At 46.5% G+C, this 66,456-nt stretch overlaps 4 protein-coding genes across 6 annotated transcripts; 2 read left to right on the top strand and 2 right to left on the bottom strand.

Annotated features, from left to right (window-relative positions):
* Positions 1–13,449: 13,449 nt before the first annotated feature.
* Positions 13,450–13,737, top strand: LOC101610268 (late cornified envelope protein 3D-like). The gene has a single exon (XM_004667174.2). It carries the CDS (start codon positions 13,450–13,452, stop codon positions 13,735–13,737), a length of 288 nt encoding a protein of 95 aa, XP_004667231.2.
* A 5,121-nt stretch (positions 13,738–18,858) lies between these two features.
* Positions 18,859–26,077, bottom strand: LOC101609983 (late cornified envelope protein 3D-like). Of its 2 annotated transcripts, none has more exons than XM_004667173.2 (2): positions 26,004–26,077; positions 18,859–19,169 (listed from the first exon to the last, which is right to left on the bottom strand). In XM_004667173.2, the coding sequence occupies exon 2, from the start codon at positions 19,147–19,149 to the stop codon at positions 18,859–18,861; it is 291 nt and encodes a 96-aa protein (XP_004667230.2). In that variant the 5' UTR covers positions 19,150–19,169; positions 26,004–26,077. The 2 variants fall into 2 exon arrangements, with proteins under 2 accessions (XP_004667230.2, XP_044994761.1); XM_045138826.1 differs by lacking the exon at positions 26,004–26,077 and adding an exon at positions 19,677–19,765.
* Positions 25,019–25,539, bottom strand: LOC101609694 (late cornified envelope protein 3E-like). Its single transcript, XM_004667172.2, has one exon. It carries the CDS (start codon positions 25,537–25,539, stop codon positions 25,258–25,260), a length of 282 nt encoding a protein of 93 aa, XP_004667229.2. The 3' UTR covers positions 25,019–25,257.
* An 11,485-nt stretch (positions 26,078–37,562) lies between the features above and the next one.
* Positions 37,563–38,621, top strand: LOC123455951 (late cornified envelope protein 3D-like). Of its 2 annotated transcripts, none has more exons than XM_045137885.1 (2): positions 37,563–37,729; positions 38,094–38,621. In XM_045137885.1, the coding sequence occupies exon 2, from the start codon at positions 38,111–38,113 to the stop codon at positions 38,396–38,398; it is 288 nt and encodes a 95-aa protein (XP_044993820.1). In that variant the 5' UTR covers positions 37,563–37,729; positions 38,094–38,110; the 3' UTR covers positions 38,399–38,621. The 2 variants fall into 2 exon arrangements, with proteins under 2 accessions (XP_044993820.1, XP_044993821.1); XM_045137886.1 differs by having other exon boundaries at positions 37,563–37,760.
* The last annotated feature ends 27,835 nt before the right edge of the window (positions 38,622–66,456 follow it).

Genomic DNA, 66,456 nt, shown 5'->3' with positions numbered 1-66,456 from the left:
TATTAGTAACTTAATTGAAGTAAAAGAAGCTGTCTTTGCCTCGACTAGATATCAAGGGAAGCTGGGAGAGATTGGTAAAATTTTTGCCAACAAAACAGATGTAGCTGGTGAATTTACTGTTATTCAGTGAGTTCTGACATTGTGGGGAGACGCAGGCATGGCTGCTTCTGTGTTTCTGGCGCAGTGTGCTCATGGCAGCCTCCTGGGTGTCAGCAAATATCAGAAGACACTTTTATCTTCAACATGGAGGCATCTGAGTAGGAGCTAATTGTTCATTTATTCCTAGGAATGTGCCTTTGTGCTAGGTTAAGGAATGATGGTGGATTAGTTCTACCTCCTGGGTTGTTATGGCAACAGAAAATATTAGCCTTACAGCCAGGTGTGGTAGTGCACGCCTTTAATCCCAGCACTCAGGAGGCAGAAGTAGGTAGATCGTCATGAGTTCAAGGCCACCCTGAGACTACATAGTGAATTCCAGGTCAGCCTGGGCTAGAGTGAGACCCTACCTCAAGAAAATAAATAAATAAAACAAACAGAAAATATTAGCCTTGATGACTTTTTGAATTGTGGGCTTCGTCATCTTTCCTCACTTGCATGAGTGACTAGAGCAGGCAGTGTCCTATCTTTTGTGATGTCATGAACCATGAAGTCATTAGTATTCATGTCGCTCTGTTGAGAACAACAGACTTATTTTCCTCTTGAATCCACTAGCCATCCCTACTCAGTCTATCTCCTCAGCATGTAGCCCCTTTCTTCTATCTATTTCTCTATAAAATGAGATTATACTTAATTCTGGCAAGAGTCTTCAGTGTCATGGCATATGTTAAAAGCATTAATGCAAGTTGTAAGCATCCTACATATGTTTATGCTACAGAGTCTGGCTAACATTTTTAGGTATGGAATCTCAATATTATATACCTGCCCATTAGGCCATGCAAGACAGGGCTGACCGCATCATTCATTTGGCTTTGAGGTTTTCCCACTAACACTAATTAGTACACAAGCTTGTCTTGAAAATTATCTTGGATTATTGTCTAAGGCAGAGGAATAAAGTCTCCATAGCCAAAAAAAATTAACCTGGGATTCTTGACTGCCACACAAAATAATTTCTAGACAAGTTGGCATGAAGCCATGGAGTATAATAGGAGATATTAACCTATCTTTTTAGGCACAGAAGTTAATCAAAAGATAATGAAAAAGACACAGCCAAGACTGAGGATAAATTTTTTTAAAGCGCATCATCAAGAAAGCTCCGCAAAGTTTTCAGTTATAGTAGTTCAGGCCACATTGGGTCTATGAAGTTCTAGTATATATTATATGTGTTATACATATATTATTTAACAGAACATAACAACACATAAAACTATTGGATAGGATTCCCTAGAAGGAGACCTAAAATGAGAATTTCTGTGCAAGTCACTTTTTTAGGTGCGATTCCCAGAAGAAACTATTAGAGAAGTGGAGAAAACAAGGCACGAAAGAAGCCACACATTCCCCTTGACTTGCAGCTGCGACTTCAACCCAGGGTGGGCAGCAGGGAGCCTCTGGAGAGATATGATCCTCAGATTCTGTCCCAGCTGAGGACAGTGAGGTGGTCTTTCATAGCCTTATGCCAATCACTGTTACTAAAGCTCATTTTCCAGCCGGGTGTGATGTTGCATATCTCTAAAATCCCAGCACTTGAGAGGCAGAGGTAGGAGGATCGCTGTAAGTCTGAGGCCAACCTGAGACTACAGAGTGAGTCCCAGGTCATCCTGAGCTAGAGTGAGCCCCTGCTTTGAAAAAAAATTAAAAATTTAAATAAAAACATTTTAAAAAGATCGTCAGTGGGGAAGACACTTCTGGCTCTCCACCCCAAGTCAGAGTGCAGGACAAAGCAGCTGCTAGTAGCTGGAGAGCTTTCCTCCTGTGAGTCACGGATGCAGGTCACAACAAGAGAAACGACAGAATTGCAAGAGGCACCTGAGATGAACCAGGGAGAGCAAAAGTTATCTAGCATCTGGCATTAGTAAATGCCAGCGTTTAGGATAAATACACACGCTAAAGATTGTGACTGAAGACAAACTTTCTGTTAGTTTACTTTCTAGTAAGTTAGGGAAAGATAGTTATTAAAATTTTTTAAACATTTTTATTGTCAGCTTCCATAGTTACAGACAATAAACCATGATAATTCCCTCCCCACTCCCTCTTCCCCCTCAAAAATCTAATTATTTTATGATCCTCTTTTCCTCCTATTATGAAGATCTTGTTTGGGTACTACAACATCGTGCATATCGCAGCCATTTTGGTTAAATTCAGGAAAACATGATCTAAAAGAATGTATGTTGAGATCCATGGTTCCATTTTCTTTGCTAAAGTCTAATGGAGCATGCGGCCCTTCAGGCTTGCCTCACCATCAGCTCTGCAGCCTGTGAGAGCACACTACGTCCCCCTGCGAAAGACTAAGGGGAGCTGGTCAATCGCAGCACAACCAATGCTGAACACAAGTATGCTAATTTTCTCTTTCCCCAGACTGACCATAAAGGGTGAACTAGGCTGCCACTGGGGCAAACATTGAAAATGAGTCAACATGGATGATTTCAACAACTTCCAAGAATGGACAGCGACCATCATCATTCATTCACACATGGCTGGTAAGAGCATGGATTAGCAAAGACACTGGCAAGTGGCTTGGTAGTATCTGGTCAAGCCAAGTCTAAGCATAGCCTGTGACTTTTTCTAGACTAGACCCTGAAGAAATCCACACACAGATGCACAAAGGCATGTAGAATTGTTACCACATGAGTCTGGGGAGAGAGCTCAACTGGCAAAATGTGTGGCTTTGTAAGCAAGAGAACCTGAAGTCAGTTCCCAGAACCTATAGCAGGTGCCTATAGTCCCAGTACTGGGGAGGCAGAGACAGTGGATCCTTTGAGGGTCGAGACCAGGACCCACTGATTTTTTTTTTTTCTTGGCTGTCAGTTAAGATAGGGACTAAGTTTGGAAGAATTATGGATCTTGGAGACTCTGAGAAATGATACATGCACATTAGGTAGCATGTCTTTTGAGGCTGTGGTCCATAGGTATATGATTCTGACCTAGACACATATTTTGAAGTCAGTGTCACTGCCTGGTTATGGTATTATTGAATATTTCTATTCCAAACACCATATTGATATTCATTTTGCTGATGAGAAAACTGTGCTGCTGAGTTGTTTGATAATTCCATGTCTGTGTGCACATGTATACTATGAATGGTGTGGGGGGTGTGTGGAGTATGCACATGAGTGTGCAGACAGATGTGTATGACCCATGTTCAAGTGTGCCAAGGCCAGAGAAAAAGATCAGGTGTTCTCCTTCTATCACTCTTCTGTTTTTTTTTTTTTATTTGTTTGTTTGTTTGTTTCCTTGAGACTAAGTTGCTCACTGAATCCAGAGCTGCTGTTGTGATGTGTGTGTGTGTGTGTGTGTGTGTGTGTGTGTGTTATGTGTGTGTGTGTTTGTGTGTGTGTGTGTGTTTCTTTTGGTCAGGCTAGCTGACCAACATGCCCCAGTGATTCTCTTCTCTCTACTGCTCGCGAGACTGGGATGCAGGTGTGCATAACCACACCCGGCTGTTTATGGGGAAGCTGAGGAACTGAACTCAGGTGCTCTCAGGCCCCATAAGACCCTCACGTGCTTGCATGGAAGCACTTATACTCACTCTCTCCTACAAAGTACTGAATCATTTTTAACAATTTGTAGAAGCTAATAGACACACACACACACACACACACACACACACACACCCGTTTGCCCTCTATGTTGTCCTGCATGAACTTTATGTAGCTCCCCTCCCTTTTTTGACTTCTACCATTCTCTGCTATTGAAACCCCATGAATATCTCAATGAGAAGGCTCCTCAGCCCCCCCACAGACGCTGCCTTGTGGCTTCACTCCAGTCAGGACAGCACCAGCCTGGGCTGAAGCCTCCATGGCTTTGCCCAATCACAGGGCAAAGGAGCAACTCTTCGACAATATCAAGGGGATACATGTGTCCCTGAGACCAAGGTCTCTTGGAAAAGAATGGAGACACAATAGCCAGAAGCGGTTCCAACCAGAGAAAGCTTCTTAATAACCTGAAACACAGACATGGGACAAGCGGTGTGCAAATTACTGTCATTGGCCTACTCCCTTGGACTCTGCGGCTCTTTTCTTCCAGTTGTCAATTTCCCACTGATTTTCTTTTCCTGACATGGTCTAGGACTTCTTGGAGCTTTGATTTCCCTTCAGAAAACATCCAATATCTTCCATGAGGCCAAGTTTCAATCCATACCTGCATAGGCATGCAAAGATGATCACATGACACCTGGCCCCAAGTTGTTCATAGTTCTGTGTGCTTCATTTAAACCATTTCATATAATAAGGAGGAAAAGAGAGGTGTGAGAGAAAGAGACAATATGTGCAGAGATTTGAAAACTGAGTCACTGTTTGCCAGTTGGCTTGTTTGAACACACTAGGTCATCCATACCTGACCTTGATGATGTCAGCTGTGGTTGGGCAGAAGCAGTTATAAGGGAGAATCCAGGGATGGTGTATACATGTGCACATATGGAGACATGCTCTGAGCAGGAATCTAGAAAGCACTGCATATAGCCGCCTTCCCCATGACACCCAAGGTTAGTCATAGTTGTGTTGTGAGTCGAGACCCATGGGAATCGACTATGAATCAGGTGGCCACGGCCTCCCGGATCCTCACGTCAGTCACTGCGCGTCCTGCTTGTTCTTGTGCGCAGCTCTCACCTCCAGGCCATCAAAGCCCACGTGACAACAGGAACATCACCTGCCATCCATTGGTTTTTCTTGGTATTATAGACCAAACTGGTTCTTGGCAAGTGAGGAGAAGGAAGGAAGGGAGAGAAGGAGGGAAGGAAAATGAGAAAGGGAGGGAGAAAGAAAAGAAATAATCAGGACATTTCAGAAGTTCCCTCCAAGTCAGGATAGCCAAGTGTCTAAGGTGCTGAGTTCAGAAGAACCCCCCCCCCCCCGCCCACCCCATGTCTGTCTTGACTAGAAGGCCACCAAATTGTTGAAACATCCTAGCCATATCTCCCAGACAGTCCTTCTGTGAACTCTTGATTGTTATTCTCTAAAAAGACCTCTCCACCTGAGCTCCTTGTCATGATCATTCCCTCCCTGGACCCCAGGCTGGGTGGCCAGTGGTGTCATCTTGACAAATCCATAATCTGCAGCTCACATGGACAGTGAGTCACTGAGCTTGAATATACCTCCTGCAAACTATTCTTTTTTTTTTTTTATTTATTTGAGAGCGACAGACACACAGAGAGAAAGACAGATAGAGGGAGAGAGAGAGAATGGGCGCGCCAGGGCTTCCAGCCACTGTAAACGAACTCCAGACGCGTGCACCCCCTTGTGCATCTGGCTAACGTGGGACCTGGGGAACCGAGCCTCGAACCGGGGTCCTTAGGCTTCACAGGCAAGCGTTTAACCGCTAAGCCATCTCTCCAGCCCCTGCAAACTATTCTTAATGTGTTCTTTCAGCCCCACTATGAGCAACTGGCCTCCCCCCACCTCTTTTAAGCAAAGTCAAGGAGTGGGTATATCCAGATATTTCACAAGAAAGGACAGACACACTGAGCCCCGGAATTGCCAAACCTCTAATTATTATGACTTGGGAAATTCTGGGATTCTTAGTAGGGACAGCCTGAGAACAGGCTGTACCTTGATAAAGTTTCATCTTACCCATAGAAAACAAGCGGGCCCCAAGGCCGTGGGTTATTGTCACCCTGTTTAAAATAGACAGCAGAAAGGGGCCACCTCCACCCTGGGAGGAACAAAGATAGCATGCCAGGAGCAAACCCCACATGCCAGGCTGTGTAAGAGTCTCCACCTTCTCCTCAAGAGCCACAGCACACCTGAGATGCCAGTCCCTAGGTCCCCCCAGGAGAGACAGCCTCATCATAAGTCTCTACTTACATTTCCCACATAGGTCTTGTCTGAAACCATAAAAGTTTCTCTGTCTCAACGTTCACCAGCCTTATAAATAAAGGTGGGAAGTACAGGGAAAAGGGAAGAGGATGGAGGGTACAGGAAAGTCCGGAGAAGGAGTCAGCCCTGAAACCCCATAGCCTTAGAGCCTGAAGCATTGTGACTCTCAGTCTCTAGGGGCTGAGACTCTAAATGGAGCTGGGAGCCTGTCCCAGGCCACACACATGTACGACACCCGGATATACGGACCTGCTTGTCTGGAGAGAAAGTCTTTCTAAACCTCTTATTCTGGGTGCCAATTTTTCTTTCAAATACTTGCTTAACTTAACTGTATATTATCTGAATAGTGTAGTTGAATTTCAAAAGAAAAAGTGCTGTATGGGAGTAAATGCTGAATTGACTCTGTCCAGGTAGGCTGCTAATGGAGCCATCAAGTATTCCAGACACTTACCAAGAGCTCCAGCTCTACGCCATTCCCTAAATGCCTTTCAAAATGACCATCCTCATCCCGCTCTGAGTTCTCTTTCCGAATCATCTTGCCATGGCTCCCAGCTCTAAGCTGCCTGACTTGGGCTGGGTCCCAAAGATCTGACTACTGCCCTTAGCGACTAACTGTCCTACTGTCATTGTAAGGCAGTGGTCAGTGATGGGGCTCCCATTGCTGCCACTCATTCAGTGGCGGTGGGTGATCTGGGCTTCACGGGACTCACGGGAACAGCATTAGATGAACGGACAGTTCCAGAGGCAAGGACATTCTCTGGAGCTTCAGGCTCAAGCTTTGGGGGCTGAGGTGACAACAACAGACTTAGGAAAGGAATCTGATTCCCTCCCCACCGCCACCACCAGTGGGCTCACCTTCTGTGATCCTCCTAAATGTATCATTTTCTTCACACTTAAAAAGCTTCTAGAGCCCTGTTTCAGAGCCAGATTATAAGAATGTGAAAACACAAGAGTTCATTTTCTGAATTCCCCTTCTACACTTTGCATCCCTGCCTACCTCGCTCTGGGAATCCTTCCACACCTTAGGTCTTCCAAACGTATCACTAATTCAAGACCAGAATGTAAGGAAGCCCAGATCAAGACTAGCAAAAGTTCACTCATAAGTGGTCTACACGAATAGAGGTGATGGGGCAAGAAGTGTGCTGACGGTACAAACATTTCATGGGTGGAAGTGGACACAGCTCTGCTCAGTCTTGGGAACAAACATACACAGAACAGACACGCACCAAATTCGCAGAGTGAATTCCACTGATTACTGCTTGGAAAACGTCACCCTCACCAAGCAGTGTGGAACTCATCTTCTTTTAATATTTGATTTTTCTACTTATTTGTGAGAGAGAGAGAAAGAGATAAAGAGAATGGGGTATGCCACAGCCTCCAGCCACTGCAAACGAACTCCAGACACATGTGCCACCTTGTGAATCTGGCTTTACGTGTGTCCTGGGGAATGAAACCTGGGTTCTTTGGCTTTGCAGGCAAGCACCTTAACCACTAAGCCATCTCTCCAGCCTAATAACTCATCTTTTACTATGAATATGGAGGAAAACCCCAGGATGCACTTGGCATTAAGATGAACCATCTGGTCTCAGTGTGGCACAAACACCAAACACTATTCCTTTATCCTAAGTGGGGCCTTCTCCTATGCTAGAATGAACCGCTCATTTCAATGAGTGAAAGATATTTCACACACACACACACACACACACACACACACACACACACACACACTAATTTAACTCAATATAAGCTTTCACTCATAACTCTCCCCGCCCAGTGCTTCTCAGACGTAGCTGGAAGAGCTTCCTTCCCCTCCACCTCCTAGGTAAGGGAAAAGGGCAGGCAAAACACCCCCTGTTATTTGGTCTCGCTATCCAGCACCTTCCTCTTGTGGATATTTTCCTTGGCTCTCCTGAAGGACACATGTGACCTTCACGGATAACTTTGCTGTCTTGAATGGCCAACCTGGCCACTTGTTGCAGTGCCCTGTGCCCACAGACAATCCTCCTGAGCGCTGGCATGATGGATGCAGCTGAGCCACATTTCCCGTCACGTAGCAAGCATGTTGGCTGCTCTCATGATGCCTATTTTCCCTGACTTGCCCACTCTCCCCACAACCCATCTCATCAGGCATCTTCGCAGACTTAGAGAAGAGATGCAATGTCAAAGCCTAAACACTCACCTTTCTTTCTTGAGACTCCCCTAAACTTATGTAATTTTTATAAGTGGCCTTTAATTATTATTTATTTTCTTTTAGAGGGAGAGAGAGATCTATATATAGAGAGAATGGGCAAACCAGGACCTCTAGCTATTGAACTCCAGATGCACGCGCCAGCCACTTTGTGCATCTGGCATACATGAGTACCGGAGAATTGAACCTGGGTCCTTAGGCTTCACAGGCAAACTTTTCAACCAATGAGCCACCTCTCCAGCCCCTTGTGAGTGGCCTTTTGGAGCTCCTTAGAATGCTCATGTATGAAGGATGGGATTATGTCCTCTCCTCCATAAGAATAAGGAATGAGAAGACCACAGAGCTTTAATCCCAGGTGATGATTCACTGCTTAGCATTCTCCCCAAATGCTAGGCGCTGTTGCTATAGGCTGGGATGGTGGCAGGATAAGTCCACCATATAAGTCAGCAAAAGTCCACCAGTGCCCAGTGAGTCCCCCTTCCTCCCCAAGAGGTGTACTGTAGCTGCTACTGTCTTTAGACAGAAAGGCACTTTGGCTTCTATTGTTTTCCACTGTTTAGAACAGTATACATGCCTCCAAAATGTCAATCCATAAGATGTTTCAGAAGAAACAAACCAGTGTTTTACGTATATGCTAGAATAACAGGACCCAGAGAAGAACTCAGAGGAAAATACTCTTGAGTAAAAAACCAAGCCAGCATGTCCAGGTTCCTTATAGATGGATTTACTGAATTTCATTCCTACAAAGAAGGGGGCATGGATGGGGAGGACTTTAACTGGGAAGGGATGTGGCTCATCAGGTTTCACATGGGTTTGAGATGAAGTCCCTGGCAGAGTGATGATTTTTGTCACTGGTGATGTTGGCTGAAAGGCACTTCTGGATGTAAACCTGAATCGTGCATTCCTGTTAGATCCAGGTGGCATAATCAGGCAGTGAACTCTTCCAGAGGCTTAATCAACTCAATGGGGTTCGGTCTTTGCCATTTTTCTGCAGGATCATAGAGTGTTGGGACCACAAAGGGGGAATCCTCGTGTATTCTCCCTCTCAGACCGCCCACAAGCTCTAGGAAAAGGGACCAGCTGATGAGTCGGTCTTTTGTCACCATAGGATGTCTTCTCTTCCTATCAATTGTGCCTCTGATCATCAGCTTCAAGGTAGATATTGTGACTCACCTTCTCAGGATGCTAACAGAGGAAGCAACTGGCAAGACAACATCCACATGGGAAGTTAAGGATCAAGTTTGAGGAAGCCACTAAGAAATCCACTTGTGGGCTGGAGAAATGGCTAAGGGGTTAAGGAGATTGCCTGCAAAGCCAAAGGACCTCGGTTCGATTCCCCAGGACCCACGTAAGCCAGATGCACAAGGTGGCACATGAGTCTCAAGTTCATTTGCAGTGGCTGGAGGCCCTGGCACACCCATTCTCTCTCTCTCTTTCTCAAATAAATAAATAAGTAAATAAGGCTGTTTTTTTTTTTTTTTAATGAAATCCACTTGTATCTCATAACAACCCCACCAGTTATCTCCTGTCTAATCTGTGCCATGAGTGTAACTCTGATTCTTGCTTGGTAAAGATCCACATTGGGGCCGGTGATGTAGCTCACTCGGCAGCGTGGCCAAGGCTCTGCGCCCACACAAAACAGTGCGGTGGAGCACGCCTGTAATCCCAAGTCTTGAGAGGCGGAGGCGGGGGTGAGGGGGTCAGAAGCTGAAGGTCATCTCTGGCTACATGAGAAGTTTGAGGCCAGTTTGGGATATATAAGACTTTACCTCAAAAAGAAAACTTACAATATCACACCCACATTTAGACTTTTAAATGGCCTGTAAAATCCACAGATGATGGAAATGTGCAAGTGTTTACTCCTGCAGATCTGAGCTCCAGACAGACTATGGTCTTTGCAGACATGCTGCCTTTGCCCTTGGGGACATTCATTACTTCATCACTGCTGTGTGTGACACTGTCTCCCTAAGGAGGTTTGTTGTTGCTATTGTGGTATTTTATTGCTCTCTTTTCTCCTCGGAAATACCCCCTAGTCTTTATTTTTAATTTGTTTAGATACTTACACAATGTAATGGGAACCACCATGAGGCTCTCAGACACCTTTTGCTATTGATAGTCTTCCATGGCCTCCCCTCACCAAACCTCCTGCTCCCTTCTGCTGCCCCTGCAGAGCCTTCCTTCCTCTGCCCCGTCACATGTACTCTGTTACACTGTTTTCCCCTCCCCAACCTTCTCTTGAGACCTCTTTTTCCTCTCTTATCATCTCACTTAGTCTTGCATTTCACAAACGCTCACATTCTTCCTTTGCAATGACCTCTTTTCAATACAGCATCACCAAGGGAGGTTAGAGGAGATATGTTTTGGTAATATAAGGGCAGTTGTTACTTCTAGCCTAGCACTGTGGCTATCCCACGCCCCCCCCCCCCCACTCCTCAGGTCAAACTGTGTTCCAGAAACATGCGCACCTTTCTCAGCCTTTTACCAGTTCTGCATTTGGAACTCTACCTAATGCTGAAAGAACTCGTCGTGTCCTAGGTGTGCAAAGTGGCATGGCAGGCAGAGGGAAGCAAAGCAGCGAAAGGAGGAGCAATGTTTTGTGCAGAAAACAAGTCCCTGCTCCTATAGGCTTTCCTGTACTCTGTTCAAAATAATTATTGCTTAAAACTTCAATATATGCTGAATGTGATGGTTGCTGCCTGCAATCCCAGCACTCAAGAAGCTGAGGCAGAAGGAACATCTTGGGTTGGGGAGCAGCCTGGGCTACATAGTGAATTCCAGAAAACCTTGAGATAGGGTGAGACCTTGTCTCAAACTAAACAAACAAATAAATAGTAAATAATTACAACATAGTTAAAACTCATGATTACTATAAACTTAACAACATCTTCTTTATTGTTTTGCTTATTTTCCTTGGAAATGTAGTGTAACGAGTATCATTTTAAAATTTATGACTAATTTTTCTTTGGACTTTACAACATACTCTATTGTATGCATTCAATGATTGGTCACTGATATAATAACTAAAACTACACTAAAAGCTGGGCATGGTGGCACACGCCTTTAATCCCCAGACTCAGGAAGCAGAAGTAGGAGGATCATTGTGAGTTCAAGGCCACCCTGAGACTACATAGTGAATTCCAGGTCAGCCTGGGCTAGAGTTTGACCCTACCTTGAAAACCAAAACCAAAAAAAAAAAATCTAAACTAAAACCTGACATTCAGTTAACATGAATTTTCCATATGAGCATAGTTATTCGGTGAATGAAATGCATGTGACTCCAACAAACTCATAACTATTGTAAAATGTAACAAAATCTCCACTGTGAACATAATATGAAGAACTAGATTCTACTTCACAAACGCAACGGGTAGCTGCAGATAGACGTCTGTCACCCCCTTTATGTGATTTCTGTTGACCCCCTTAGATGCAGGTCACAGTTGGACATCATCTGTTTCTTCACCAAGCTCTCACTCAGCTTTCCTCCGCCGCCACCTGGCACCTCATGCCACATTCGAGATACAAGGAGCTCCTCTGAAGGACCATCCCTCTCAAACCATCACCCAGCTCCATGCTTCTACCCACCTCTTACCTAACCACATCTCATTCCACGGTCAGAAAGTTCAGATCAATCAGCACCCTTAAGGGAGGGGCTGATCACATCACCCCCTAGAATCTTCAAAAAAGTGAATGTGACGTTGACAAGCCCCAAATCCGCCCCCTTTGCACATATATGCACGATACCACTTAGCTCACAGTATCAGCCTTCATAGTTCAGTTCCTCATCAGCTCTTCTGAGCGGCTGTGAACTAACAGGGGGGCAGAAATATGTCCTATCTGTCTCTGTGCCCACCAAAGAAATATCTTTTTTTTAATTTTTTTTTATTCTTTTTTATTTATTTATTTGAGAGCGACAGACACAGAAAGACAGATAGAGGGAGAGAGAGAGAGAGAATGGGCGCGCCAGGGCTTCCAGCCTCTGCAAACGAACTCCAGACCCGTGCGCCCCCTTGTGCATCTGGCTAACGTGGGACCTGGGGAACCGAGCCTCGAACCAGGGTCCTTAGGCTTCACAGGCGAGTGCTTAACCACTCAGCCATCTCTCCAGCCCCAAAAGAAATATCTTGACCCAGGACACGTGTGCAGAATGAATAAATAAAATGGAATGGTCACCACAGGGGCTGAGCAGTAATGAATGGGACTGTCATCAAGGCTTCCTGCTTCCCTTTTGTCATTCCTCAAAATGCATGGAGGAAAATGCTGAAAACGTGTTCTGGAAGTGTGTGGTGAGGTCACCATCCCAGGGTGCATACCTGCACTGTGCGTCACGAAACCCAGCTCCGAATAAAAGGGCCGAAGTCCTGGGATCCTCAGTCCACGGTGACCGTATAACCAGCCATCCAGTGACGTCACGCGACCAGGTGAGGGCCCACCAGAGCTGGCAGGTGTGAGCATCCATGGCAGCGTGTCAGCAAGGAGAGGAAGACAGGATGGAGCTGGTGGTGGACAGACGGGGCCAGAGGGTGGAGGAAGCATGGATGAGGAATGGCGATGGGGGAAGCCAAGGATTGGGAAGAAGGACCCTGAGCCATGAAGGAATTCTGGGGCTTAGAGAGGCACTTGCTGCCTCCTCAGAGCTCCCCCGATTTTCACCTCCTCATACTCCCAACACAGACGTGGCGGTGCCATGGGGTGGGGCGCGTCCTGCGCGCTGAGGGCGCGGCTCACGCCGCATCTGTGCGCCAGCAGTGGGGACGGGCGCAGGAGGCCATGCGGAAGGATGGTCCTTGCCCTTCTGTCCCAAGTGGGAGGAGAAGCAAGGACAGGTCGTAGAGACAGCTTAATAGCAAAACCGTTTCCATCTCCCTTCTCCAGACGTTGGCTGAAGGACTGGCTCAGTTTCCGGGGGAAAGGATCTCCAAGGAAACCAAAGAACAGGAAAAAAATGCTGGCCTGAAACCCTGCACTATGCAAACTTCATTCTTTTTTTGGAATTTTGTTTATTTTTATTTATTTATTTGAAAGTGACAGAGAGAGAAAGATGCAGATAGAGAGAGACAGAAAGAGAGAATGGGCACTCCAGAGCTTCCAGACACTGGAAACGAACTCCAGACGAGTGTACCCTCTTGTGCATCTGGCTAACGTGGGTCCTGGGGAATCAAGCCTCGAACTGGGGTCCTTAGGCTTCACAGGCAAGCACTTAACCGCTAAGCCATCTCTCCAGCCCCATACTTCATTCTTTTATTTTTATGTTATTTTACTTTTCATTCTGCCCAGGCTCAGCCGACTCCCGCCGGGATGTCCTGCCAGCAGAACCAGAAGCAGTGCCAGCCCCCTCCCAAGTGCCCCTCCCCCAAGTGCCCTCCCAAGAGCCCAGCACAGTGTGTGCCCGCCGCCTCCTCCTGCTGCGCTCCCAGCTCCAGGGGCTGCGGCGGGCTCGGCTCCTCCCAGGGCGGCTGCTGCCTGAGGCCCCGCAGCCCCCGCAGGTCCCACAGATGCCACCGCCAGCGTTCCAGGTCCTGTGACCGCGGCAGTGGACAGCAGTCGGGGGGTCCTGGCTGTGGCCACAGCTGTGGGGGCTGCTGACCCGAATCCCCATGCTGAGGCCAGAGGTTGCAGAGGAGGCGCGAATCCCAGAGCCAAGGGAAAACCCGAGCTGCTGCCCCCTCTCTTGGACACGGGCACCTGTGCCTCTTGCAGCAGACGCAGTGCCCCTGTGGGATGGCTGTGCTCTCTGCCGAGGCTCCTGTGTAGTTCTCACGGGCCCAGAGCCTTCTCCTCCTCAGGAGTCTCTCGCCTGTGCCCCACCAATGTAGAAAAATAAAGCTTCGTCTCAGCAGCACCTGTTTCTTGCTTGTTCCCTGATTTTACTTCACCCACCCAGTGGGCCTCTCCTTCCTCAGCTGGTGAAGGTCGAGCGTGCCCAGCTCTCGGGGTGAAGAGTGAATGTCTCAGATGATTGTTCTGTCCACGGGGGCTCTGTGGGGACTTGGAGGATGGGAGAGGGGAAGGAAGAGGTGCTTGTTGAGAGGTTCCAAGAATACTCTTGGGAAAAGGGCTGACCTGTCATCGTGTCATATGAAGGCCGGGAGGGTGTAACGCTGAGATCACAAGTCTCTGTGGAGGGTGGCGGAAAGCATCAAGGATGTGGGAGGACTGAGACCAGAGAGGATGTGGAGAAATGCCTTCAGAAGAAATAGAAAGTCAAGCCGCAAATATTACAGTCTAGAGAATGAGGGAAGCTGGAAAGTTAGTGAATTCTGAAGAAACTGGAGTTGAAAATACTTCCTAAAAGGAAAATAGAGAGAGAGAGAGAGAGAGGCCATAGGTGTTGAGAAAACAGAAAAGAGAGGATGCGTGAAAACGTCACTCAGGGTCTACAGATTACAGACCTGTGTTTCTGTCAAGAAACTTAGATATAGTTTCACCAAGGAGGCCCATCCCCAGCTTTAGGATTAGGCAGTGTTTATCTCTGTTCCAGACCAAACTAGCCTTATCCTATGAACCCTGAATCTCTTTCACCTCAATAGTTCCAGTTCAAAATAATGTCACAGAGGAAGGAGTTGGCTACACCAAGGACACCTGGTTCTTGAAATAACTTCAGAAAGGTGGGAGAACTTTTGCTACAAAGTTGAAATTGTTGAGAGAAATTGGGGTTTCAAGAGATTCTAGACACAGAACTAGGAATGCATTTAGTTTTTTTATTTTTAAATATTTATTTATTTATTAGAGACACAGAGAGATAAAGAGTGAGTGAGAATGGGCGTGCCAGGGCCTGTAGCCATTGCAAATGAACTCCAGTCACATGCACTGCCGTGTGCATCTGGCTTACGTGGGATCTGGAGAATCGAACCTGGGTCTTGAGGATTTGCAGGCAAGCACCTTAACAGCTAAGCCATCTCTCCAGCCCAGGAATTAATTTTTATAATCATTAGCTCCACCAATGTTTGCTGAATTCTGGGCATCCTATGTGCCAGGGGCCATCGTAAGCTTCGGCAACAATATGGAAATAAAGTTTCTGCTTACTTGGCACAGACCATTCATGTGAGCGAGCACTTTGCAAGTCAGAACTTGTCTTTTCTTGCTCCGCACTCAGCTGGATTTGTACCCCTTCTGTGTTAGGCAGCAATGTTGGGGGACAAACCCAGCCCTGAGAAATACGGCAAGGCATGGAAATGTTTCCGTTTGTAAGAATCAGGAAGCCATGTAGAGACTGCTGGCCTCTCAGCTGAGCAAACAATTTTACATGTCACAAACAAGTTGCGAATGGGAGAAAATTAGTGAGTGCTCTGGCTAAAATCACCTCCAAAATTCATGGTGTGAAATGACAACCATTTAGTTTTATCACAGTTCTGTGCATCAGGAATAGCTGGAATGGGTAATTTTTATTGTATGCCCTTCTCGTCAGTCTGGGATTGTAGCCACCTGAAGGTGTGGCTGGGTTGGATGTTCCAGAAGGTTCACCAAGATTGTTGACAGTTGACGCTAAACGTCATCTGGGCTGCTGCAGTCAGGTTCACAGTGCTGCACAGAACACCCAACCAAGAGCAGCTTGTGGGGGGAAAAGGGTTAATTGTGGCTTGTAGACTCGAGGGGAAGCTCCACAATGACTGGGAAAACGATGGCATGAGCAGAGGGTGGACATCACCTCCTGGCCAATCTCAGGTGGACGATGGCAACAGAAGAGTGTGCCCAACACTGGAAAGAGGAAGCTGGTTTTAACACCCATAAGCCCTCCCCCAGCAAGACACTGCCTCCAAAAAGCTTTAATTTCCAAACTGCCATCAGCTAGGGACCTAGCATTCAGAACAGCCAAGTTTATGAGGGACGCCTGGATCAAAGCACCACATGAGGCATCAATGCAGAGGACCCCAGCCCTGGTCTCTGTGGTGTGGTGATACAGGATAGAGAGGCTCTTCCTACTTCTAGGTTCTCTCAGCAACAGCATCCAAGACCACGTGGTATCATCCTGAACCTTTGTGACCCAGCACTGAAGATCATAAATCATCACCTCTTCCAATCCTAATGGTCAAAGCAGTGGTAAGTCCAGAGTCAAGTGGAGAGGACATAGGCACGGCTGTCAATGAGAAGACTGTCACAAGGTTTTGACTGCATGTTTAAGACCATCAGAGTTGGGGTGCTCACCATCACGCCCATCCTCTTCTCAGTTTCTCTATCTACTGCCGAAGACTTCATGTCAACTCGGGTTCCCAAGATGCTTTTAAAGACTCACATTTTGCTCATGGTTGTAACATATTCAATATCTCTGAAGGGGTGGCTTCTCCTACAGCCTTGTAGCTAAATGTTCCAGAATTGTGACAGTAATGGCAATGGTTTATATATCCTAGAAATCCTGACGGAGTGGAACAACTACCACCATTAACAAACACATCACGATTACCCTCCTCACCTGCCATTCAAATCTTATTCCCCTTCCCCAAAATGCTCTTTCCAGTAAGTCATGAATACCCCTGTCTTAGTGCAGTTAATAAACGCTGAAGCTGTATTCTGTAAGTCTGGCATCAGGGGTAGATTCTACTCTCTAGCTGTGTTTAATTCTAACACTTCTGGCTTATTGATTCCTTATATTTTTGCTTTGGTCTTTTGTTTGGACACCTCTAGCATTACCTGAGTCCCCTGAATGAGGAGCGATGCGAGCCCAAGGCCCATGTTCCAAGCCAGCACACGGCCCCACTCCTCATTATTTTGCTTGCTTTCCCTTAGGTGGCACCCCTTTCCCTCTTTCTGGAGATCTATTTAAGGACACCTGGCTTTTGGTTGACCTGAGTTCCTCCTAATCACTTCACCTGGGCAACTAGAGGAGAAACCATGTGTGGTGGTTTGATTCAGGTGTCCCCCATCAACTTAGGTGTTCTGAATGCTAGCTCCCCAGCTGATGGAGATTTGGGAATTAATGCCTCCTGGAGGGAGTGTATTGTTGGGGGCGGGCTTATGGGCTTTATAGCCAGTTTCCCCATGCCAGTGTTTGGCACACCCTCCTGTTGCTGTGGTCCACCTTATGTTGGCCAGGGAGTGATGTCCACCCTCTGCTCATGCCATCGTTTTCCCCTGCCATCATGGAGCTTCCCCTCGAGCCTGTAAGCCAAAATAAATCTCTTTTTCCCAGAAGCTGCTCTTGGTTGGGTGATTTCTACCAGCAATGCAAACCAGACTGCAACTCCATGTCTCCTGCTCCATAAAGAGCCATTTTGTAGGTCAAAGGTCCCACCTGCCACACGGGATACCAGCGACAATGTATGGATACATCACTCCTGTCAGGGCAGAAAGGAATTCTTGCCCAAATGCTAAATCACCTGGACTTCACACACACACACACACACACACACACACACACACACACACACACACACTTATGTAACAGCAGCTGTCATTGCAGCTTATAATAAGTGGATCACCTGTCAGGCTTCCTGTTACACTATCAGCAACACAAAGATGGGAACCACAGCTTGTACATTTCTTCCTCTGTGTTGGCACATATTGTTTGAACAAAGGAAAGAAAGATAACAGGCAACTAGTCTTCAAGAGTCCTGACAATGCAGAGAAAATGCTTAAGTACATGGTAGCTTCCTGGATTCATTTTATCAGAAAAACATCTGCCTATGGAATGAAGGAACTCTGACCTCCCAATTGAGAGGCTGGAGAGCTTCCTCTTGCTTTGCAACCCATCTCCATTACTGCTCACATGTTCTGTCTCCTTTTCCCTGACCACAAATCAAAGTAGGAAAATTAAAAAAAAAGGGAGCTGATCAGCAATAATTTTGAACCAGTTCATCCCTGTCCAAGGCTTCTTTTTTTCTGTTTCTCTGATGCCTTTGAATTATCTAGACTGTGAGCTCTGTGTCATAGGGTTAATGTTTGTGAGAGAGTAAGGAGAAAGAAAATACACACGCACACACACACACACACACACACACACACACACACACACACACAGTTTGCTTTTTCATTTCCCTAGGGATCACTTACTGGCCATCCTCCAAGGAAAACTCACGGCCCTGTCTGTCATTCTCAGCAGCCCAGTCCCAAACATGCCTTGGGTCCTTTGCCTCCGGTCCCCTTTCTGCTGTGGTTCTAGCTTGGGGAAAAAAGTGTCTGCCTGAGCCACTGTGGCTCCATGGGTCTCACCTATATCACTGCCAGAACATTCTGTGTTAGTCTCAAGCTCTGGGGGTGGGGGATGGGTTGCTGTCATCCCCAGTGGTGAGGACCACAGCTTGTTAGGGTTAAAGGCGTCAGAGTGTGGACACTTGCCGAGTCTGAAGTCGCCCCCCAGCCCTTTCTTCTCTGCCACACCTAAGCTTGAAAGGCTCTCATCTGCCTCATGAAGCTCCATGTTTAATCCCAACCAGGGTCCTGCTTAGGGCAAGACTTCCTCTGTTCCATCCCTACGCACCACCCCTGCATTCAAGGTCTTGGGAGTGGACGAGGGGATTGTGAGTGGCTAGGGGTCTCCTGAGAAAGGTTTCAGCACTTGATGTTGGGCAGCGCGGAATGGGACAAGCAGATATCAAAGACACATGTTGCATCGAGGAATAACAATTTTATTTCCTTACAGGGACATAAAGAAGTGGGAGGGCCCTCAGTTGATCAGAGAGAGAGAGAGAGAGAGAGAGAGAGGAATGAGATAGTGCTGCTTCCAGGAATTATGCAGCTTTTCTTTCTTAACTTTTAATTCCATGGAACAGGTTAACAGCAGCCCCCAGAGCTGTGGCCACAGCCAGGACCCCCCGACTGCTGTCCACTGCCGCGGTCACAGGACCTGGAACGCTGGCGGTGGCATCTGTGGGACCTGCGGGGGCTGCGGGGCCTCAGGCAGCAGCCGCCCTGGGAGGAGCCGAGCCCGCCGCAGCCCCCGGAGCTGGGAGCGCAGCAGGAGGAGGCGGCGGGCACACACTGTGCTGGGCTCTTGGGAGGGCACTTGGGGGAGGGGCACTTGGGAGGGGGCTGGCACTGCTTCTGGTTCTGCTGGCAGGACATCTCGGCGGGAGTCGGCGATCCTGGACGACGAAAGACAAAGTTAGTTGCCAAAGCTTTGGGACGGTGTGTCCTGGGGCAGTGGTCTTCTCAAGCCCTTGCTCCCAGGACCAGCTGCCTTCTGAGCTGTGATCTACAAGAAGTAGAGTGGAAATTAATCCCTTGACCTTCAGTACATTTCCTTCCACCTTGCCCTGCTTCGAAAGAGGACATGGGTTCCTCCAGCTGCCCTCAAGTCCTGCCTTCACAAAGCACCGAAGCAAACACAGACGACTGGAGAATGATGCCTGGACAGTACTCGGGGACACCTAAGCGTCTGTCAGAGGAGAGGAGGGAATGCTGAGAGCCAGGGCTTCGGGGTGTCACACTGTCCCTGAAGCTTCCCACAGAGGGACCCTGTCACGGTCCCCCTGTCCTGCTCTCTGTCCCCTCACAGGTCCTTTTCCAGCTGCCTCCCTCTTTCCACTGAGCTTTGGCTTATCTTCCCCAGACATGCGCAGCTGAGGCTCTGGCCTGAGCTGGGTACTCACCGGATACAGGAGAGAGGCTGCTCTGAGCAGGCTGTGGATGGAGATCCCAGGGCGGGAGTCCTTTTATTGTGTGCAGGGCTGTGAAGCACGGCCCGGGCATGCGGCTGCTTTCACAACCCAGAGAGATGACAGGGCCCAACATCATCCTCAGCTTCCTCATGCTTTTCCAGACTCCTGGCAGGGGAATGCCCACAGTCTTCACCACTTCTCTCTTCGCGTGTTGGAGACCAGCTGCGTCTTCTCCTTTCACTCCTTCAGCTCGTACACTTTAGCCTGGCTCTCCTGGGAGTTGTGTTAGGCAGTGTGAATGTAGGTGCATAGTACACAGCTGCTGATCTTGGCCATTTCCAGTTGAACTTGACTGAAGTAAACCTAAGTAAACATATATATATATGTGTGTGTGTGTGTGTGTGTGTGTGTATATATATATATATATATATATATATATATATATATATATATGAACATGAGAGCCAGGCACTGTCTGACGTACTTGGAGAGTGAAAGGTAAGGTAGGATGTGTATAAGCGGACAAAGTTGTGAAGGACCTACAACAGTCAGCACCATAAGCCCCCAATGTAATGTGAAAGAAGCATTTGTCCAGAGAAATGTCTGATATTGATTATAAGAAAACAAAACGACCTTTGAGCAGGGAACACTGAAGATGATTGATAAGCAGGACACTCAATGTGCTGCTAATGATGAGGCTGGTGATGGTGGAGGTATCATGTGTGTCACAGTAAAACAAATCTGGTAGTCTAAGGTTTGTGTAGAGCGATGTTTCTTAAACAAAAAGACGAGCCTATTTAGTACACTGAGGGGGAAAAGGGCTGGAGAGTAATGACAGAACTTATGTGGGTGATTTTTATGAAATGCAAATCCTGTTTTCCTACTATATCTTATTCTAGTAGCAACACAGCAACCACTGTGTGCTTAATCATTATAATCAGTAGTAAAGATACAGTGCTTAAAACAGAGTCACGGTGTATATATTTATTGGTCTTACAGTCTAGCAGATTGAATGACTGAATAAAAATTAATTACACCAAGGATAATGACCTCTAAAAGAAATTCCAAGTGCTGCGGGACACATAAAAATAGCTGTTGACATCCATACTTTCACTACAAAAATGAGTTTTATTTCTTTATATGTTTTGGTTATTGGTCTTGTCTAACAAGAGCATTGAGTATGCAGCCATTTCCTCATCTCCACTACAAGTCATAGGTATGTGTGATAGACAGGAACTGATGAAAATAAAGGACAAATAATTGAACACAAATCAAAGGATCAAACCATCCTTGCCAGTGATTCTCAATGAAGAGGCTCACTCCTCTTTTATGTAATACAGGGGATATTTGAAAGGCTTTCCTCTGGCTCCATCCCTGACTGCCTGTCTGGAAGACTCCTTACAAGACCTGAAGATGGAGACCATTCATACTGCCTCCACTGTGATGAGTGGTTCCTGAAGCTCACCCTTCTTTTTCATCATGAGAGTACATGCTCTGCAGAGCATCCATCCTAAGATGATGGCCAGCCACTATGAAGCTCTGTCCTCTTCTCTCAGAACATAAGGGCCCAATTCCCAGAAGTCTCGTCCCAAGAAGCCTTAACTCTATGGTCTCAACACATTAAGCCACTACAGAGACTGGTCTGGCTAGATGAATCTTGGCAGAATATTGTGACTTAGTCATTCTAATCAGTATTGTAGGAACAGGCAATACAGGATCTCTGGTTGACTCCATTGGAGTATATCTGGACATTCCTCTCAGCAATCAAGAATGAATCAACAAACACAGAATTCATCTCTCTTTGCTTCCAGTTCAGTTCTGTCTTAGTTTGGTCCCTCCCACCCTCATAACAATTGCATTCCATGACAAGCAGCTATGACATTTGTAAGGAAAAAGAGACACATACCTTCAATGCCAATGGCCAGGCATATTCCCTAAGACTCTTATATAGATTCTAATTCTCTCCTGAGATTAAGTCATACTATTTTATGATATATACATACTTCCTAACTTCTCTGAGAAAGCTTCTGATGCATGCTGTCTGTGAGAGCAGCTTAGACTAGAATATTACTTTGGCATCATTGATATGTTGACTAAGTGCCCAAGCTGAAAATGATAGGTAACCTTTGTCTACTTGCTTTCGCATAAGCCTGAAAGAAGCCACTGGGCACCACCACAGGGGAGGCTATGCAAACACAGATTTCTGTTTCTTCAGCAACATATTTGGAATGCTGAATTCAATAAGAATTTTTAAATTTTTTTACTTATATTTATTTATTTAACACACAGAGAGAGATAAAGAGTAAGAATGGGTGTGCCTGGGCCTGTAGCCACTGCAAACAAACTGCAGACACATGCACTGCCATGTGCATCTGGCTTACGTGGGACTGGAGAATCAAACCTAGGTCCTGAGGCTTTGCAGGCAAACACCTTAACCGCTAAGCTATCTCTCCAGGCCATAAGAATTTTTTTTTTTTTGATAGGAGAGTCATTGTCCTCGTAAAGACTGCTGTGGTTCTACCCTTATCTTTTATATAAGAGATGTACTTGTGTCTCTTCTATGACAGAAGTCAATTAAAGGGGGATTTCATTATGACAGCTTGTAGATGCCAGTAATCCCTTCAGGGAGGCAAGTTAGGGCTTTTATTCCCAAGTTTAATGACTGCTGTGGTTTACTGACTTTCTGGTGTTCCCTCTGAGCTCATTGTTGAGTAAATACAGGGCTTGAAGAGCTAGGGCAGGGTTTAACTCAGGGTAGTAGAGGACACCTATGCTATGCTTGGCATGGCTGTCTCTTTGGTAGGGAGACTCCAGCATCAAGAGGCTGTGGCTTGTGTCAGTGAGGGCGGGGATTTAGGAAGTCTTTCTGAAGAGACCTCTTATAGATGTCCCAGAAGGAGTCACATGAGCTCTCAAGATGACAGTCTCCTTGTGAAACTCATCAACCCAGTGAGAGGAGGCAACCAACTAATGGTAGAGTCAAATGAAATATGTAATAATTTCCTGTTCTTGTTTCTGACCCCCAATGTAATGAGTGAGAGATAGAGGAGGTGGGAGAGGACAAACAGACAACCATGAGCAGGAAAGGGAGGATTTGAGTCTGAAGTTTTGTATCCAGCTAAATTTAGCTTAATGGAATTTAGTTATCCATGAAAGAAACTGAAGAAATGTAGATACCGGTGTTGCACAAAAGACAGTGGCTGGAAACAAAAGCCATCACTTCCCACTTTACCAGAGCAAATCCAGGTTCTAGGAAGATCTTGAGAACAGAAGTGCCATCTTTCAGATTTTCCTTTTTTTAATAGCTTATTTTTATTTATCTTGACAGAGGAGAGATAGAGAGAATGAACGGGCATGCCAGGGCCTCCAGCCACTGCACATGGACTTCAGACGCATGTGCCCCCTTGTGCATCTGGCTAACATGGATCCTGGTGAATCAAACCTGGTTCTTTGGCTTTGCAGGCAAATACCTTACCTGCTAAGCCATCCCTCCTGCCCCCAGATTCTCCCTTTTTAAGAATGTCAATCCAAATCAGTAAGTTCCATGATCATAGTTCACAAAGAACCAGCAAGAACCAGGTTCAGGAAAATGGACAGGAAGTTTCATAGTTGACCACATAAAGCTGCTGCACCAGGGAAGTTATTCAGGTGGGAGATGTGACGAATTTCTGGAGGTCAGAGAGGAAGGATTCTAAGCATGGGGGCATCCTGGGGGAATGACAGGGAGAGGGAAGGAAGCAGGGTGTGGAGGGGCCAAAGGTCTACGTGCTACTCACCTGCAGTGCACGGGGAAGAAGGAAAAAGAAATCCCCCTGGGAGTCAGAGGATTGGCCAAGTTCTTTGGCTTTAAGACCTGCCATATCCTCCTCCACTTCTTGGCCACAGTTTTTTTCTTGTACTCCCGTTTACTCAAAACTTGTTAGCTATCCTGGAGGTGAATTCAAGGAGCTGACACACTAGAAGCCCAGATCTCCTTATCCCAAACAGTGGTGTCACCGTGGTGAGGCACAGAGCTCCGGGGACACATCACGAAGAGTGATGTCACCGTGGTGAGACACAGTGCTCCAGGGACACGTCACAAAGAGCGGTGTCACCGTGGTGAGGCACAGAGCTCCAGGAGTACAGTTGGAGGAAAGACGTATCTGCAGGGTGTCTGGAATTAACACAGCCTCGTTCATGACATTCATACCCCAGCCTCTTCCCACTTCCAGAAGATGAGTGCCGAGAATCATGGTCTATTTTCCAGTCATGCTCAGGGTCGAGCAGGTGAATGGAAGTGGGGACGAGTAGCTTGGTTTTCACAGCAGACTTAAAGTGTCACCAAGCCCAGGCAACAACACTGGTGTCAAGGCAACCATTAGGGACATCCATGGCGACCTCTAGGGACACGTGAGCCATCCTGGAGATGGACTTGAGAGCTCAGACCATGGGCGGAAGACTGGGGGAGCTCTTCAGACTGAAACCTAGTCCTTATCCTTGGCACTTTGGGTTCCTGTTTCCTGTAAAATTATTCATCTCAACACCCGGGCTTTTCTTCTCAAGAGCAGTCTCCAGAACTGTGGCATAGCCAGAAGCCCCTATAGACCCCCACCCAATTGTACGTAAACGTTCGTCATTTTCTTTCTCCTAAACTCATCATTGTTCATGCTCCAGTCATCTCACTGGCTAGCACCAAACTCCCAGCATGTCACAGTCCATGAGGCCCAACTAAACAAGTTTTGACGTTTCCTTTCTCGTCTTCACATAGTGATTGTTCATCTTTCCCCTTCTTCTACCACATACCTTTGGTGCTTAATCAGGACTCAGGGTTTCACACATGCTAACGGGCTAGGCAAGTGCTGCACCACTGAGCTCCGAAATCTCCCTAAATCTTTTTGTTCTACGTCTCCTCCACCCAATTTCCATTCCTCTGCCTCCCGATTCCAAATCACTGTTTTATAACTATTACCTTACAAACAGCTTTTATTAAAATGAGTCCCATTCAATAGATTAGAAATTTACAGATTGTGTCAGAGTCCCGCTCTTGTTTCAGATATAAAGAATTCAACACGTTGAAGAAGGGTTTCAGCCCATCAAGGCAACAGCCCACGTCCTTCTTTCCCTCTCATTCCAGGACCTAATGCTCTTCAGCCTTTCCAGGAGTAGAAGGAGCAAGAGGAGCACAATGTTTTCCTGTACCTAGCTAAGGATCTGCCCCCAGAGCTTGGTTGTGCTGCCAAGGAGCTCAGGATACAGAAAACTGCCCACCCAGGAACCCTGATCCGAGATGCAGAGTGACATGACCAGATATCACAATAGTTACATCATAAGCTTTATTTTTTGACAGGGTCGGGCATAAGGACACATATGATCCTCAGATGGGGCAGGTGTGGTGGTCTGTGAGATCCTGGCATCAGGCTGGCAGAGAGGCTTCTGGGAGAGCCTGACACCCCAGACAGGAACTTTCCATCCCAGCCTGTGGGATCAATCACCTGCAGGGCCTCTGGAAAAGGATGCAGCAGCTCGGGGCTTTCCGTTGGCTCTGGGATTCGCGCCTCCTCTGCAACCTCTGGCCTCAGCATGGGGATTCGGGTCAGCAGCCCCCACAGCTGTAGCCAGGACCCCCCGACTGCTGTCCACTGCCGCGGTCACAGGACCTGGAACGCTGGCGGTGGCATCTGTGGGACCTGCGGGGGCTGCGGGGCCTCAGGCAGCAGCCGCCCTGGGAGGAGCCGAGCCCGCCGCAGCCCCTGGAGCTGGGAGCGCAGCAGGAGGAGGCGGCGGGCAGACACTGTGCTGGGCTCTTGGGAGGGCACTTGGGAGAGGGGCACTTGGGAGGGGGCTGGCACTGCTTCTGGTTCTGCTGGCAGGACATTTCTGGGGAAGTCGGTGAGCCTGGGCAAAAGAAAGCAAGTATCAGAAACCTACAGACCAATATCTCCTCCCCTCTGTGATTTTTTCTCTTTTTAGGCCAAGAACCGCAGGACGGTGGGTGAAGCTGATTCCGGTGGAATTGGCTGGATCAAGCCACATGCCTCTGGCATTGTTTTTCGCCCAGGACAGGTTGCTGTGGGTCTATGTGAGAATATAGCTTCTTAAATCTCTGAAAAATGCCCAGTGGATTCACCTATTTGAGGAAAGCCATCAGAATGTGCACTTGAATAGAAAGAGGATTGCGTGTGGGGAGGTGGGGGCTGTCTGAGATCCTGTGACCTTTGCAGGTCACAGAAGTCTTGTTATATCCCACAGGGGTTCCCTCCTGGTCTCACCATTTTCCTCCCCTCCCCTCTGATCCCTTCCAACATTTCACCCTGAGTCCCATCCCTGCAGGATACTCACTAGATGCAGAGGAAGCAGGACCACGCTGCGTCTGAGGATGCTATGGAATGAAGAGTCTGGGTACCAGCCCTTTTATCCTGTTCAGTCGCTGCTGTCACCTGAGGAGGCCTGTGCTTTCACAACAAGGGGAGGTGTCACCAGGCACATGCCCAGGATCAGGTTCCCAGCCCCTTCCTGGTACTTCCCCAGTGTCCAGTTAGTGATTGAACCAGAATGAAAGAAGATGCTGGAAGCCTATGACCCTCCATCCCACTCCTCTTCCTCCATCTTCCCCATCCCTCTCTTTTTTCCCCCTTGTTTTTTTTGGGGGGGGTTTCCATGCATTGGAATGCAGCATGTCTTATATAGTTTCTGGGGTATGATCACACATGAATTCTTTCTTTTGTTCATCGTGTAATAGCCTAGATACACAGACAAATAAATCTCAAAACAAATACCAAGTGGTAGCTGTTACCATGTGTAAAACGTCCCCAGTTAGGCCCTGTTAGATAAAAGCCCTTTTGATGACCTGTGACTTCTAAGAGATACCGTGGAGTTTCTAAGCATTAAGGGACAGAAGTACATTATCTTTTGCTACACAAATAAATGAGCTTTGCCCAGATGAAAATGGTTTCTGTTTGATTTTAGTAACTTCATATGAGCCAAGGTCTGCTAGCCTATTTCAGTTATTATAATATACAGAGTTCAAAGATAAAACATACTTAAGGCTGTAGTTAAACTTTAATAATTTATATATAATTTAAGTAGTCTTGCTAAATATATCAGAGAGTAATTGCTTAATATAGTCTAGATTATATTTTTATAGAGAAAAATAGTATAGCTTACCACTGGTTAAAAAAAAAAGCAGATACAGTTATATCAGTTATTTCTTATAATTAATGATATTGTGAATATAATCTTTCTGTAGCAAATATGTCCTATTCTTTACAGGCATTCAAACCTATACAAGAGTTTCTTGTATTTGCAGTTACATGTTCCTCACTTCATTTTTTTTTGGTTTTATTTATTTATTTATTTATTTATTTATTTATTTATTTATGTGAGAGCGACAGACAGAGAGAGAAAGAGGCAGATAGAGAGAGGGAGAAAGAATGGGCACACCAGGGCATCCAGCCACTGCAAACAAACTCCAGACGTGTGCACCCCCCTTGTGCATCTGGCCAACGTGGGTCCTGGGGAATTGAGCCTTGAACTGGGGTCGTTAGGCTTCACAGGCAAGCGCTTAACTGCTAAGCCATCTCCCCAGCCCCTCACTTCATTTTAAAACTCAGTCATGAGCGTATCCCACGAGTCCTTTCAGGTATCCTCGGGGAAGGGAATCATAGTGAACTTCAAGAGGGTAGCGAGGAGTGGGTGGTAGAGGAGGCAGCTGATGAAGGAATTTTCCAGCATTATCCTCCCTCTGGATGGAGTTTCTGGGGGCCATACTTTTAGTCTCAGCCCCCTTTGAGTTTTGTGAACCATTTCCCACCAATTACGGAGCGCCTGTAAGCAGGTGCGGGTTAGGAAATGGGGAACGTCAGAGTGATTGAAAAGAGACTGTTCCCTGCAGACTCGGTGTTGGGAATAGAAGTGGAGAACGTATTTTCGTTCTCATCGGCTGTGCCGGGCAAGGCAAGCACAGACAATGCCACACGAGGGTGTTGTCTCCCTCACAGTCTACTTGGGGCATTCTAGTTTACAAGTGGCATCCCCATGTGGTTCTTCAGCAGCGCCATGGGCATGTTAATCACAGCAGGAGATGATGTCAGCCTAACAGGGGTCACGCTAACAGCACACAAAGGTCCAGTCTGACCTCCAGTGTGACCTGGGTGGAAACATCAGCCACTTTATGTCCTCCCACAGCCTGAATCTCCCCTTCCTGATGTCTGTCGCCAGTCTCCTCTCTTGAATTTCTCCTCCTTAAGGCATTAACCCACAATTCCTCCTCCCTTCAACATCACTGAGAACCACTGTGTGCTCAACGCGTGGGACACGGCTATAAATAAGAGAGAGCCAGAGATAGAGAGAGCAGTAAAGTGGGGTGCTTTGCAATCCAGACAATAGAAACATAGAAATGAGGAATGCAGTGGTGGCAAGTGTAAAATAGAATGTGCAGGATCTGTGGGTTGTGTAAGAACGAGGCCCAACCTCTCTTGGCAGTTCAGAGCTTTATGCAGAATTGAATAGGATTGCATGGGAGCAAGGCTCCTTTTGGTTTAAACAGGCTTATTCTTGAGTCATTGGGTGACAAATGAAGAGCAGCATTGATCCCAGTGGCTGGGTAAGGCCCAGGTTTCTGGGTGACTCAGTGAGGAGAGGATGGGCCTGGCGGGGTGGGCATTGAAGCTGTGAGCTGGGGCAGGAGAGGCGGAGTCGGGTGGGTGTGCGTCATGGGAGCAGACTGACTGGCTTCTCTGACCATGTGACATGTGCCTTTTATAGACCCCAAGAAACCTTATGGGGATTATGGTTTGTGACTATTTGAATTGCGGAACATTTTCGGCCACTGTGATCTGGGCGAACACAGTTATTGTGCGCATTCCATGACAAAAGATACTGCAATTTCTAAAAGCGTGCTTTTTCCAGAAGGGTAGAACAGTTCAGGACGTGAGTTCCAAGGAGAGGTGTGGAGTTTCGGAGAGACGACTGCGCTCACATCTGACGAAGGGGCGGGTGAGCTGGCGGGATCATCTCAGGGGGAGCAGAGACGCTGCTCAGAAACCATGAACAGGCATCAGACAGGAGCTTCCTCACCGTTACCATGGGAATCCGCAGGAAGCTTCTTGCTCAACAGAGACAGGATGGCTGCCTCGCTCCTGAGATGCAGAGCGGAGCTGGGGCACATCTATGACATGTAGAGTCCAAAAATAGATCACAAAAACATTGTAAAGAAAGATACAAAAGGGCTGGAGAGGTGGCTTAGCGGTTAAGCACTTGCCTGTGAAATCTAAGGACCCTGCTTCGAGGCTCGATTCCCCAGGACTGACGTTAGCCAGACGCACAAGGGGACGCACGCATCTGGAATTCGTCTGCAGTGGCTGGAAGCCCTGGCGCGCCCATTCTCTCTCTCTCTCTGCCTGTCGCTCTCAAATAAATAAATAAAAATAAACCAAAAAAGTAAAGATACAAAGGCCACTGATTAGAAAGTATTTCCATTTCAACAAATGATGCTGAGATAATTAGACATTGTATGCTTAAAACATATTTAATAAATATAAAAATGCGATGTTGATAATAGACCAATGTGTACATAAAGCACAAAATTATAAACACCTAGAATAAAAACAATCCACACATTTGGTTATGTAATTTACTAAAACAGATTTTAAAATATTTTTATTTATCTGCAAGCAGAGAGAGCAAAACATGCATTTTGTAAAGGACTTCTGCTTATAATACTTAAAAATACATAAAAATCGACAGTAAGAAAACAGATAATTTGACCAAAGTGAGAAAATATTTGAAGAGACAAATATTCCAACAAAGAAGATTCAGGCATGACAAATTGGATGCTTAACATCACTAGTTACTAGGGAAATGCAAATTAAAGCAAGATAATATACTATACACATTGGAATGGCTAAAATCAACAAAAAAACTAAACTGGCAATATTTAATACCATCAAGGGTGTGGAATAGCTAGAACTCACTCATGTTGGGGAGAATGCAAAATCATGCGCCCATGTTGTCAGTGAGTGATGGGAAGAAGGGTACAGTGTGCCCAGGAGGATAATGTGGTGTGCTACAAGATGCAATCTGTATCTATTAAAGTGCCAACAAACAAATTACTTTAAAAGTTGTATTGATTTACTTACTTTTGTTTTTATTAAGGTAAGGTCTCACTCTCTAACCCAAGCTGGCCTGGAACTCATGGTGATCCTCCTCTCCCTGCTTCCTAAGTGTTGAGATTAAAGATGGGTGCCACCAGGCCCAGCTCAAAAGTTTCTTTTATTATTTTTGTATTTATTTTTCAATGCTTTTGTTTATTTATTTGCAAAGAGAGGGACGGATAAAGAAAGAGAGAGAGGTCACATGTCAGGGCCTCTTGTCCCTGCAAAGTGAATTTCAGATGCATGTGTCACTTTGTGGATCTGGGTTTTATGTGTGCATTGGGGAATTGAACCTGGGCCACCAGGCTTTGCAAGTTGCCACGAACTGCTGAGCCATCTCTACAGCCCCAATTTTTCTTTTATAATTAAAGATATATGGGCTGGAGAGATGGCTTAGCTGTTAAGACACTTGCCTGCAAAGCCAAAAGATCCAGGTTCAATTCCCCAGGACCCACATAAAGCTAGATGTACAGTGGTGCATGCATCTGGAGTTTGTTTACAGTGGCTGGAGACCCTGACATGCCCATTCTCGTTCTCTCTCTCTCCAGATAGATAGATAGATAGATAGATAGATAGATAGATAGTTAGAGATATATATCTGCCTCTCTCTCTCAAATAAATAGACAACTTAAAATTAAAGACATGTTTGAAATTTGCCTAAGAAATCCAATTCTTAAGTATTTATCCAAGGGAAATAAAATTTATAATCAGAGGAAAACACAGTTGATATGTACAATGCCTTTATTCATAACTGTTCCAAACTCAAAACCTCTCAAATGTCCTTCAACTGGTGAATGGACTAAGAAAAGCATGCTATATCTATGCAACAGAATGCTATTTAACAATAAAGAAGGAAAGAACTACCGATAAAGAAACACTGGGAACCAATCTCAAGTGTATTACTCTGTATGAAAGAAGCTGAATTTTAAGTGCTAAACAGTCTGAGATTTCAATAACCCGAGATTCTGGAAAGGTAAAATTGTAACAACTAGAAACAGATCAGTGATTTAAAGGGCTCTCACAAGGGAGGGGCTGACTACAGAGGCACGAGGCTATTAGGGAAATCAAAATGCTGAAAGCCTTCTCCCTGCTAGAGTTTACATCCACACAACAGCATCTGACAAAGCTAATGGAATTAGATACTTAAGTAAGTGGTTCTTTCTTGGTATATAAACAATGCCTTAAATAATCTTAACCGCTAAGCCATCCCTCCAGCCCAGATGCCTTAAATAATCTGACATAATTTTTTAACTTAAAAATAAAAATTCTGGGCTGGAGGGATGGCTTAGCAGTTGAGGCATTTGCCTGCAAAGCCAAAGGACCCAGGTTCAATTCCCCAGGACCCACATTATCTAGATGCATAAGGGGATGCATGCATCTGGAGTTCATTTACAGTGGCTGGAGGCCCTGGCATGCTCCCTCTCTCCCTCTCTCCCTCTCCCTCTCTCTCTCTGTCTCTCTCTCTCTCTCTCTCTCTCTCTCTCTCTCTGTTAAATAAATAAATAAAAATTCCAAGGAATGGGCAAAAGGTGTTAAGGTACTCAAAGAAGGAAATACAGTAATGATAAACATAGGATTTTGGGCCATGGATTCATTCATTAGAGAGGACAGACAGGGCATGAGGGTCAAAAGGAACTTTGAAAACTTACTATCCAGATTTTCATTTTCACTTGCATGATTTTTTTTGTATGCTTACGAGTTAAATAGTGGGTGGTTTCACAGGCTGATAGATGCCTTAACTAAGAAGATTTAGTGTGGACTTAGTGTGAGCATAAAGTATAAACAAAGAATTATTACTAATACAGACCAATACAACTACCACCTAACAGTACGAAAACTACATTGTCGTAACTCCCGGAAATCATTGTGTATTTTCAGGGTCCCGGTTTTTGCCTGCTTACCTCATCCTTCCCAAGAATGACTCAGCTGCCTTCCACAGTGCTCATCACGGGTTGCGAGGAGGAGGGTTGGTCCTTGTTCGTCATGTGTTACTCACCTGTTGCTCAGCCGCTTCACACTGCAAGCAGAAGTCAGGCAAGACACTTCCTGGTCTGGAGGAAGGATGGGCGCCTGGGTCGTAAGGCCCTTATTTGAAGCATTAAAGAGAAAAGGTTGTTCTCTTGAGGACTACCACCCAGGGCCCAGTACAGAACATCTGCGTTGACTCCTGTCTGGGGGAAGGACCAGGGCTCCTGTTTTAGCATCTTCTTCTACCACTTCAGTTCACTGTGGACTCTCTGAAAAGGAGATCCATCACAAGGTGGAAAAGCTTGGGGACATCAGAATACAGGGATGGGCAGTCATCAGGGACTCGGGGAGGTGGAGCACAAACGGGCCCAGTCAATTCACAAGGACACTGGCAAGTTCTGAAATGCGTCCATCAAACTTGCTGGGGGCGTGTGTTACGTCCATAGTGCAACCTCACAGCAACTCAAAATGTCACATCATCGAGATTTAAAATGAGCCGTTTGGGCTGGAAGGATGGCTTAGCAGTTAAGGCATTTGCCTGTAGAGTCGAAGGACCCAGGTTTGATTCCCCAGGACCCACATTAGCCAGATGCACAAGGGGGCGCACGCGTCTGGAGTTCGTTTGCAATGGCTAGAGACCCAGCGTGCCCGTTCTCTCTGTCTCTTGCTCTCCCTCTCCCTCTTTCTCTGTCAAATAAATAAATAAAGTACTTTTTTAAAAAAATGAGCCATTAACATCTTTAGGAAATGACTCTATATGAAGGAGCAGTTATCCACGTCTGCAGCCCAAGAAAAAGCCATTTCTCTCCAAACCCACATTCTTCCTCAGGGATCAGTCTCAGAGATGTAATTACTTGTATAATGTAGGTTGTAAAATCCGTGAAACCCACCAAATGATTCTTCTCTGCTATAGCCCAGCTTGCTCTCTCTTTCTCTCTCACTCTCTCTATATATGTGTGTGTGCGTGTGTGTGTGCGTGTGTGCGTGTGTGTGTGCGTATGGGTGTGTTGCCCAACAGCAATGTTGGCTGTGACTCTAGGGGAGACTCAAGACTCGTCAAAGTCATAGACAAACCTTCACTTTTATGACCTCCACCTTTTATGCTTTCGGGATCCATATTTACCATTTATAACTTTTGTATTTCTTGGGGCTGGAGAGATGGCTCAGGGGATAAATATTTGTCACTCAGGCGTGACTACCCGAGGGGCCGCAGTGAGTGTGTGGGATGGCAGTGCCCCTGCGGTGTGAAGGGGCAGAGCCGGGCTGCAGGGCCAGCCTCATGAAGAGTGATGAGCAACTTCACTGAGAAACAGGGCTTCAAATGAGGTGGGAGGGGACGCCAACATCTGCAAGTTTCCCTATTCTTTCGTGTGTAAGCAATGCCATGCGTGTGCCCACATTCACACACATGCACAGATACACATTCATACATTCCCCCCAAATTTTGTATTTCTCAACAATTTACTGTAGCTATGCTTTTTCTTTAAATAGTGGTTTCTTTAGTTATTTTTTTTTCTTTTTTAAGCCTCAAGTGGGGATAAAATTGCTTCACATAATGCTCCCACTATTATAATATTCTGAATATGACTATCTATTACTTTTAGACCATTGAGTTTGCAATACGTTTTATATTATTAGCCAATAACCATTCTTTTCAATCTAAAGAATTTTCTTTAGTAATTCCTACAGGGAATCTAGCGGTGGCACACCGGCTTGGTTTGCATGGGAAAGCTCTTGGGCCTTGCTAACTTCTAAAACACAGCTTCGACCCCCTTCACCCCTTACAGTGTGACATCCTGTCTTCTGGGAGCGCAGGGCTCCTGCTGAGAGATACACTGCTGCACAGAGACATCCTGGATGTGATTTCTCTTAATGCTTTCACTGTTCTATGCATCTCTGAACCTGATCATTTGATAACACTCCCCGCACAAAAATACTGCTGTCCAGCTCCTGGGGGTCTTGCCTCTGCTGGTGGAACACAGCACAAATGCCAGGATTTGGGGTCCAGGTTACTGTGAGCTCGACTCCAGTTCTTTGTGTCTGCTGTCCCCGCCCCTCCCCCAAGTGATCTAACCCTGAGGGTACCTCCAGTGTTTTCTGTGGGGTGAGATGAGAACGGTAAAGAAGCAAACTATTCACTCCCAACTTTCTCCTCCGTCTGTACAATGTATGGGTCCCAGGGAATTCTGAGTTCAGAGTTGTGCTAGCTCGGGAGAGGAACAGTGAGGTCAAACACATACAGCTGTCATCAGTTCTACCGGCCAAAATGTTGCACAAGCTTCCGTCCAGACGCTGTTCTTGTTGAACATGGTTGCTACTTGAGTTTCTATGGAGAAAGATGAAACTGGACATCTTTGACGACCATAAGATAATCTTTCCATGCATGTCACCCCAAGGTTTTATAATTTCCAGTGTGTAGAGCTCTCAATTCTTTCATCAAATTTATCCCTGAGTATTTTTTAAATGATATTGTAGAAGGGATCATTATCTTTCCTTTTTAAAAATATTTTATTTTTATTTATTTATTTATTTGAGAGAGGGAAACAGAGGGAGAGAGAGAGAGAAAGAAAATTGGCACACCGGGACTTGTAGCCACAGCAAATGAACTCCAAACACATGTGTCCTCTGGTGCATCTGGCTAATGTGGGTCCTGGGGAATTGAACCTGGGTTCTTTGGCTTTGCAGGCAAATGCCTTAACTGCTAAGCCATCTCTCCAGTCCAATTTCCTTCCATACATGAAGATAATGTAATGTGATCACAATCCCCTCCCAATGTCTTTCTTTGTTCTTGGTCTTGCCCATCCCCTTTCACTGAACTCCTTCTTCGTTCTAATGAACCCTTCTCTATTTTATAAAATTTAATTTAATTTAATTGTAAGCAGACAGAGACAATGGGCATGCCAGGACCTCTAACCACTGCAAAGGAACTCCAGATGCAGGTACCACTTTGTGCATATGGCTTTACATGGGCACTGAGGAATCAAACCTGGGGCACTAGGCTTTGCAGGCAAGCAGCATAACCAGTGTGCAATCTCTCCAACCATCGCTTCTATTTTTTAAAAATTGTATTCATTGCCAGGTGTGGTGGCTCATGCCTTTAATCTCAGCACTCAGAAGGCAGAGGTAGGTGGATCGCTGAGAGGTCAAGGCCCGTCTGGAACAACAGCGTTCGTTCTAGGTCAGTCTGTAGAGTGAGCTTCTACCTTGAAAAAGACCAAAAAAAAAAAAAAATGTATTTATTTATGAGAGAGAGAAAGAGAGAGAGACAATGGGCACACGAAGACTTTTGCTGTTGCCAACAGACTCCAGGTTCATGCACCACTTTGTGCATCTTTGTGCCAGTATGTGGGTACGGGGGACCCAAACCCAGCCCAGCAGGCTTTGCAAGTGAGTGCCTTTGACTGCTGAGCCATCGTCTAGCCCAGCCCTCTTCTATTTTGATGACTTTTCCCCTCCTCTTTCATCATCCGTGTCGTAATGTTGATGAGCTCATTTTTATGTAGGTAGCAATAGCTGCTGGGGTCATAGTGTAACAGGCACTTCGCGTCCAGGAGATACTGTCCCAAAGTGACCCCCCACATCTCAGCACTTACATTCTTCCATTTGTAATTCTGCAGTGTTTCCTGAGATTTGAAGGTGATAGATGTCTTGACCTCAGTTTGTGGGTAATTTGTTATCTGTGAATACAAATTTTACTGACTTCTACATGTTGATATTGTATTGATGAGTTAAACATTAGACCTGAAACTATAGAATAACTAGATAAAATTATATGAGAAGGCTTCTTGTTGCTGTCAGGAGTACGTTTAGGAGACTGCAGTGAATAACAATGTGCTGGAAAGTTGATATGAAAGTAGATTTCAAGTCTGGCATGGAGAATAAGCATTAAAGTTAATGGCTGTATTAGTTTGGTTTACCCATTTTGTCTGTATCCGTATATCAAAGCATCACACTATACATCATAAATATATACAATTTTAGTTTTTTAATTGAAAATTAAAGATGAGGGTCAGAGAGATGTCTTAGCAGTTAAGGTGCTTTGCCTGTGAAGCCTAAGGACCATGTTCAGTCTCTCTTCAGATCCCACATAAGCCAGACACAAAAAGGTGATGCAAGTGCAAGGCTGCACATGCACACTAGGTGGCGCAAACATCTGGTGTTTGATTGCAGTGGCTGAGGCTCTGGCATGCCAAGTCTGTATCTTTCTCTCTCTCTAAAAAAATAATAATAAATTATTGGGCTGGAGAGATGGCTTAGCGGTTAAGCGCTTGCCTGTGAAGCCTAAGGACCCCGGTTCGAGGCTCGGTTCCCCAGGTCCCACGTTAGCCAGATGCACAAGGGGGCGCACGCGTCTGGAGTTCGTTTGCAGAGGCTGGAAGCCCTGGCTCGCCCATTCTCTCTCTCTCCCTCTACCTGTCTTTCTCTCTGTGTCTGTCGCTCTCAAATAAATTAAAAAAAAATAATAATAATAAATTATAGATGAAGACTGAGAAGATATAGAACCCTAATCCAGCCTTCCCTGCTACTATCAGACAGGCCCTGTTCCTTGTATTCCAGGAATATTCATGCTCCCATACACATATTAATTACAAGAACTTCTGGAATCACTGATTCAAAATGAGTCAATTGTACACTGGAGAAATAAAGGACATTGAAGCCTTTCATATTTAGAATCCAAAAGCAGATTGCCAGTCTTTTTTTATTTATTTATTTGAGAGCGACAGACACAGAGAGAAAGACAGAGGGAGAGAGAGAGAATGGGTGCGCCAGGGCCTCCAGCCTCTGCAAATGAACTCCAGACGCGTGCGCCCCCTTGTGCATCTGGCTAACATGGGACCTGGGGAACTGAGCCTCGAACCGGGGTCCTTAGGCTTCACAGGCAAGTGCTTAACCGCTAAGCCATCTCTCCAGCCCAGATTGCCAGTCTTTTAAGTTTATAAACAATTAAATATTCATTATAACAAAGTTTTTAAAGTATAATTAAATTAAATTAAAATGGGTGAATTTTAATTCCAGTATAATTTTATTTTAATGTTTGTTAAATAAGGCAATATATTTTATTATTATATTTGACATAAAATTTGGAATACAAGTGTATTAACTCCAATTAACTCCAGTGGGATTACAGTATTCAGTTCATATGAAGCCAAGTTAAGGAGTGAGGCACATATCTACCTTCAGCGGCACAACCTCACAGTTACCGACCAATTAACAAATGGTGATTATCATCCCTCTGTTGTACAATTCCTGTATTACAGTTCCAAACAAATGAACCAAGTCCTTCTACCGGGACACAATATTCTCTCCCTCCTATTTCTACTCCATCTTTTTTTTTAATTTAATTTATTAGTTTTCTTTTCAGCAAATACAGGCAGTTTGGTACCATTGTTTAGGCTCATCCATGATCTACTCCCTCCCATTGGACCCTCCTTGTTGACCCCGACCTTCCCCTGCCGCCACTCCTAGAGACCACCTGAAGACCTCCTGCCTTTTGAGATCTGCAGTTCAGACGAGGACTGACTTGCGAAGGTTCAGGGTCTTAGACTTGAGGTATTTACAAACTTACATCATTAGATCAAGTTCATTTATTACTCCACATGAAGACGCATTTATGTAGCAGCTGACTCAAGGGAAGAGACGTGTCATAGGAATGCTGCTGAGTGAGCAAATGGGACAGAGCCGATGGACGGACGAATGGGCCACGCAGTGACAGCGTGTTGGGGGTAGACCAAAGGGAAGGCATTTGGCAGTCACAAGGTCATCCTGGTTCCACGTCATGAGCTCTTGCTGCACGTGTCCAGGAAGGCACTGGAGGCAGGGACCAGGGAAGTGTCGGGCAGGGCCTTCTGCCCTGTCGTCACAGGGTGGAACCTCGCTGAGCCTGCCCAGGATAAAAGAGCTGCCGCCCCGGACCCCGCACCTCAGCCTCCATCTCCTCTGCATCAGGTGAGCGCGCAGTCGGAGCCTGGATCCTCAGGTGGGTGCGTGTGGGGTCTGGAGCAGGACTGGGAAAGAGGCCATCCTGGAAAGCAGTGGGGAACAGGAGGGGAGGAGGAAGAGGCGGTGATGGAGGAAGAGGAGAGGAGGAGGTGGAGGAGGAGGGAATGAGGAAGAGAAGAATAGGGAGAGGAGGAAGAGGAATAGGAGGTGCAGAAGGAGAGGAGGAGGAGGAAAAGTAGGTGAAGGAGGCTGAGGAAGAGGAGGAGGAGGAGACAGACAGGTCCTGGGCAAGGGTCTGACACATGGAACCAGCCGGAAGACATTGCTCTGCATTCTCTGCAATTCTCACGTGCCTGTGATGCTGTTCCAGGTTAAAGCTCCGCCGAGATGTCCTGCCAGCAGAACCAGAAGCAGTGCCAGCCCCCTCCCAAGTGCCCCTCCCCCAAGTGCCCTCCCAAGAGCCCAGCACAGTGTGTGCCCGCCGCCTCCTCCTGCTGCGCTCCCAGCTCCGGGGGCTGCGGCGGGCTCGGCTCCTCCCAGGGCGGCTGCTGCCTGAGGCCCCGCAGCCCCCGCAGGTCCCACAGATGCCACCGCCAGCCTTCCAGGTCCTGTGACCGCGGCAGTGGACAGCAGTCGGGGGGTCCTGGCTGTGGCCACAGCTGTGGGGGCTGCTGACCCGAATCCCCATGCTGAGGCCAGAGGTTGCAGAGGAGGCGAGAATCCCAGAGCCAAGGGAAAACCCGAGCTGCTGCCCCCTCTCTTGGACACGGGCACCTGTGCCTCTTGCAGCAGACGCAGTGCCCCTGTGGGATGGCTGTGCTCTCTGCTGAGGCTCCTGTGTAGTTCTCACGGGCCCAGAGCCTTCTCCTCCTCAGGAGGCTCTCGCCTGTGCCCGATCAATGTGCAAAAATAAAGCTTCGTCTCAGCAGCACCTGTTTCTTGCTTGTTCCCTGATTTTACTTCACCCACCCAGCGGGCCTCTCCTTCCTCAGCTGGTGAAGGTCTAGCGTGCCCAGCTCTCGGGGTGAAGAGTGAATGTCTCAGATGATTGTTCTGTCCACGGGGGCTCTGTGGGGACTTGGAGGATGGGAGAGGGGAAGGAAGAGGTGCTTGTTGAGAGGTTCCAAGAATACTCTTGGGAAAAGGGCTGACCTGTCATCGTGTCATATGAAGGCCGGGAGGGTGTAACGCTGAGATCACAAGTGTCTGTGGAGGGTGGCGGAAACAAACGACCAGGTGCGTGGGAAGAATGTGCCCAAATCGGATGCGGAGAAAAGTCAAGCCACAAATATATCGTAGAGAGTGAGATAAGATGGAAAGTAAATCCTGAATAAGTTAGAATTGAGGATTTTTCCTACAAGAAAGAAAATGAGAGGCTTTAGGCGTTGAAGAACGAGGATATTAGAAATGTCTCTGGGTACCTACATGGTCCTTAAGGCAGGGTGGATGCCCTGTCTTCTCTGGAATATACAGCCTGGGTCAACTGACTCAGGGTGTTTTGGAGAGGTGGATACAGCGGTGGGCTTCACTGTAAAGCGGACTCTGATTCGCGGCTTACGAACAGGCTATTTATTATCACAAAGTATTTCTGTAGTACTACAGAACAAATAGAATGCTGAGTTATAATTCAAATATCACGCACGCGTGTGTGTGCATACACACACACACACACCTGAAAATGGAGAACCAGGCCAAATCCCAAGGAAGTGGGCTGGAGCGTCCTGGCCCATGGTGATGGATGTTGCCTGGAATGGGCTGGAAGGTGGAAGAGAACACCAGAACTGTGTCGTCTACTTTATGTGAGCTCCACGGGGCGTGGTCCTGGGAGCATCGCTTATAAGCTAAGGAGTTGGGAAGTGGGGTTTGGAAGTCCCTCTACCTACATAAGAGCAGTCTAAGCCAGTCCTAGGAAAACAATCTGCCAGGCCCTCGGGGCCTGAGAAGGACGTCGCTTCGCGTGTGGTTACTTCCAGCTGAGTTGCTCCTGCCACGCTGGTCCCCTTTCCCCACGCACCGCTCAACCAGCAGCACGCACCTGGCTCGGCTCTGCCCACGGCACTGGCTGGCTCTTCAGACGCTGCACCATTGTCTCACTCCATCGGAGCCCCGTGGACGGGCTTGGTGACCAGGACAAACGGGTCACTTGTGCGTGAATCACTTTGCATTCACAGTCGTCCAGTAAGACCACAGTGGTCCAGGTCCCTGCGCCGCGAAAGTGACTCCGAGACACCTAGTGGCCATCTGAGGTCATTGCTCCCGAATCCCTCTCCAGAAACAGCTTCCACATCAGAGAGTGCTGCCCGCAGCTGACCTCCACCAGCTTCCCAACACCTGGAAACGAAAGTTAGCATAACCAAGTTTAAAAAGGGATTGTACAGGCAAGCGGGAGATGGCTCAGAGGTTAGAGACTTTAACTCTGATGCTAAGGGACCCCGGTTCGAACCGCCCGGACGCACGCGAGCCCGAGACACAAGGGGGCGCTTGTGTGTGCTACGGTGCCCGGTGTGCCCATTGCCTGTATCTGTCCATTTCTCTAGGGCTGAAGAGATGGTTTAGCGGTTAAGGCACTTGCCTGCTAAGCCTAAGGATCCAGGTTCTATTCTCCAGGTCTTACATAAGCCAGATGCACATGGTGGTGCAAGCATCTGGAGTTCGTTTGCAGTGGCTGGAGGCCCTGGCACACCCATTCTCTCTTTCTCTCTGTTGACTCTCACTCTCTCTCTCTCTCACCCCCTCTGTGTTGCTAATAAATAAAATAAAAATAAATCTTTTTAAAAATGGATTGTACAGATAAGCCGGATAAAAGCATTTATTGAATATATTCAGCAATATTAATATTATCACATAGTGCTATGCCTAATATTAATTACCACATATGCCTCCTATATAATTACCAGATAACACAAATGCCAAAAGTTCTAACACACACAAGGCATAAAAATTTCATGATTTTCAAAAAGTTGGTAAAACACAAAGGCAATTCATGAAAGAACTGCTAACATAAAATCGTAGCTACAGATTCAACCTGTTTAACAAAAACTATAATTTATTCCTGAATAATTGCCTCTTTGAGTGGTTTCCTGCTTCTGGACACTAGGGGTGGAAGTGGGCATGCTCTATAGCTGTGAGAATGGCCAGTCCAAGCCTGTGTCCAAAATCTTTAAAAAGTCCTTTGATTCAACAAGCTGGTAACTATTTTTGGAAATGTCACAAAAGATACCTGTTCTGTACAAAAGCTGGAGAGATGGCCCAGTGGCTAAAGATGCTTGCTCACAAAGCCTGACAGACCCGGTTCAATTGCCAGTGTGCATGTAAAGCCAGATGAACAGTGATGCATGCATCTAGAATTCGTTTGCGGTGGCAGGAGGCCCTGGGGTGCCCATACTCACTCTCTTTCTGTCTGCCTCTTTCTATCAAATAAATCAATGCAATATTTCTTAGTGTATAAGTGAGCCATGCATAGTGGCTCATCCCTTTAATTCCAGCACTTGGTAGGCTAAGGTAGGAGGATCACAGTGAGTTCAACACCAGCCTGGATCTACAAAGTGAGGTCAGCCTGCAGCCTGGGCTAGAGGAAGACCCTGCCTTGAAAGGTTGGGGATGGAGAGATGGCTCAGAGGTTAAGTCACTTGCCTGCAAAGCCTAACGACCTGGGTTTGATTCCCCAGTATACACATTAAGTCAGATGTACAAAGTGGTCCATGCAACTGGAGTTGGTTTGCAGTGGCTGGGAGCTCTAATGCACCCATTCTCTCTCTCTCTCTCTCTCTCTCTCTCGCTCGCCCTGCTAGCAAATAAATAAATAAAGTTAAAAATAAAATACATTTTTAAAGGATATATAATTCTTTAGAACATGCTTTGATATTCAGCAACAGAGGACTAGATAACTCATATATTGCTTGGCCATTATAACCACTTTTAAGGATGGGCCTGTTCCAGTGATGTAATATGAGAGCAATATATATATAGTGTAAAGTGTGGTGAGTTGTGTGGGGACACACACACACACACACACACACACACACACTGTCTTCATTTTTCCTATTGTTTCTCAAATTTTAACAAACAGGTATTGCTTTAATTATGAAAACATAACTCTGACCTGGTGTGGTGGCGCTCTCCTTTAATCCCAGCACTCGGAAGGCAGAGGTAGGAGTATCACTGTGAGTTTGAGGCCACCCTCATCGTGAATTCCAGGTCAGCCTGAGCTAGAGTGAGACCCTACCTCAAAAAAACAAAAACAAAAAAACTTGTGAAGAAAAGAACTCTGGGTCTGAGAGGGAGCTAAGACGTTAAAGGTGAAACAGGCTTGCTGACCAGAGTTTAGATCCCCACACCGCATAAACCCTGATGCAAAGTCTCACACACACACACACATCTGTAACCCCAATGTACCTCCAGCAATAGGAGGCGGTGACAGGAGAATCCCAAAGCTTGTGTGACAGCTGGCCTGGCCTTCCCAGAGACCAACAGCAAGAGAGACTCTGTGTCAACCCAGAGCATCAACACCCTGAGGCTGTCCTCCAACCCTTACCTGTGCACAATAGCATGCTCCCGCCCAGGCACACAATATCACACACAAACATACAAATAATAACAACTTAAAAAGAAAGAAAATGGGCTGGAGAGAGGGCTTAGTGGTTAAGGCGTTTGCCTGCAAAGCCAAAGGACCCAGGTTCAATTCCCCAGGACCCACGTAAGCCCGATGCACAAGTGGCACATGAATCTGGAGTTTGTTTGCAGTGGCTAGAGGCTCTGGCGTGCACATTCTCCCTCTCTTGCCCTCTCTCTCTCTCTCTCTCTCTCTCTCTCTCTCTCTCTGCTTGAAAATAAATAAATAAATAAGAAAGAAAATAACGTTAGTATTGCATTTGCAAAGAAAGTCTCTAGGTGGAGCTGGGCTCCTAGGAATCAGAACTCTTGCTGCCTGGCCCCCAGGGGAAGTGGGGGAGAAAAGGATCTGAGAGGGTCAGAGCAGGATGAAACACCCTACAGTTTTGTCACAGAAAAAGCAAGTGTGCCAGATCTTCCCAGGTCTCCAGGCCCCTTCCCAGGCCTCCGCAGAGCCGGGAAGGGCAGCTCCTGACCCAGAAGAACACAAGAACGGTGTGCAGCCCCCCACATAAAGGATCTGTCTCCACCAGGATCCACCTCTGCTGGGCACAACCAAGGTCCCACCGGCTCTAACCTCAAAGCTGATTTTGCCAGTGCCGCTAGCAGGGGCTTTCACCATCTTTTACTGACATGTCACAACGTTTGTTGCTGCTTAAAAGTATCTAAATTGGTTGTGTGCATGTGGATTCTCTGTGACAGTGAAAACTCAAATTTAATCTCAAACAACAACAACAAAAAAAACGCTAGAGGAAAACTATCACAAATATTTGCTAATAAGAAGTAGTTCTTTTTTTTCTGGATCAATTCGGAGAGAGAGAGAGAAAGTAAAGTAAAGGGGAGGGAAGGAAAAGAGAAAAAGGAGGAAAAGAGGAAGGGAGGGAGGATTGGTGAGTTAACTGAAGTTCCTCAAAAGAGGCTCTGCCTATACTGAACATTCTAGAAAGCTGGTTGATTAGAATGACAATGACTGTAGAGAGCTGAAGAACTTCCAGTCCCAAGCCAGATGCTCTTGAGCTATCTTAGCCCCCTAAACAACCAATGACTGCCCACCTCTGCGTGTGATCTAACATGACCGTGACATCAGAGGAACAATTTGTGGAATGCGCAAATTCCCAGCTTCCGCTGACCCCGAGGCAAGACCGTCCTCAGGTAATTCAAAGCCGCCGACAAAAAACCGTAAGGGAACATGAAACTTGGGGTAACCCGACTCTGTTCCTGGGCCATGCTCGCTCCTATCTGGCTCCTGGTTTATAAACTCTAGCATGCCCCTTGGGGTGGAAACAGTGCGGTCTGCATTGGCAGAGCTGAGAAAGAGGAGGAAGGAAGGATGGGAGACAGAAAGGGAGGAAGGGAGAGAGGGAGGGAGGAAGGAAGGGAAGGAGGGAGGTGGGGAAGGAAAAGGAGGGATGGGAGGGGAAGGGAGGAGAGGGGAGGAGAGGAGAGGAGAGGGGTGGAAAGGAGAGGAGAGAGGAAGGAAAGGAAATGATAGTGGAAAGAAAGGGAAGGATGGAATGGAAGGAAGAAAGGGCGAGAGGGAAGGAGGGAGGGAGGAAAAGGCTTGTCACTTCCTGTGTCTCAGGAAGCAGAACTAGGCAGGGAGAGGCTGGGAAGTCTCCCCAAGCACTAGAAGAATGTGGCCAGTCCGGTGCCACCTCCAGGAACCCCGGGGGAGCTGAGGGTTCCCAGTGGAATCCCTCTGGTGGTGAGTCATGTTCCTGGGTTTTAACAGCCTTGCTTGTGCCCTCACCCAGACAAGAAGCTACTTTAAGGAAGTTGCGGTCCTCATATTCTGCCTGGCTGCCAATATAATTGAAAATTCAATTAAATCAGAAATTTAAAAATGCATACAACTGTCCTCAATTTAAACCTGGAGAACATTTCACCAATCTTTACTGTTAAAAGGTCCCACTGAGGGCTGCAGAGATGGCTTAAGCCGTTAAGGCGCTTGCCTGCAAAGCCAAAGGATGTAGGCCCGATTCCTCAGGATCCATGTAAGCCAGATGCACAAGGTGGCACATGCATCTGGAATTCGTTTGCAGTGGCTGGAGGCCCTGGTGCACCGTCTCTTTCTCTCTATCTATCTATCCATCTATCTATCTCTCAAATTAAAAAAAATAAAATCCCACTGAGACTGCAACAAGTTGCAATTGGTTCCTGAACTGTCATCCTCATTAATTTCACACTACTTTCCTCTTGCGTACCTCACGCTGTCCTTAAGAGTATCCATGTCACGGGGTCCCCCAGTCCCGCAGCACCCGAGCAGGCACGCGGGACGTGGCAACTCATAAGGCCCACTCGTCCCAACACTCACAGGTTTAGTCACACATGCCCGTGGAGAGATCCCAGAATAGCTCTCGTGATCATTTTGCGTCACTCTAGTGTGGTAGGATCTTCACTGAAGCAAGAAGTCAGTGTAATTAGGCAAGAGCTAGTGAATGGCAGCTTCCCCCTGTAATTCCCTGAGTCGCCTTCAGAGGGCGGTGTGTGGCAGGGGAGGGAGCTCAGGGGCTGAGTTCGAACAGGCAGAGCTACTTCCTTGAGTATCTAGGAGGTTAACGATTGTCTCCCTGGCTTTCTGAAAGAGTTAAAAATAAGATTAAAAGATAATGGCAACGAAAATATGGGCTAAGACATAGATTCTTTTTTTTTTTTTTTTGGTTTTTCAAGGTAGGGTTTTACTCTAGTCCAGGCTGACCTGGAAGGCCCTGTAATCTCAGGGTGGCCTCGAACTCTTGGTGATCCTCCTACCTCTGCCCCCGGCCCCCAGTGCTGAGATTAAAGGCGTGTGCCACCACGCCCGGCTCTGGGCTAGGATATAGAGGCGCAATGGTAGACACCTGAATCTAGAAAATGTGGGCTAAACATTTATAAAAATGATGATTTACAGGATACAGAGAAGGTAACGGAAGCCAGACTTTGTTGAATGTACCTTCTTTCTCAGTTCATGTAAATGTTACATACATGAGGATAAAATTGCCACAATCTCTAAACAGCTAAAGCAACTGGTTCTAGCTAATTCTGTATCAAGCTGGTACTGAAGGAAATGTTATCAACAATAATTGTGTGGATATTGTCATTTGGAGGATAACACAGCTATATTATAGGGCAAGGGAAAAAGGATAAAGGTTTTTCAGCATGAGGAAAAGAGTACAAGTATAGAATCAAAGAAGTTAAGCCGTGCTGTGAAATGTTAAATTTGAATTGGAAATGTCATTAATGATTAATAATGTTCTTGAAAAGTATCTTTTTATTTAAATGATTTTTTTATTTTATTTGGGAGAGAATGAGGGAGAGAGAGACTGGGCTTGTCGGCTACTCTTGATGCTGCAAACAAACCCCATATGCACGTGGCACTTAGTTCATCGAGCTGTACACGGATATTGAGGAATTGAACCTGAGTCAGCAGGCTTTGCAAACAAGTGTCTTTAGCCATGGGGCCATCTCCTAATCCCCTATATTTTGACTGTCTACTAGAAAAGATCTAACAATTAAAAAAAAAAAAAAACCTAATGGCATTTTGCGTTGATACTGCCCATATTAAGATTTGACACTAAAAAGCCGGGCGTGGTGGGGCAGGCCTTTAATCCCAGCAGTCGGGAGGCAGAGGTAGGAGGATCGCCGTGAGTTCGAGGCCACCCTGAGACTACTGAGTGAATTCCAGGTCAGCCTGAGCCAGAGTGAGACCCTACCTCAAAACCAAAATCAAAAGGTTTGCCACTAAAAGAAAGGTGGTATCTTGGGAGAAATATTTGTCTCGTGTTGACAGGTAAGTGATATGCAAGACAAGCCTAAACTCCTGTTGTAGCAGAAAACAAGGATGTTACAGTAGACTGCTGTGACCATGGCAAAAGCACCTTGGAGGAAGTTTTAAAGGACTCCAGGATAAAAAGTGGGACCAATACTCACTACGACAGAGGGAAATCCATGCAGCACAGTGATGTCTATGTCTTCATGTTATCTTTGAAAATTGCTAGGCCATCAACACATTGTTCAAAAACCTGGCCACAGTTTTGTTCTACATTTCCTGCATCAATACCATGGAGTGGGTGAGGAGTTTGTTAACAACTCCAGGTAACAAAGGAGAGGGCGATAGAATCGATCAGGAAAGAGATGCTGTCCCTTCATCCCTAATGAAGTCCCTCCAAGGTAATCAGGAAGAAAGAATTATAGAATCAGGGAAGTGCCATTCCCTAATCCCCAAATAAATAACGTCTCCATAAATAATCATGGAAATGTTCTTGTGCCATCAAGAGGAAGGTTCATGGGGAGCATTTTAATTTTTTTTTTTAAATTAAAGAATGGGAGGAGGGAGGAGTGATCTTAGAGTTTGCTGTCCAATGCCAGAAGCCTTTGTGAGATGGGACAGGCAGGGGTCGCTGCTAGGGGTCTCTTTGGACATAGTCAGCGTCCATGCTCTGCAGTAATCTTCTTAGTATAGCAGCTTACAAGTGGGTGGTACAAACAATATCTAAATCTCCACGTCAGTCTTTTTAAAAATATTTATTTATTTGCCTGCAGAGAGAGACAGAGAGAGAGAGAGAGAGAGAGAGAGAGAATGGGCATGTCAGGTCCTCTAGCCACTGCAAACAAATGCCACACACATGCACCACTTTGTGCACCTGGCTTTATGTAGATTCTGGGAACTCAAACTCCAGTTGCTAAGCTTTGCGGCCAAGCACCTTAACCACTAAGCCATCTCTCCAGCCCTCCAGGTCAGTCTTAATTAGCATTACTAAAAAAAGGTATAAAAGGCCATCTAGACATCATGTGTCTTCTGAGGGCACAGCAATAACCACAGTATACAGTCACATAGAGTGCATGCTTATCAAGAAAAGAAAAAGAACTTCAACTTAATTTAAGCTTCCAGATCTAATTAGCAGGTGATAAAAATTAGTGGGAAGTGTGGGACCACCATAAGAGAGATAAACAACACCAAAGGAAGGGATTAGCCAAATTCAAACTGTAGGTCATTCTTTATGATGAATAAGCTACTTAAAAAGAAATTAATGAGAGAGACAGTGAGGTGGTGGTAGATAGGGAGAAAGGATTTGTCATGCCAGGGCCTCCAGCCACTACAATCAAACGCCAGACGCGTGTGCCACCTTGTGCATGTGTGCCACCTTACACTTGCATCACCTTGGGTGTCTGACCTAGGTGGGATCTGGAGAGTTGAACATGGGTCCTCTGGCTTTTCAGGCAAGCGCATTAACTGCTAAGCCATCTCTCCGGCCCTAAATAAGCTATGTTTAAGTGAATGATGTCAAAGAGGAGGGAGCTGACAAGAGCCTGAAGGAACTTCAGAGGCATATCACTCACATTTTTTTGAGGTGATTGTGAAAAACTGAGCAAAAGCCGTTTCATGATATTTAAAGTTCTGTCACTTCTACCAGAAAACATCCTTCTTTGTCAGAGACACATACTTCAGAATTTATGAGCGGTAAAGATGTTATTCTGTACTTGGTTTTAAAATAGCACAGAAAAAAATATCAGGGGTCCAGAGGCCCCCTCTCATTCTTTTTATTCAGATTTAAAGATTTCTTTTATTAGAAATATAATTGAGGGCTGGAGAGATGGCTTAGCGATTAAGCACTTGCCTGTTTAGCCTAAGGACCCCGGTTCGAGGCTTGATTCCCCAGGTCCCACGTTAGCCAGATGCACAAGGGGGCACATGCATCTGGAGTTTGTTTGCACTGGCTGGAGGCCCTGGCGCGCCCATTCTCTCTCTCCCTCTATCTGTCTTTCTCTCTGTGTCTGTTGCTCTCAAATAAATTTTAAAAAGGAATTGATAGCTATAGCTAATAAATGATAGATAAATAGATATAAACCTATAGATTAATGATAAAAAGATGACAGATGATAAATAGATATAGATATATGATAGTAAATGATAGATAGATAGATAGATAGATAGATAGATAGATAGATAGACAGACAGATAGATAGATACAAACAACAGACAGACAGAGATACACTTAGCCTGTGACGTGTCTCTGCAAAATGCCAGGCTTTGTGGTACACGTGAGGGACAAAGCTGCTGTGAGAAGACAGCGCAGACCACGCTGAGTTGGCCCAGGACAGCACCAGGGCCAGTGTGTAGGCAGAAGTCAGGCTTGGGACAGGTCTGGCCCCAGCCAGCATGCCAAGAAGCAGGTCCTCCCACCCCGATGGGAGCCTGGCGTAGTACAACACCAGCGTTTCCACCTCTCCAGGTTCACGTGAGGTTCACCCCTGGCTGTGTGACACCACGTGCCTCCCCTGCCTAAATGACAGGCTGGGCCGTGTCGTGCTCTACCTCGCCTCCCTGTTTTGTTTTCCTCGTGGCCCCTGTTGCTGCGTGTGGCTCTCTTACTTCTGATTAAGCTGGTTTTCTGTCGCTGACCCCATCAGAAGGCAGCAGCAACCCCTCCCCCGCCCCCGTTTTGAATCCTCAGCACCTAGTATTGGGCCAGGCAGAGTGAACTTGCTTCAGAAACAGTTGGTGAATGAATACATTATGTGTGTGATGAAATATCTCATCATCGTGAGGACTGGAGGCAGGGCAATGCCTGGCAGCGAGGGATTGGCTAAATAAATGCTGGAAATCCAAAATATAGAGAAGCCATCCAGGCACAAAGCGCGTGCTCTAGGTGAACACTCAGCTGTCTAGAAAAGATGCTGCCACACTACTGGGTGAAAACTTCAGACAAAAGAGACAGCTTCACAGTCTGGGCACAATTTTATTAAACAAGAGAAGCTTAGCCGGGCGCGGTGGCGCACACCTTTAATCCCAGCACTCAGGAGGCAGAAGTAGGAGAATCGCCATGAGTTCGAGGCCACCCTGAGACTACTAGTGAGTTCCAGGTCAGCCTGGGCTAGAGTGAGACCCTACCTCGAAAAATAAAAAATAAAAAAATAAAAAAGAGAGAGAGAGAAGCTTGTGTGAACGAAAACCCTGGAGGAATGTGCAACCAGGTAGAAGAATGGGTATGCATGGGGCTGGAGAGATGGTTTAGTGGTTAAGGTGCTTGCCTGCAAAGCCTAAGGACTCAGATTCGATTCACCAAGACCCACATCAGCCAGATGCATAAGGTGGCACATGCATCTGGAGTTCATTTGCAGTGGTTAGAGGTCCTAGCAGGCTCATTCTCTCCCTCTCTCTCTCTCTCTCTCTCTCTCTCTCTCTCTCTCTCTTCTCTACTTTTCTCTCTCAAATAAGTAAAATATTTTTTTAAAGAATGGGTATGCATGATAGATCTATGAGCTGTCTTTTGTTTTTCTATATTGTCCTTTTTCTGCAATGAATCCAATCATTCAGAAGAAAAACTTACTTCAATATCAAAAATACAAAAATATGTCTAGCAATTCAAATTTTCCCAGTGAAATGAACTGTAATGTGAGGCAGGGAGTTGATATTCTGTCTCTAGAGGCATTCCAGTGTGAACCAGGTCACTGTAAAGCAACTTTTCTATGTGTCAGTGAGTGGTCAAGTTACATGGCTTCCAATCACCCCATCCAAGGCCCAGTGTGCATCATAAATGTGGGACTGCGTAACTCTGACAGTTTTTTGAAACACATTTTGAACGGACAAGGTAATGGATTAATCGTCTCCACTTCGGTGTAGATTGTGAATTGCTTGTGGAATGCAGAGAATGTCCTCAGTGATTCCAGGCATTTTTCATACAGCCTGGGTGGAGTGCAGGGTTAATGCGCTCCTTTATATTGAAATGCACCACACCTTGGTGTAATTTTCCAACGAGTATAAAGTACAAAGCAGGGACTAAGACGTAGCCTGTGCTGTCAACAATCAATCAACAGCTGAGTTGAGTAATTTCCATGCAGAAACGAAGCCATGGGGCTGAGTATGCAAAGAAGCATCGAGATAGACAGGCTATAACGTACACCCTCCAGTAGGTCAGCCTCTCCCACTGCACAGGAGATGTGTGGCATGCTGCAGCAGTGAGGCTCCCACCCACCGCTTGATTTTTTTGTTTGTTTGTTTTCTTTTCACTTTCCCTCACATCAAGTGTCAACTTTGTCCCTCCACTAAGGTCTCCAGGACACACTTACCCCCAAGAAGAGCTGAAATTCTTTCCCTTTCTTTGGGCTTCCTTAGCTTGAAACTTTCCAAAGAACCAGCGACTGGACCTGGCAGAATTATTTCTAAGAAAAATACTTTTACATTTGTGCTATAATCATCTCAAATGTTAGACCAAAAATGACTAAATACATTATAAAGAATATCTAGGGCTGGATCGACGGCTCAGGGGGTGAGGTGGTTGCTGTGCGGCGTGAGGTTAAGTTCGTATTCATGGTGCCCATGCAAAGTGCCAGTCACCGCGGCCCACGCCTGTAATCCCAGGGCCGTCTTGAGAGATGGACACAGAAGGCCCCTCAGGGCTTGTGCTCTAGCTGTCCAGCTCAGTAGGTGAGCCAGGATTAGCAAGAGACCCTATCTTTAAAAGAAAGATGAATAGGGTGAGATGGGTCCACTGCGGCATGAAGGGGCAAGGCAAGTGCCCTGATCCTAGAGATCAGGACTCCAGCCTGGGCGCCAGTTGGCACTGCAGTCTCTTGAAAGACTGTACCTCCTGGAAGTAGACTGGTTGCACTTTGTTGAGCAGGTGACAGCTAAACCTGCTGATTTAATTTCCAAGGCCACCATATAGCAAGAATTGCTCCCAACTCCTATGACTCAGGGAACTGAAATCTCTCAGCAGAAAACAGCAGCCACATGAGGGTCTCATCCTGAGGGGAGTGCAGGATGTCTAGAGGACATATGTGAGTTACAAGAAGGAATGTGTTCTCCACCTTGTGAAATGAAAATAAATACTGTACGCTCTGAAGAAACAGTGCTTGCACAATTTGAGGACCCCAAATATCAGAATGACCAAGTATGTTTCTGGGGAAAGAGTTAAAAGAATATCTGACAAAAGCCTTAGAGCCTTGTAATTTGTGAACATGAAGTATCATTGTGACATAAACATCTCAGTAATATATTAAAAATAAGTGTAGGGGGCTGGAGAGATGGCTTAGCAGTTAATGCGTTTGCCTGCGAAGCCTAAGGACCTTGGTTTGATTCTCCTGGACCCACATAAGCCAGATGCACAAGGAGGCACATGCATCTGGAGTTCATTTGCAGTGGCTGGAGGCCCTGCTGTGCCCATTCTCACTTGCTCGCTCTCTCTCTCTCTCTGTCTATATATCTGCCTCCCTCTATCTATCTATCTATCTAGCTATCTATCTATCTATCTATCTATCTATCTCAAATAAGATAAATAAATTTTTTTTAAAAATGAGTATGTGGCTGGAGAAATTGCCTGCAAAGCCTAAGGACTCATGTTCTACTCTCTAAGTCCCATGTAAACTAGACGCACAGCATGACGCAAGCACACAAGGTCACACATGCACACAGCTGGCATGCATGTCTGGAGTTTGATTACAGGGGCTGGAGACCCGGGTGCACCAATTCTCTTCCTTTCTCTCTTACATTAACAACAAAAAAAAGGCCAGTTTATTGGGCTTGCCTCAAAAAAAAAAAAAAAAAACAAGAGTGTAAATGGAATTATAAATTACATTACTATGAAACTTCCAACTCTAACCTGAGGTTTGAAGATTTGTGTTTGCGCATAACTGCTAAGAGTTACTCTCATAGGTTTGTACAGACCAGAATTATGACTATTTCTTTCTAACTTATTATTTGGTTTGGCAATTGCTTTTAACTTGGTGGATCAATGACATGATATAATATACTTACTCAGTTTGAAACTAAAATCAAAAAGAAAAGTAAGCTATCAAGAAAGACACCTGTTTTCAATCCCTGGCTTCCACATGCACACACACACATGCACACATGTACACACACACACATACCACCCCTAAGCTTGCAAGAAAATAGGAAAATTCGTAAGTTCCACTTGAAGGGAGACTTCAAACCAAAACTAAACAAGAAAGTCCCTCAGATGATACTGCAGCTGCTTAAAGGTGGAGGTTTGGGAATCTAAAAACAAAAGTCGTAAGGAAAAGAAGATAAACTTGGAGGCAATAAAGGAGATCCCTTCTCTGAATAAAAAAATGAATATAAAAAGGATGCTGCAAGACATAAAGAAAATATCTGCTATTCTCTCCCTGGTGCATACAGTGCCTGTATCTAAAATATGCCCAAGCTATGCAATTAACAGAAAAGTTGGTCTCGGGGCTGGAGAGATGCTTAGTGGTTAAGCACTTGCAGTGAAGCCTAAGGACCCTAGGTTCGAGGCTCTATTCCCCAGCATCGACGTAAGCCAGATGCACAAGGTGCAGCATGCATCTGGAGTTCGTTTGCAGTGGTCAGAGGTCCTGGTGCACCCATTCTCTCTCTGTCTACCTGTCTCTTTCTCTCTCTGTCTATCACTCTCAGATAAATAAATGAAAACAAATAAACAAACCAAAAAAAAGTTGGTCTCAACTGATAGATTTTCTGGAATACCTGGCAAAAAACAACCCCCCAAATCAATCTAGAGTAGTCGGTCTTTGACATAAGCCCTGTAGAACGACTACAAATGAAGTGCTGCTGAGAATGAACTCATATGAATTGGGCTTTTAGTAATTTTCAACTATGAGTTCATCATCAAAGAAAATAAATAAATAGAATAAACAGTAGGAGATTGCCAGGAAATTTCAGATTAAATGAGTATCAGATTAAATACCATAAAATATGTTATTGTATATGTAATAGGTTTGAGATGATTATTATGTTTCTATATAACTTTACCAGTTATCCAAACAACACACCACTCTGGTGCATGACATTGGTAAAGGGGAAAACTACATATATGTGGTGATAGAGAGCATACAGGCCATGAGTGCATTTTTCTCTCACTTTGACTGAGCTTAGAGGTTCTCTAACAACTAAAGTAATTTTAGAAACCATGTTTAAAATGACTCAATACAATAAACAGGAATGTAAAATACTAGAACTTACAAAGAACTAAACTGAACTAAAGATAAATATTCCTTTGCATTTGAAAAATCAATGAGCAGTATAGGTTAAGGTTGAATTTGGCTAAGAACAAAAGAAAAGATAGTAGACTGACATATGAGGAAGTCACATGAAAAATTAGTTTCTAATATGAAATCTAGATCTTGGTGAGCAAGCACTGGTATTAAGCTCCAGGGTCACCTGAGACAGATTCCTGGGCCTTTTTGTTTCCGTTGCCAGTGTCACTTCGCCTTGAGAGCCTGATTAGTAGCTCCAGCTATGGAGTCGACGCCCAACATCTTTGTCTGGAGACAATCCTTCCTCTATTGGGGAAGGGCGTCCTCCTTTGAGAGCGTGTAGCTTTGAGAGGGCCACACATGAGAGGATGAGAGAGGAAGGGGACACCCTCCTAGCCAGCCAGGGCCAACCCTGGAGATCAAGAAGGTGACAGATGACAACCCAGATCACTCTGACATCAGGACACTTGCTCTTTTGTCCACTATGTACTTCCAACCAAGTGAGAAGAAAGCGAGGAAGAAGGCATGGGACAAGGAGTATAGGTTTAGCCTTTAAAAAAACTATCTTAGAGATAGTTCCAGATCATCCTGTTGTCCAGAAGGGAGTCACACTCACCTGAAAAGAAGCCTGGGATAGTTACTTTGGGCAGTCATGGATTCCACTAAAAGTTTTACTAATGTGAAGGGAAGAGGATAAGGGTATGGAAGTACATTAATAGTTAATTGACAACACACATTTTAACAATTGAAAGAGAGATCATGAATTGAAAGACGGATGCAGGCTCTCACTGATAGCCACAGGAGTTTGCTTCCAAGGTGGCTGGAGATATTGAAATCCAATAATAGCATTGCATTTGCATATAATCTATACATATCTTCCCATATTCTTTGGCTGATCTCTAGATTACTTTTAACTCTAACAAGATGTAAATATATAATGTAAGTAGTTTGTGCTATATTGTTTAGGCAAAATGACAAGAAAAATATGGACCTGTTTGTTACATTCAATTTTTTTTAATATTTTAAATCTATATGTGGAAGCAATGAATAAAGAGCCCACAGGTACAGTATATTGAAATGACTTAAAATGCAGTGGCTTCTGGAACATCGAATGCAAAAGTCTTATCTCATATAATGAGAGTTTCAAAGGAGGACATGAAGGTGATCTGGCTGCAACACCCATCACCCCATTGATAGCCAGGGTTGATTCGCCCGATCTGACCAGCTAGATAGATGTCCCCTTCCTCTCTCACCACTCCATGTGCATCCCCTCTGAAGCTGCATGCTGGGTCCAAGAGAACAGATGACAACATTCCCTGAATGGAGGAGGACGGGTCTTTGGTCAAGGGTATAAAAGTAGCTGTACACCCCTGCTAGAACCTCCAAACAAGCACCCGAATGAAACCCAACAGTGAGTTAGAGACAATATGTGAAGAGATGTTAGCTCTGAATTGTCAAGACTGAAAGTCTTGAATCATCAGAAATGCAAATCTCATGAGAAAATTGTAAAAAGTTCCAGCAGATATAACAGATTTCCTTTCCTCAGAAAAGAAAGAAAGAAAGGGGGAAAGGAAGGAAGGAAGGAAGAAAAAGTTAGGCTGACAGTACCCTTTTCAACTATTCATGTCAGAAAATAATGTGATCATATTTTCAAAGTTATCAAAGACCACATCCTGGAATTTTATATCCAGCTAAAATGTGATTTAAGATTGAAGACCAAGTTAAGATACTTTCAGATAAGCATTGGTCTCACCACTAACAGTGGTTAAAAGAACTACCAAAGTATTTAAGAAGTAAAAAACAATCCAAAAGGAAAAAAAAAATACTCTAAATCACTGGTAAGGGGAGGGGAAAGATGAAATATGGATAAAATAACAAGCGCTGACCATGTAATCGCAGAAGTAATGGTGAGCTTTAGAAGGCTGAGCTGGAGCTCTGATGGTGGTCAACACTAAATGGCAAGACAAGGACGCTCAGAGTTAAGGTGCCTTAAGGTGAGTATGTGCCTCACTTCTGACCCTAATCCCTGACCCATGTAAAGCATTAAGGACTTATCATAATACACCATTCCCCCATCCCTATGGCCAGTTTTCTCCCACCAGAATTGGGCTTCAACTCTAGATCCACATGACATCCCATGGTAAGTGACTTGCCTGGGTTGTTCACTTCCAGTTTCTCTGCTCATTTTCTTGCTGAAGATTAAAATATGACTATGATATAGAGAAAGGAAACAACAAAAATGAGAACCAAGGGCTGGAGAGACGGCTTAGTGGTTAAGCGCTTGCCTGTGAAGCCTAAGGACCCCAGTTCAAGGCTTGATTCCCCAGGACCCATGTTAGCCAGATGCACAAGGGGTACACTCATCTGGAGTTTGTTTGCAGTGGCTGGAGGCCCTGGAGTAGCCTTTCTCCCTCCCTCCCTCTCTCTCTCTCTCTCTCTCCCTCTCTCTCTGCCTCTTTCTCTCTGTCTCACTTTCAAATAAATAAATAAAAATAAAAAAATTTAAAAAATGAGAACCAAGAGGAAGGAAAAAAGCAACATATTTGGCATTTCATTAGATACAAAACCAACCAAAAAGAAAAAACGAAAAAGATTCCACAGCAGTTTTCAGTGTATTTCGTGACAGTCTCCCATTCTCTGAAGTACAGAAGTGTAAAAGTGAAAAGGAAAACACTAATTTAAGAAGTAGTTGTGTTTAGTATAAGGTGTATCTGAGATAGCCAAATAAAACTATTCTGTAGGAATCAGAGTTGATTTTTTTTTAAATCTTTGTTTTACAGGAAATGCTGCTGCCAGAGAGAAAAACTTCTGCAGGCTCTTCCTGCTGTCATCTGTCTATCTATAATTCTAGCCAAGATCCCAGCAAGGAGTACGTAAATGGATGGATGAGACTTCACTAAAGAAAGAACTCGTGAGATGCTTAGGTAAACATGCAGTCAAAAAGCAATGGGCTGGCGAGATGGCTCAGCAGTTAAAGCGCTTGCCTGCAAAGCCTGCGGTCCTAGGTTTGGTTCCCCAGTGCACACATGAAGGCAGATGCAGAAGGAAGGGCAAGTATCTAGAATTTGCAGCAACAAGAAGCCCTGGTGCCCATTCTCTCTTTCCCTCTCTCTCCATCCTTCCCCCGCCCTCTCAAATAAATATATTTTTTTAAGTAAAGGAGAGAGATGGAAAGAGAAGAAAAGGGCCAGGAGTAAAACAAATTAGGGGTAAAAAAAAAAAAAAAAAACCCAAGGGCACTGTAGGGTCCCAGATGGAAGGGCAAGAACAGAGGAGAAGGGGGAAGTGCGTGACTAAGGACTGGGATCCTGCAGAGGCTGAGGGGAAAGTCGCAAGATGTGGCGGCCGCTTGAGAGCTGACTTGCCGAGGGAACTGAGGTGAGACAGCCCAGTGGCTGGTGGGGCGATTATTAAGTAGGGAAGAGGAAGATGAGCAAAAGACAGGAGAACTGTGACACTCTGAAATTTGAAGAAAGCACTAAACTTTGATCAGAGGGCATAGTAGCAGGAGGTGATATTAGTGCCCCATTTTCTTTTTTTTTAATTTTTTTATTTTTTTGGTCATTTTTTATTTATTTATTTGAGAGCGACAGACACAGAGAAAGACAGATAAAGGGAGAGAGAGAGAATGGGCGCGCCAGGGCTTCCAGCCTCTGCAAACGAACTCCAGACGCGTGCGCCCCCCTGTGCATCTGGCTAACGTGGGACCTGGGGAACCGAGCCTCGAACCGGGGTCCTTAGGCTTCACAGGCAGGCGCTTAACGGCTAAGCCATCTCTCCAGCCCCCCCATTTTCTTAAATTAAGCTGTCTTTAATGTGATTGGAAACAGCAGACAGACCTAAGGTACCAAAACATGATTCACCGTGCCTGCAAGGATGAAGTTCCCTGGCCAGCTGTGTATTCAGTCTTACCTGCCCTGACTTATTTGAGGTACATTCATGTGAAATTGCTTACTACGGAGTACCTTTTCACCTCTCTAGCCCTTGCGCTTAGTGCTTTTTACTTCGACACCACAAATTTATTTAGCTGCATTAATGACAACAAAACTAAGAAATTCCTAAGACTAAGCTATGTTTTGGGATGAGCTATTGCTCTCGTCCTGTTTATACTGGTTTTTCTAAGGCCGGATGCCATTCATCCTGGGGCAAGTTGATGTATTTCGGATTTATCAGAGCCAGGTCATCCTGGGGCAAGTTGATGGATTTTGATTTATCAGAGCCAGGTCACCCTGATCTGTCCCAGAGTCATCCACAGAAGAGAAGACCGGTTCCCCTTGCTCGCCAGCCTGCCTGTTCCACCAAACTAGAGTGGAACTGCCATCCCCCCAGCTGGCGCTGCTTGCCTTAACTGTTCAGGGCTTTAAGTATCTCGAGAGGGACCGGGCACGGGGAGACGCTCCGGGGAAGCTAACCTGAGTGGGTGGATCCTTCGGCTCCGACACCCTGCTCTGCCCCGCTTCTCCTCCGCCTGGATTTCCAGCACCTGCAAGCAGCCTAATGCCTCTCACAGGCGAAGCCCTTTGACGTTATCACCTTCGACCTCTTCCTGGAGCTCACCTTCTTCCCTCTGCTCAGGGGCCCCTCAACTCACTTCTAAAGCTTGGGCCTTGCTCATTCATTCATTCCCACGTGTGGAATTGGTGCCTCCTCCTCCTCTCTCTCTCTCTCTCTCTCTCTCTCTCTCTCATTTTCTGTTCCTTACGCTGAGATTTCTGGAATGGACAGGGAAGACCACATCTGTTTTCTCAATCCCTTTCATCACAGAAGTGTGAGTGCGGCCGTTGCCAAGGCCTGGGCCCCCACCTCTGCAGGGCGGAACCCCCTTCATCCCCATGGTATTGAAGCCGGGTTTCAAGGGTTATGTCTGGAAGTTCAGGCCCACATCCCTGACTTCTGGTCATGTCCTGGCAGCCCCTCAAACCCAGCCCGACTTGTATATCACCGATCCTCCTCCTCTCGTTCCGGTTCTTTCTCATGACTTTATTTTTCTGTCAGTGATATCATTTCTCAGTAACCAGGCACAAGCCTTCAAACACCCCTCATTACCTCCTCTTCCTCAGCCCCATCCTGCACCCAGTCCTACCTGTTCTCCTCTTGCCGGGTACATGCTGTCATTTCCTCATCTTGCCCACTGCCACGTGCCAGGTTGGCATAACCATTTGAAGCCTAAGGCATGGCACCGGCCTACAGTGGTATTCTCTCCGTGTAAGAGCACCTTGACGATTCCTCCGAGTTAATGTCAAGGTCTTGCCAATGAGCGCTACGTTCTGTAGACCAGCTCCTACCTTCCAGAGCCATTTTCCTTATGCCCCGAATAAGATGTTGTTTAAATTCTTGAGTTGGCACTCAGAACCATCCATGACTCGGCCTGGCCTCTCCTCTCCTCTTTGAGGATATGTCCCCCAGGACCTTGTGATGCCACCACCGTCCCCTTGGATATTTCTTTCTCCTCCCTTTGTCTGAGATTTCTCTCCTACTCAGAGGTGCATGGTATTCTGAATGTTGATGTTGAAGTCAGCTCCGCCCACAACATTGTCCCGCTGGCTAGGAGCCAAGAAAGCTCAGGATGGCAATCCTGACAGTTTTGATCTTGGTTTTCTTATCAATAAAAGGTGGTGGAGACTTGCCCTGTGGGAAAGTTATGGGGATGGAATAAAATAATGCCAAGTGTATGGTATATGATTGATCTCGGTTGGAATCCAGTATGCTGAGCAGGTGGATCCAACCAACTTTTCTAGTAAAGAAAGCATCCAGGGAGCCAGTGTAACTGGGAACACCCTCGAAATACCTAGAGCCTGTGGCTGCCAGAGGTGGAGAAACCTTGGAACTACACGCCTTCTTGCTCTCCACCTGCTGGTGTTCAGTGTGGTGTGGGACTGGGGGAGCCACCATCCTCACGTCCTCACATCCATCTCACTGTCCCTGTGTTCAGAGGCATTTACCCCACTCAAATTCGCATGTCTCCTGGCTAGTCACCACCTTTCTTTCCAAAACTGCATCCTTGGCTTCCTGCTTAGGGGCTGCCCCTGCTCCCGTGTTGGCTTTCCGGTCTGTCCTGAGTCAGGCAGTCCACCCTTCCTGCCTCGCTGTTTGCCAAGTCCTGGGGCTTGTTGCTTCAGCACCCAGCTGGCTGGTACGGAGGAGGCAGGTCCCCGGTGACATCACCTGTTTGTAAACTGCATACACAGATGACCACTCCCAGGGAATCACAGAATCTCAGAGATGGAAGTGAGGGCTTCTCCCAAGGACAGTACAGGGCTGTCCTTCTCACTCTTCCTGACATGGGCTCCCTGGGACTCAACTTTCAGCCACCTAGGCTGATCCATGGAGCATTCCTGACTTTGCCTCTGAACAAACAGCTTTGGCAACTCGCTCTGGGTGGGTGCCGTGGCAGAGCTCACCATTCATCGGCTCACCAATTCAGCAGCAGCCAACAAGCCAAGCTGTTATTTTCTGAGGACCCAGGTGTGTCTGCAGAGGCCCAAACATTCCTTCCCTCAGTATGTCCACAAAAGCCCTTGGGTGACTTCCCAGGGTGTGGCCATAGAGGCTCAAGGGTCCCTTCTGCTGGGCGGTGCTGGTTTCTAGGGCTGTGGAGGATGACAAGGTGGATTCCAACGGCTTTAGTGTCAGCCAGACCTCAGTTCAAGTCTCGTCTCCGTCACTCACCGTCGGGGGCCTTGCACACCAGCTGCGCAGCTTTGTGCCTGACCCCTGAAACCTCTGAATTCCAGGCTATTTACATTCTTGCACACAAGACCTGCACAGTATTGGATTCATCAAGATGTGGTCATGGTTGATGGAGAAGGGGAAAGAAAAGACATCAAAACAGAAGATAGAATAGTTAGAAAGAAAGGGGCTCAACGGAGGAGGGATAGAAGTGGGGGGACAGAGAGGGATGATTGGAGGGTATTCTACACATTTTAATAGAATTTTTAATGTTTAAAAGTAAAATAGGGAAATCAAAGTGTATCTATTTATTTATTTATTTGAGAGAGGGAAACAGGAAGAGAGAAAGAGAGAGAGAGAGAGAGAGAGAATGGGCACACCAGGGCTTCCAGCCACTGCAAACAAAGTCCGGATGCATGTGCCACCTTGTGCATCTGGCTTATGAGGGTCCTGGGGAATCGAAAACCGAGGTCCTTTGACTTTGCAGGCAAGCACCTTAACTGTTAAGCCATCTCTCCAGCCCCAAAATGTATTTTTGGGATTATTGAGAATATATATCGTGTCCCACCTCGTGCCTGGAACAAAATTAGTGTCTAATAAATGGTAGCTATTATTTTGCCAATTATTTTCAGCATTATCACCTCTTTCCTTTTGACCCTAGAAGACGCCAGGTAGAGAGACCTAGTCTAAAATGAGCAGGTCAGGCAACCGGCCCATTTTCGTGCTCAGGTTCACCCCGCCACCCTCACTGCTACAGCCTTCCTGGAAACTGCAGTTCCTGGCCATGCCTCCAGTGCCCATCAGACCTTGTGGAAGGTGGGTCCCCGTTTCCTAGAAAGCTCAGCTTGGAAAAGGTTTTCTTAAGCCAGCAAGCAAGGATCAATGATCTTACACGCATAAGAAGAAAAGAAAGGGGGGGGGGGAGTAAAGGAAGGAGAGGACAGGAAAGAAGAGGAAAGAAGAAGAGAGGAAGGGAAAAGTGGAAGGATTGAAGGATTCAGCTGGCCTGAATTCAAAGTCCCCAGAAGACTGGTCGTCTAAGCCTGAGGCACACAGCTACCTGGGCCTGAAGCAAAGTCTCCAGAATGCGTGCAGGGTCCCAAGAAGAGCCGTTAGGAGAGCAAGCCTTGAACTCACAGCCCATCTTCTCCATCAGACATAGCTAAGTAACTTTGAGCAAGTTGCTTGACCTCAGTGTCTCATCTGTAAAATGGGCACCAACTCATGAATCGTCACAAGAAGTAGACGAGGCTTGCCTACACAACGTGGTCAAGATACTCTGGGCAGTCCATCTATGTTCCTTGTCCCAGTTAACCACCACAGACCACACTTACTCTTGCGCAGGCGCGAGTTGCGGGTTTTTGTTTTTGTTTTGTTGTTGTTTTAAAAACCTTGAGAGATAAAAAAGATAACAAAGTACAATGTATTTTTGGTGTTGTTGTTGTTGTTTAGACCTTTGAGAGAGAAAAGGATAACAAAGTACGAAAAACATGAATGCACGGATGGAGGGGGAAAAAACAGGAAAGGATGTTCTCGGGAGGTAGAACGTTTATTAGGAGTCTTCACAGAGCAATAAAACCGTCAAGCAAGTTGTGAGCGACCTGCCTGGCACAAAGCCCCCTGCAGATATTTGAGGGTTCTGGTGTCCCAACCCCTGGCTCCCTCGGATCCCCTGGGAGGAAACAAAAGTATCGCATTGAAAGATAAATAGTTTCGTGGAGGATGAGCGCAGCATCCTCGTGAAATTCATTTTGGGTGGGGAGGGAGGTCAAGCTTCAGGCCGGCCCTCGGGTTATTCCTGGCGGGGAGGGGACCAGCGGGCTGGTGGGTGGCATGGGGCTGGGGGAGGGGGGATCAGCGGGGGGCCTCAGCATCCTCCCGAGCAGCAGCCCGAGGAGCTCTGGTTGTTGCAGGAGCGCTGGGACCTCTGGCTGCCGCCCCCGCAGCAGCAGCCGCATCCTCCCGAGCGCTGGCGGCGCCTCCGCGGGAAGCAGCAGCAGCCGGTGGACCGCGAGCCGCCGCAGCAGCCGCCGCCCCCGCAGCATCCCCGGCCGCCGCAGCAGGAGGACGAGGACGAGGGCGCGGGCGCGGGCGCGGGCGCCGGGCAGGGGCCGCAGGAGCCCTGAGAAGACCCCTTGGCGAAGCCCTTGGCGGAGGAGGCGCACTGCTGGGACATCCTGCCGTTCTTCAAGGCGAACCTGGAAGAAAAGACGTTGTCTCTCAGAGCGAGCCGGGGCAGACGTCCTGGTCTCTCCCCCACGATGCATGGAAGTCAGTCGGGGCTTTTGGACTTTTGGGGCTTTGGGCGGGAGGCACTTTATTGTAAAAGCGTGAAGAAGCCGGGCGCGGTGGCGCACGCCTTTATTCCCAGCGCTAGGGGAGGCAGAGGTGAGAGGATGGCCGTGAGTTCGAGGCCACCCCGAGACTACATAGTGAATTCCAGGTCAGCCTAGGCTGCACCGAGACCCTACCTCAGAAAACCAAGATAACATGAAATAAAAGGAATTAAATAAACAAAAAGGAAACAGGCGCTTTCTGTGGAACAGGTAGGAGCACCAGGCAAGAATGGACCAAGTTCTCCATGGTGGGACTGCACTTATCTGATCCAATCAGAAGTCTTCCCTTGGCTCTTTGCTCCCCTCTACCTGCTCTCCTCTCCTCCCACCACCCCGTTTTTCTTTGACCAAAGCCTTTCAAGATGCCGTTCGCATAGTCTCTAACGTTGCATAGCCATCACATCGGTTAGAAAGAGGATGCGTGGTCCCGCCTCCTGGATCTAAAGTATCACCTACAAACAGAGCCTGGTCATCCTTTCTCGCCTGCGTTCTCATCCTCTTTGCCGTAAGGAAAGGGCCAATCATGCATAGAATAGGTATGGCCTTGCCCACAGAGCCTAAACACTTGGGTTCTGGTCACCACACTCCTATAGACATGATGGTAACCTTGCAGAACCAGGCCCCTGCCAAGCCTCAGTGACTTCGATCGTAAGTAACCTGGAAGGCTGGCTCAGGGCGCTTTCCAAGGCTCCCCTTTCATACCTGTGTTCTGTCTTCTCATTGCCCCCTGTCTTCAGCTCTTCCCGTTTCCACACTCCTCCCCCCACCGGACCCCCACTTGGACACTTACCAAGCCCTCGCTCCACTGGAAGACACCCTCGGCTCTCCAACTGGACCTCGCCACCTGCTCGGCAGAAGACTGAGCAACTGTAGGGCCTGAGAACCTTTTATAAGATCCCAGCAAGTTCAGGTACCTGGGTGGTGCCCATTTCCCAATGCACATCTCAGCTGACACTCACATCCCAGAGACATTCATCACTCATCTGGTAGGTGGTGCACGTGACCATCCAAGTCAGTGCACAGAGGTGCCAGGATTGCGGTGGCATGTTTACTTTCCAAGCAGGACACTGTTCATAGCTGGGAGGGCTGTGCGTGTGCTCACAGAAGGCATGGAGCTCACGTTAGGAGCGGCGCACGGGCACACACATTCACGCGCACACTTGCCCACCTGTCCGCCCCCGAGCAGCTGGGCCTGTGGTCGCTGGCGGTTCACCTGTTCCCTTGATTTGCATCTCTCTGGCCGTTGGTCCTTAGCTCTGCGGGGCAGGCTGCGCACTATGTGAAAAGCCAGGGGGGGGGCAGGGTTTTGCCCGGATACTTTAGGTGGAGTTGAGTGAAGACGATTTCCAGGGGAGCACCGCTGAGAATTCCATTTGGGGTCCTGGAGAACAGAAAGAAACAATGGGGCAAAGTTAAGTTATTAATCAGACCTAAGACGTTGTGAAGGTAGTCAGGTCTCCATATCCTCCCCCCACAAAAAAAAAAAAAAAACCTTGTGAATGTAGTCAGGTTACCACATCCCCCAGGAAACATTGTGAATGTAATCAGGTTTCCATATCCCCCCAAAATGTTGTGAAAGGAGTCAGGTTACCATACCCCCCAAAATGTTGTGAATATAGTCAGGACTCCATACCCCCCCAAAAGCATTGTGAATGTAGTCAGGTTTCCATATCCCCCCAAAATGTCGTGAAAGTAGTCAGGTTACCATACCCCCCCCAAAATGTTGTGAATAGTCAGGACTCCATACCCCCCCCAAAAGCATTGTGAATTGTAGTCAGGTTACCATATCCCCCCCCAAACATTGTGAATGAATTCAGGTGACCATATCTCCAAAAAACACTGTGAATGTAGTCAGGTTTCCATATCCCCCCAAAACATTGTGAATGTAGTCAGGTTTCCATATCCCCCAAAAAACATTGTGGACTGCAGTCAGGTTACCATATCCCCCAAAAAGCATTATGAATGTAGTCAGGTTACAATATTCCCCCAAAAGCATTGTGAATTGTAGTCAGGTTTCCCTGTCCCCCCAGAAAACATTGCAAATGTAGTCAGGTTACCATATCCCCATCATATAGCCCTGGTACATTGAGGAGAAAAAAAAAATATTTGCAGGATTATGACCTGATTGTAAAGTGACAAGGCAGCCTGTGGCATCTCTGCCTCTTATCCCATCTCCCTTTGAAGATAGATTCTCCTTGGGGGTACTGCCAAATAAAGAAAAGAGGAATGGAGGGGAGAGGAGAAAGAGGGAGTGAGGAAAGGATGGAAGGGAGAAAGTAGAAGAGAGAGAAAAAAAGATAAAACTCCGTTCTGAAAGCCCAAAGTATCCTTGATAATTATTGCTTTTAAAAATTACTAATTTGGGGCTGGAGAGATGGCTTAGCAGCTAAGGTGCTTTCCTGTGAAGCCTAAGGACCCATGTTTGACTCTCCAGGTCCCACGTAAGCCAGACAGAAGGTGACACACGCGCACAAGGTCACACATGCACACAGGCGGTGCGCGTGCCTGGACTTCAGTTATAATTGATGGAGATACTGGTGTGCCAATTCTCTCTCACGCGCGCTCGCTTGCTCACTCTCACGCTCACTCTCTTTCATAAAAAAAACCAATCTGTTAGGTGTGACTAAAAAAAATTGTTTCTAATCACTAATTTTTAAGAATTTGGAGGGAACGATGAATAGCAAATGCCTCCAAGTTGCTTCTCAATCAAAGAAACTGCCTGGCCACAAGGCCGTGTGTGTGTGTGTGTGTGTGTGTGTGTGTGTGTGTGTCTGAGAAATGTAATTTGGGGGATTCAAGAGGTAGTGGTGTGAGAAAGACTTGGGAGGAAGCGAGTGAGCAGCAGGGGGAAACCGACCAGGAAAGGTGAGTCACAGAAGGTTCCAGAGTCACAGAAGCTTCCGGCTTCATTCACCATGGCCTCAGAGCCTGATGAACAGGTTGCCTGCTGTGCCTAGAGTACCTGTTAGCCAGAGGAAGTGAGACATTGCAAAAAGTGAGGTCAATGTGGGAAAAGAGAAGGAAGTCATAAAGCTGGATGGAGACAAGCTCTCCTCTGAGAAACTGTGCCAAGGTCTTTAAAGACAAAAGTAAATAAACAGGTGATAGGAGTCCACGTGAAGAGAGATTCGGGCAAGTAGCCGCTCATCAAAGGGGCCTGGCCATGTCCACTTCGCTAGCGTGCGTTATGTCTCCCCGTTGTCTCGTCTCGGAGGAGGGGCCAGTTGCTTGTCTGGCACAGAGAAGGCTGATTTGCAGCTGCCTTTTCTACAATAAACATTTTTAGTTTAGTATGTCTTAAAGATACCAGTCCATTCTTTTTAAAAAAATATTTTTTAAAGATTTATTTATTTATTAGAGACAGAGAGAGAGAGAGGAAATGGGTGAATGCCAGGGCCTCCTGCTACTGCAAACAAACTCCAGATACACGCGCCACCATGTGCATCTGGCTTATGTGGAACCTGGAGAATCGAACGTGGGTTCTTAGGCTTCACAGGCATGCGCCTTAACCACCAAGCCATAAGCCATCTCTCCAGCTCAATTCTTAACGTGATACTACATGAGACTCTGAACTCAGTGACTAAAGCCCTCCCCTTGCCCTATCTGGTCCCCCCCCCCCCCGTCTCTCTCTCTCTCTCATTCTCTCTCTCTCTCTCACCCCACATGAGGACAATCTCTGGCTCCATTCCCATCACACACACATGACACACATATGCAGACAGTCTCTGGCCCCATTTACATAACACACGCGCGCGCGCACACACACACACACACACATACACACACACACATCACCTGAGGACAATCTCTGGCAGAGAGAGGTGTCTTTACTTTTCTTTGGACCCAAACCCAAAATTCCAGGATCCAGGGAAAATGGACTGCGACATTTCCCACTCGCCCTCGGGTCCTTTCCTCTTCGAACCCCTCTCCCACCAGCTTCTCGGTCACAGAAGAGTAGAGTGACCATTCACAGTGAGCACATCCGCAGTCCTGGTCCCATGCTGAAGAGGTGACCTTTTCCAGATCTGGAAGGATGCTCTCCGAACGGACCCTCTCTGGGTACCACTGGCCTCATCTCAACCCGCTGCTGCACCCCACCCCCAAGAGAGCTGGCGCTGAATCGCCGGTCGTGGGTGTGATTCTTCCCTTCAGGCTTGAGCT

Source organism: Jaculus jaculus, chromosome 19 (genome assembly GCF_020740685.1).
Source record: "Jaculus jaculus isolate mJacJac1 chromosome 19, mJacJac1.mat.Y.cur, whole genome shotgun sequence".
NCBI classification, from domain to species: domain Eukaryota; kingdom Metazoa; phylum Chordata; class Mammalia; order Rodentia; family Dipodidae; genus Jaculus; species Jaculus jaculus.
The sequence above is the reverse complement of the archived record's forward strand: the minus strand, read 5'-3'. Positions and strand labels throughout refer to the sequence as shown.

Coding starts and splice junctions, on each gene's coding strand:
- LOC101610268 (XM_004667174.2), top strand. CDS start 13,450: ATGTCCTGCCAGCAGAACCAGAAGCAGTGCCAGCCCCCTCCCAAGTGC.
- LOC101609983 (XM_004667173.2), bottom strand. CDS start 19,149: ATGTCCTGCCAGCAGAACCAGAAGCAGTGCCAGCCCCCTCCCAAGTGC.
- LOC101609694 (XM_004667172.2), bottom strand. CDS start 25,539: ATGTCCTGCCAGCAGAACCAGAAGCAGTGCCAGCCCCCTCCCAAGTGC.
- LOC123455951 (XM_045137885.1), top strand. CDS start 38,111: ATGTCCTGCCAGCAGAACCAGAAGCAGTGCCAGCCCCCTCCCAAGTGC.